The 72,089-nt window shown below is 36.8% G+C and overlaps 1 protein-coding gene and 1 pseudogene across 3 annotated transcripts; one reads left to right on the top strand and one right to left on the bottom strand.

Moving 5' to 3' along the window:
- The first annotated feature begins 4,455 nt into the window (after positions 1-4,455).
- LOC149541453 (amino acid permease 2-like) lies at positions 4,456-8,078 on the top strand (annotated as a pseudogene).
- Positions 8,079-14,705: 6,627 nt separating this feature from the next.
- LOC149541452 (ADP-ribosylation factor-like) lies at positions 14,706-53,061 on the bottom strand. 3 transcript variants are annotated; one of them, XM_089796707.1, is made up of 8 exons: positions 52,892-53,061; positions 52,707-52,790; positions 20,348-20,438; positions 16,945-17,060; positions 15,863-15,922; positions 15,686-15,751; positions 15,371-15,573; positions 14,706-15,290 (listed from the first exon to the last, which is right to left on the bottom strand). In XM_089796707.1, the coding sequence occupies exons 2-7, from the start codon at positions 52,761-52,763 to the stop codon at positions 15,376-15,378; spliced, it is 588 nt and encodes a 195-aa protein (XP_089652833.1). In that variant the 5' UTR covers positions 52,764-52,790; positions 52,892-53,061; the 3' UTR covers positions 14,706-15,290; positions 15,371-15,375. The 3 variants fall into 3 exon arrangements, with proteins under 3 accessions (XP_089652833.1, XP_089652836.1, XP_089652834.1); XM_089796710.1 differs by having other exon boundaries at positions 52,923-53,061; XM_089796708.1 differs by having other exon boundaries at positions 53,000-53,061.
- Positions 53,062-72,089: the final 19,028 nt, after the last annotated feature.

Raw genomic sequence — 72,089 nt, 5'->3', positions numbered from 1 at the left:
GGAACGACCAAGCTCACGAATTAAAAGATCAACTCATAAAATCTTTAGAGGATTTCTTTGGTAAAAACAAAATTTGACAAAGCCAAAATTCTTTAGAAAGCTTGCAAACATCTAAAGACTATGAGGGACCAATACAGAAGGGCTCTAAAGGAAAACCTAAAGTACGAGTGTTCTCCTATGGTTCCAGAGATGGAGTGGAATGAAATCATTGAAGATGCAAAAGAGAAAAGGTTGAAAGTTGATGGAATTCAACCAAAAAGGGGAAAAAATAGGTATGTGATAGCATTAGTGCAAATATGCGCTAATTAGTTATCTTTATATTTATATAATCTAACATATTTCAAAGTTTTCATATGTAGACTATGGGACACATCAAAGGCTACATAGGAAAGAAAAGATAAGGTTGGCCAACACCATCTTGGCTCTGGTGGATATATGAAAATTCACGCACGACTTGTAAGTAGCAGTAAATGAAATTTTGTATCAATTTTTTTATATAAAATTACAAACAATTTTGTGTAATCAAGTAATACATTGAATATTGACAATATTAAGAAGGAAAAAGCAGGGCTTTGAATTTAATCTAGCACCCACGTAAGAGGACAAACAAATTGCCTTCAAGCAAGGCTATAAGGCGTGGTTGCACGCCACCGCATACATTCCAATGGCCAAAGAGAAGATTCTGGTACACCAATTCACACACCGGTAAAAAGGCCTAATGAATAATAACTCAAATTGAATACTTGAGAAATAGTTTATTTGATTTTAATTTCAAACATAAATTGACTATTTTTGTTTTATAAAGAAAACAATAATAATAATGTGCATGGCATTTCACTCCAGCCTTCTAATCATGACACAAATCCTAAACATGATGAAGGCCCTGATGTGCATCACAGTGATGGAGGTATTTGTTTTCTATTGAAAATTAATTATGCAATTATTAATAAAATTTAACATCTTAAATTGCAATTGGTGCAACATTTTTGTGAATATTTTAGACCACGCAAAACATCATGGTGACATAGTGGAGAATGATGTTAGTGTTGAGCATGTTGAGGTTGGACAAAATGTGATTGTAGATGATGCGGCACTATCAAGTAAACAAAAATCCCTATTGTATTCTTTTGATTAATGAAATACTTGTAACATTAATAAAAAATGTTGTATATTAACCCATTTATTTGTTATTGCAACAGACCCCCCTTTAGCATAGTAGCCTCGTGCTCCAAAAAAGACGAGGATGTGTCATATCATAAGATCGAAACCACAATAGGAGGAGAATGTCAAAGATATTGATGTTCCTATTAGCATTTACCTTCAAAAGTCAAAGAAAAAACCAAAAAGGAAATGATTGTTATAAACCTTGTTTGATGATGCAAGAAAATTGTCTTAACGAATGTGTTGATGAATTATTGATGAATGTTGCTTATTAATGAATTTTATGTCATGTTATTGAATGTTATGTGATTATAATGATTGATGTGTTCATGAATTATTGATGAATGTTACGTATTAATGAATTTTATGTCATGTTAATGAATGTTATGTGATTGTAATGATTGATTTGGTTATGAATTATTGATGAATTTTGTGTATTAATGAATTTTATGTCATGTTAATGAATATTGTGTGATTATAATGATTGAATGTTATATATCATAAATGGATGAATGAATGAATGAAATATATTAATTAGATGTTAATGGAGAATTTAGAGTGACTATAGGGGGGAGGGGCCAAATGAGCTTCCACCTTCACCTGGTTGGCCTTGTTAAGTAGAGAATATTAAAGTATTCTTGAAACCAAGTGAAGCTCAAACTAAACCAATTAGCACCCACCCAAAGAGATATTGTTGTTATTAACCAATCTCCTCACTCTTGAGAAGAGTAGTTGTATATCTCCATAACCCCACCTTCAATCAATCTACAAATATTGTCGTAGTTTGCATGGACTTATTGCCTTTGTTTGAGATATTTCACAACTGTTGGGCCTTGGTTGTTTGACAATGGGGTCAGAATATGTTCTCTGGCATCTATAGAACCATTCACTCCCTTTGATCGGGTTCCACACATGTCCAACACCTTGAGTGTTGCACTTGATTCTTTGCACTTTTTAATAGTCTATCCATACCTTGATCATTTATATGTTTCATGGTTGCTGCAAAATATTCCCCGTGTGTACTTGTTCTATCCACCTAATGAAAAATCCCTTGACTCCATTAGTCCCCTATGATGGAAACAATATAAAAAATTTAAAGAAATCTTCCCTCTACTCCTTTTCATGGATTCATTATAAGGAAATTCTTCTAAATTGGTCACTAGATCCCAACTCTAGTGATGTTACCTTGTGAGATGCCTTATTTGATTTCCCAAAGATCTCTTAACCACCTATATTTTTCCATCTATTTGAGCATGATAGGATGAGGTTTAAGATAATTGTGTTCCCTCGATATAACTAAAGCCCTATTTTCTTTCAACTCTTTTACCTCTAAATACTTCATCACTAGGTAATACACTTATCTATTACTTAATCTCTAAATTAGGTGTGGCTCTGATAGATGTGGTGAAACATTAAGAATTATCATCATGGATCATATTGGTCCTTTTGTCTCCTCCTTGATAACTTCTACCTCTCTCAATACTTTCTCCTTGTATGTCCTATTTGATTTAATTATGTAACATAACTCTATAATAATCCAAGTCTTACATTTGGTCCTCCACTTCTACGTCTTCTATTAGATCATCTCCATCCACTTCAAAAGTTATGGGGATTTTACTTGACAATGTCTATGTCTCTTTGCCAGTCACATCTAAATGCTTGGCAAGGGTTTATATCTTTGTCACAGATCTTGCATCCTTCAAATTTAAAACCAAATACATTGTAGAGTACACTCTCCAATCTCTCATATCACCAAGTTTTAGATTTTTCCCATGGTGACAAAGAGAGATATCGAGAGAAGAATGTAATACCCTAGTTACACATAGATTTCTGACCTTCTTGTAGTTGTTACACGTTTTCTCCCTTATTTCTCCACCAAATGGACTCAAACTTGATTCAAATGAAAGAAGATTGAATTGCCTAACTTCCTGTGAAAGCCATTTTTTCACATGTAGTTGTACATGTACAAACTAATAGAAAAACCAGTCAAAAACAAGAGCAAACTGCAAAATTTTGTATATTTTTTCCAAATTTGATTGCACCACTGAACTTTATGTTCTCCATTCGAGTTGTGCTACCTATTTATGCCCAACCAAATATTTCAAACTGACCCCAAGTGGTTATGAACATTGGACAACTAAAATTTGAAAAGTTGTCAACAGTTAACAATAATTTGTCAATATTTTGTTGACAACTTTTAAAGTTTTAACTTCCTGCTATTCTACTACTGGCAAATTTCTAGGTTGCCTACAAATCTCAAAGCCACTTCATTGGTTCAATAGAGTTTTTGCTTGAAAACTAGTAGAAGCATGATCCTTTTAAATTTAGAGTAGACCTAGAAATTGCTATGTTGAAAGCTAGGTGAGTGTTGAAGATAATAATAGATTGTATGAGCTTTATCTAGATTGGGGCAGAGCTCAGGGTTCATATCTATTTCATTTTATCCTAGATGAGTGAATGAATGATGTATTAGAATACTCAAGAATAAAAACTTGCAGGTACTGATGACCAAGGCCCATTCATTGGAGATAAAACTTGCAGCCCACTTTGAAGAACGTCTTCTGTCCAAACAAGTAGAGGCTAATGGACCCATATCAAGGTGCCTCTAGTTGTTTCAAACTCTTCCATTAGCCTCTACTTTTTCATACTGAAGTATATTTGAGCACTTTTTATACATCCAGCTTACTCACAGATTGGCATAGATCTCCTAAGCCAGTCAAAGGAAAATGAAATTACACTTACATGAATGTCATCAAAGCCAATTTAGGTGTGTGAACAGAGTGTGATGATATTCAAATTGGTTTCACTTTTTTAAAACTCATTTTGATTTGTTTAGGTGATTCATCTGAAATCATACTATACTAATGTAAATTCAAACAAACTATATAAACAAGTGAAAACTTAGAATATTTTTTTTAAGACTAAATATAATGCACTTAAAAAATCACTAACCAATTTGAATGTTATTTCTTGAATCTCAGGAAGCACACAAAAATGGTTGTGGCTTGATGTAGTATGTCCATCTATATGGAACATCTATTGGCTATACAATCACCGCACCTATCAGATTGCCGAAAGACTTTATTTTATATCTTCAAACAAAATCTATTAGTATGAGATGTTTTTAGATTGATCTATGACCCATTTTATTTCTATTTATCATAAAGTTTGATCCAAAACATTCAATAGAAAATACTTACTCCATTGTTAAACAATTGTAGGGCTATCAAGGGCTCCAATTATTTCCATGGCAATGGGAAGGAAGCTTCATGCAACTCCAGCAACAACCTTTTTATGATTCTATTTGGAATCGTATAACTTGTTTTATGTCAAGTTCCTAACTTTGACAAGCTCTGGTGGCTTTCTATAGTTGTTGCACTCATGTCATTTAGTTATTCTTCAATAGGACTTGGCCTTGCTATTGTAAAAGTTGCAGGTATGCCTTCATTTAGTCTACCTTTAAAATATCAACTAAATTGTTTGAAAATGTGACCTCCAATATGAAATACACTAAGTAATCATAATATGATGTGAAATTACATGAGGGAACTTCCATGGGACACTTATAGGAGTGCCCATTAGGACTGTCATTGGAGCCCAAAAAGTTTGGGCTGTTTTCAGAGCTCTAGGAAATATTGTTTTTGCTTATTCATACGCATCCCTTTTCATTGAGATCCAAATATGACTTACCAACCTTCATTATAATATTGCATTCATGACTTCATCTTTTTTCATCTTTCTTGAAGTCTCAATGTTGTAATATGGTGGACATTGTAAAATCACCTCAAGCAGAAAACCAAACAATGAAGAAAGCCACGGCAATTGGAGTGAGTGTGACCACCATCTTCTACGTGTTATGTGGTTTACTTTGATATGCGGCTTTTGGGAATAATGCTCCAGGCAACTTCCTAACTGGGTTTGGCTTTTATGAGCCATTTTGGCTCATTAGCATTGTCAATGTATGCATTGTTGTTCATCTCATTGGAGCATATCAAGTATGCATGCTTCTCTCTTTCAAACCTATGTTTTTAATTTCTACTTCTCATTATTGTTGACTAGTTCATAAATTAGTTAGGAGTTTGTTTTTATTCTAATTCTCATTATTGAGCACTAGTTCATAAATTAGTTACGAGTTAAATCTAAGATCTTTTACTTGAAGTTGGAGAGTTTTTACCAGTGAATGTGATTCATTTTTAACACCCTTTTTAAGCCAACTTTATAGAATGTGTGAGGCTTATAGTCTAATCTAATTTTGGTAGTATGTTGAGGTAGGACATGAATGTGAGATCTTGTATTTATTGTTAGAATGTTTGTGATACCCCTCGTAAGCTTCTTTGTAGAATATTTAGGGTTGTAACTTAACTTGACTTTGATGTCATGTTGAATTTTTCATGGACTAACTATGACTCAATCTAGGAATTTATATCTGTTTCCAAAGTGTTTTTGAGCGTCTCATATTCCAACTTGACTCTAATAACATATTGAACTTTCTATGAACTAACTAGGACTCAACCTATAACCATGAAGAAGAAAGAACTCTCCAACACATGACAACCATTAGACCTATTCTACACCTAGCTAGTGGCATATTAAATTTTATTTATTTATTTTAAATGCTTGACAGTCGTCAAAATTTTGATGAGGATTTTCATCATAGACATTGCATCCTCGTCGAAACAACTATTTTTCAAGGCAATTTGGTCAAAATTTCGACGAGGATTCTAGTCAAGGGCATAGCATCCTCAACGAATCAACTATTTTTCGATGCCCCCTCTGGTCAAAATTTCAATGCCATTTGGTAGAAATTTTGATGAGGATTGTTGTCGAGGACATAGCATCCTTGTCGAATTAACTCTTTTTCGACACCTTGCTTTGCAAACAAATGGCCTATTTTTTGACGACAAGATGCGTCGAAAAATAGACATAGAAAGAGGTTTCCTCAAAAATTTGATCGAAAATCAATGACAAAGACTTTGGTCAAAATTTGAACCTATCAGCATCAAAATTTGAGTCCAATTTTAGTAGTAACTGGTTAATACTTTCTTTGTAAGCTAAATATTATTGCAATAGTTTTTGCAACATTGAATGCTAGCTTGTTCAATTCTTGTATGAGCATTGGAATGTCCCCTTAAGAGAGCTCCTTATTAAAAATATGTTGCAAATACTTTAGTGTTGCAAATCAATCCTTGGAGTCATTGTTTTTGTTGTAAGTTTTGAAAGCTATAGAGAAAGATAATACTCAATGATTCTAGGGTGACTTCTACTATCTAAAATTTTGAACCACGTATAATGCTTATTGTATCTTTTCTTTTTAGCAAAAGGTTTTTTTTCTTCACCATAGACATAATTTCATTGTATCCTTTCTCAATCCCTATTGCCTTGTTCCATGTCCCTATGTGTAAGCTCCAAACATAAGAGTCTTGTAGATTATGTTTTCACGAGTTTCATGAGAGAAAATACGTCTCTACTATATGCAATTGAGCCAAACTCAAATCCCCTCCTCAATGATAACATCTACAATTCTCGGATGAGAATTGTAGATCTCGGATGAGAATAGCATGAAAAGCTTCTTTGCAAAGAATGAGGAGTCGATTCACTACAGAGGAGGGTTTAAAAGGGATAAGCTACCTGAGCCCTGGGATGATGTGTGTCTGGTTCTGATGAAGTATCTCACCCTGGAAGGTAGGTTTGGAGTGTGCTATTACTATCATTTTCCCTTGTTGAATCATTTTAGAAATAGGGATTTCATTTCCATTCCGTTTTTTCTTCTACATTCGCTTGAGGATATGATTAAGGATGTTAAGGAAAAAAAAAAGTAAAGGCCTAAACTTCACCATTATTCATCAGGGGTTAATTTTTTGTCTGTATCAGTTCCACTTAGCTTTATGTCCCCCCAGAGAGGTTGTTGTGGAAAACCCCCGCCATAGTAGGATTTCCCCCCCGAGCTCCAATACGAGGACGAAAATCCGTACTCCTAGGCCATCTCCTAGTAAGGATACTAAGAAAAAGAAAAAACTTGACATAGCCATAGAACAAAAGGGAAGCAAGAAATTAAAAGTTGATAAGGTGGTAGAGGTTGTTGGAGAGGATTCTGGTGAAGATATTGGGGGAAAAGCAAGAAGAAGATTTGGTAGGCTAGCTCAGTCCCAGGCTAGGGGTAAGCAGAAGTCAATTAGATACCCTGTTGAGGAAGTTGAAGAAGATAGCTCTGACAATAACAGTGATAGAAGGGAGGAGGAAAGCATTTCCAACTCGAAAAAGGATGATGGTAATGAGGAGGGGGGAAAAAGTTCCAATTCTGGGAACATTTTCATGGATGACACTCAAACTCAAGTGTCGGATGGCAAAGAAAGGAATACTGAGACAACCCATGTTTCAGCTAGCTTCTCACTTAAACCCCTTACTTTTTGTGATGAGACGAGCAAAAAGGATAATTCCCCAATTACCATTTCTTCCCCTGTTAAGGAAAATTCAAAGATTTCTTCTAACCCACGGATGCTGCAGGATAAACCAAAGGGATAGAAAATGAAGGAGGTTGCTGCTACAAAGGTCAAGGAGCATAAAGAGGAGAAGGTGACGGTGGAGGAGCATTACAGAAACCTGGAGGAAAGAGTCAAAGCTTTGGAGGAGGGGTTTTTCACCTTCTCCAAGTTTGGACTTAAAGTTACTCATGCTGCTGCAACTACCCTCCAATTGTTGGCACAGGAGAAGGAGGAAGCTGGCTTGGACATGGAGGACAATAAATTACTCTTTAAGTTCCTTGCTAACGACTAGGCCCAAATTCTTCTTCATGCAAGAGGAAAAGGGAAAAAAGAAATCTAAGTCTTTTTTTATTTTTGTTCAATTATGGGGTCCATGGATCCAAAGACTTTATATACTGTTATGACAGTTATAATTTTGCTGGTTATCAGCTGTAATTATGTTTTTATTAGGCCTGGGTGCCTCGTTGGACTTTGGTTAGTTGCTAGGGTTCCTTTCACGTTCTAGCTCTCTTGTTTTTGGTTCTTATCTCTGACTGCTGGTTCTCCTGTTCTTTTTGTTTGTTTTTGCTACTGGTTGGTAATGTGTTGGTTACCAACCTTTTGACTATTAAGGGCCGACCCCCTTGCTTTTGGTCGCTTTTAATTTCAAAAACATCTACAATTCCAATATACTAAACTTAGGTAGACCTTGCTTAATACTAATTTCAGCACATGACCCAAAAGTTGAATCTTCACCCATATTGGCATTGTTACTTTCTTTCATTATATCAAATGAACTTAATTCGCTCATGCAATGAATTTTTTTCACCTCTTGCTACTCTAAATTTTATATATTCCTTTTGTATTTCCTTTTATTGTCTACCAGTTAAATCCTCTTCTGAAACAGATTGTAAGCCCCTCGAGAGATTTGTATTTTTTTTCTTAAATAATGTTGCTTGTCATGCACATTTGCCTTGAAAATGTTATACACCTAACCCTCTCTTCACATACCTTACAGACCCTCCTCAGTATATTTTCCCTTGCCAATGCAACTTGTCTTTTAAGAAATCCATTGCAAGATGTAAAGTGCTTTCATCTTTTTCATAACTCTTATCCCTCTAACAATTACATGTTAGTATATTGGAATTGTAGATGTTTGCATAATGTCAACCAATGTATTTGTTTCCTCTTTGACATTAATGGAACCACTACCAACTTGATCACATGTTCATACTTAATTTGATATGTCTTCTTTGTTATTTCTTTTAGCCTCATCTCCTGAAAGTTTGTTTGCTCAAGAGTTGGACCTCACCTTGAGTTGTTTGATTTTCTCATGCCCCAATTTTCTACTATCGATTATTTCATGGCTTGCGAAGCTAACTTCGTGTATTACAACTCATGCTTTCATACATGTTCCTTTCAAACTTATTACCTTCCACTAATTATCAATATGTTATTATGGTCTTCTAAATTTTTCAGCCCCTTTTGTACCCCTTGAAAACCTCTAATCTCCTTTCACATTAAATAACTCTTACACATAGAATTAGAAGATAACCTAGAGATGTAGGAGTGGTGGCGTAAATGACTATTCTTCTCTATTGTCATTGCCTTTAGACCTTTTATAGCCACAAATTTGCAACTAACCTATTATATAGATTTTGTTTTATCTAGAATATATTTTACAAATAAATTTTCCCTTGCCAATGCAACTTGTCTTTTAAGAAATCCATTGCAAGATGCAAAGTGCTTTCATTTTTCTCATAACTCTTATCCTTCTAACATTTACATGTGATTGTGTTTATTGACTTTCTTTTGAGCTCTCTTACTTGCATTATTTCAACCAATGTATTTGTTTCTTCTTTGATATTAATGGAACCACTACCGACTTGATCCCATGTTCATACTTAATTTGATATATCTTCTTTGTTATTTCTTTTATCCTCACTTCCTGAAAATTCATTTGCTCAATGTCTTCTTTGTTATTTCTTTTATCCTCATCTCCTGAAAGTTTTTTTGCTCAAGTGTTGGGCTTCACCTTGACTTGTGTGAGTTTCTCATGCCTCGATTTTCTACTATCGATTATTTCATGGCTTGCAAGCTAACTTCGTGTATTGCAACTCATGCTTTCGTATATGTTCCTTTCAAATTTATTACCTTCCACTAATTACCAATTTGTTATTATGGTCATCTAGATTTTTTGGCCCCTTTTTACTCCTTGAAAACCTCTAATCTCCTTTCACATTAAATAACTCTTACGCATAGAATTTGAAGATAACCTAGAGGTGTAGGAGTGGTGGCGTGAATGATTATTCTACTCTATTGTAGTTTCCTTTAGATCTTTTATAGCCACAAATTTACAACTAACCTATTATATAGATTTTGTTTTATCTAGAATATATTTGACAAATAAATATCGTGGGATCATAATTGGTATGCATAGTGCCCACATATTTTGCAATATATGACTTAAATCATTTGAAACAAAGAGGAGATTTCTATAATCTCTAATAAACATTAGTACTAATTTTTCGATTCGAGTGTGTTAAAAGTTTTTTGCATTAATGTTTTGACTCAAACTTTGTGATTCATCACCATTTTTTGCATGCTCTCTTATGCTCATCATGATGATGAATCACAAAAAAATTCAACACAATCAAATCCAAAAATTTGTACATATGTTTAATCATCCAAGTTGAATTATTGATACACCCAAACAGTAATCTTTAACCATAAAGGTTGCATGGGAAGCGGAGTTGTCTTGGGCCATGGGTTCACTTCCCATTGATCTCAAGTGCAACTCGAAGGCTCAACCTTGCCTAATGCTTGTCGTGTGCAAACCATTTTGTGCATCCTGAATGATTAATTTCACCCTAGCTCGCCCCTTCCTAAACCCCAACCTGGGAGTAAGTGGGACCAAGTTAAGGTGGGTTGGGCACTGGGTTGGGTTGCAAGGATACCCCCATTGCGCAACAAAAAAATTAAAAAAATCTATAAACAAAAAGATGTGAACAATCCAAAGCTACAAAACATTTTTGTTATGCCTATACAAAATCATTCAATCCACCTCATATTTACCATACTTCTATCTCTAACATATATAAGATTTTTTTTCAAACTGCCTACTCTTGCCTATACATACCATGATCCCTCTCCAATAGTCAAATCTAACCCAAGTGCTTATGGGTTTGGTTCTGCTCAAGTTCTACTTGGTGCAAGAGTTTCATTGTTAGAAGTTGTTGCTTCTACAACTCCTTCGAGGATGTTTGCATGTGGTGTGGGAGACTCTTTTCCCACCCTCTACTCCTACTAGTGGGTTGGTGAGGGCGAGTAATGATTTAGGTGTTGCTCCTAATGGTGGTAGAGCCTTTGGTGGAGTTATGTGTTCTAGGCACACTACACATAAACTTGATTTTGTGGTGCCCCAAAGCCTCTTGTTGATGGATGCATTTTTTCCCGTGGCAAAGTTTGTTGCTGATATCCCTTGAAAGGAGAAATTTGGACCCAAAATATGTGCCAAGACAACCCCTATGTTGGTATGTGGCCTGAAAGTGGTGGATAATATGGACTTTAACTAGTGTTCCATTTGCCTTGTAGATTCATTGGCTGTTAGCCCTCTCTTCCTCATCTACATTGTTAGTTGTCTAATTCATGGAGACCTTTAGTGACTGGAAACATCGAGCTTTTCCTCTGTATTAAGGGGTTTTTTATTACTTATTTTGTGCCTTTTGATGAATGTAATTTGGTGTTGAGCAAGCTTTGCATGTGGGGGTTTCACTCTCTCTTAGCCAAACCCTAGACAACCTCCATTAACCCTCGTGCAAAAATCTTTCTACGAGGCCATTGGCAATTATATTAGTCTTTTTTTAAAGGTGGGTGGGGCTATGGTGACGATGGGCCTCTCTACCTTTCCTCGCATCCTAGTTGAAATGGACATCTCCACTCCCCTCCCTGGGCAGATGGTTCTCATCATTGGGGACAAGCCATGAGCTCAATCATTGGATTATGAGGGCATCCCCTTCTAGTGCCAGCTATACTTCTCCACTGATCATTTGGGTGCAAATTATTCTCTTGCACATTGAAGAGGTGGTACCACTTGGTGGAGGTACACAAATGAATATCATTTGATTGGTTATGCATCTAACTCTTTCTCTAATGACTCTTTACAGGTTGATGCTTCTACTGAGTTGGCCTCGTTAATCTGGTGGATCCAACCCCACCTCTTGTTGATCTGATCCCCTCTGACTACATGGACCCTTCTTCGACTATTGTTGCTCTTGGTTTGCATCAACCCTTGGCTATTGAGATACATTGTCAACACTATATTCATGTTATTGATTCTCTCTTGAAGAGGGCTCCACCACCTTCCCCTTATGTGGGGATTCTACTAAAATTATCACATGGACAATTGTCCGTAATCAAATAAAAAAACATTTTTTTGACTCACTATCCTCTTTAGGTGGTGGGTGAGTTGCATACCCATTTTGGATGTGGCTTATAAGTTGTACAGCTAGTATGTTGTTAATGGTCTTTCTTGACCTTATTGTAAATAGTTTCTCTAGACACCCCTTGGGTTGTGGCGGTGTAAGGGTCAAACCTTGTGCTAGGTTTCTTTAATAATCAAAAATATATACGATAAAGCATCTTATGTGTAGTTTTAGAAAATAGTTATTAATTTAAATTTAGTAATACATGACAACTTTTAAATTTTAACTAATATTAATTGAATATACTACTAAGAATCTAAATTCAACTATACATAGTTACATTTTTTATTAATTATTTGTTTAGGATAAAAACAAAATCCCAAATGTGGGATAAATGTTTCTTGAAAAGCCTAGGAAAAGTTTATTTTTGCTACTAATGGACGAAGCTTTGCTCATGTTGCCAGATTTGTTGCTCTTCTTCCTCCCAAGGGAAAATCTTGTCCTATTGCTTTTGCCAAGACCTCCCATGTACGGTTTGTGACCATAATGTGTTAGATATTATGAACTTCTATCAACATTGTAGGTTGGTGTGCAAATTTATTGGTCTTTGGCCTTTATACTAGATCTGCGTCAATGGGCAAGCCCTTAGTCATTGGTAATGTTGAGTTTGTCCCTTGTGCTAAAGAATTATTTATTATTTATTTTTTGTTTCTTATGTTGATTTTGATTTGGCTTTCAATCTCTTTTAGTCAAACCTAGGATAGTCTCTTTCAACCAAAGAACCAAAAATCAGAATCAGCAAGGCCTACTTGAATCATGAATCGCATATGAATCGGTTGTTACAAGCTAGAGGAGTTGTTGCACCAAAAGATTGACCTATTAATGCCCGATACAACCATTAGACTTATATAACACAGGAGGCAATTAAGCCATGTCACGAATCTCGAAGGGGAAGGCTAGCAGTTAGTCCAACAATTCCTCCCTTAGTGTTATCTGAGGAGATTCAAACCTATGATCAAACTCTGATACCACTTGTTACAAGCTAGAGTTGCCGTTGTACCAAAAGATCAACCTATTAATGCCCGATACAACCACCAGCCTTATATAACATAGGAGGCGGTTAAGCCATGTCACGAATCTCGAAGGGGAAGGCTGGCAGTTAGTCCAACAATTAGGACTAATCGCAAGGTGAAAAAACCCTTGAAATTCAAAGATTTTTAATGATTTAAAACTTATTTCACGCACCCTTTATTGAATATAACTTAAACACACTATAACATCATCAAATAGAAGCTAAAGTCTAACATACATAAACAAGGAACATAAACAAGAAATCCATCACATATGTCAAAACAATTGGTGATTTTTAATGATTTTTTACCAACTTTATGATTTTTGGGGTTAATTTTTGGCAATTTTTAACAAAAAAATGCCAATTTAGGGGATTCAGGCAAATTTTGCCTAAAAAATTGACGGTCGAGTTTGACGAGTCAACAAAAATCACCCAGCCTTCCTCAAATCGCAAAATTGCCAAGAGCACCTAAATCCCGACAAGTCTCATTACTCTGGTTTGAACCCTTTTGCTGAACCAAGAGGTGTATGTCTATTTTGGGTTTGTCTTCCCAATCTTCCCTTCATTTTTAGGAAAAACCTTGTTTTGAGGCCATTTGCAACCCTATTGGCTATATCTTGAAGGTGGATAATACCATTTCCTCCATGGGCCTTTTTGCTTCTGAATGCATTTTTTATAATTTTAACATCTACATACCTTAACATATGGATGTAGTTGTCATGGTTTGGGATAAGCCCTAGACATAGTCATTGGATTATGAGGGTCTCCCCTTTTGATGTCGTTGATGCTTGTCTACTCGTCACTTGACACAAATTGTTCTCTCTCAAGATGGTGTTTTACCTCATGTTATTATGGCCTCCTCCGGCCCCATATGTCATACTCCACCTCTTGCTATTGGCGTGGTGCCCTCTGGCCATGTGGACACTTCTTCATCTACTACTACTCTGCTCCAACCTTTGGTAGATGATGTGCTACCTCGTCAGCACTTCGCTACTTGCGATGATAGTATCACTAAAGATATTTCCCCACTTGCTCCCACTTGTGATGGTGTTGCTAATGATATATTGCTTGGACTATTATTGATCGGTGGAGTATACAAACATTCTCCCTCCTCTTCCCTAGCTCTTCCCCAAATTGTGGGTGAATTTTCTACCCATCCTTTATGTGGGCTACTAATTGTCAATGGTCTATTATTGACCAGTTGTAAGCGGTGTGTTTGGCTTGTCATTATAAAAGGTCAGGACCCTTATTTTGTTTCTTTTATAATAATAAACAATTAGTAGGAAATGTTATACACAAACAATGTACTATGTATTTGTGAGTGTGTGAATAAAGGCTTTGAAATTTTGGGGATGATAAGTTTATGTGCTTCCAAAGTGAAAATGTTCAATATTTATTTCCAATAGATTGAGTTTCATAAGGGCTCCCTGTTTCAAGACGTGCTTCCATAATGATCATGATGTCACATACTAGACCTCCCAAATTCTTGCCTATATTCTCCATAATTTACATTGAGTAGTAAATCCTCTACTTTTCCTTATGTATAGCCTACAATGCATATGTTTCTTATTTTCTTTGGTCCTCATGGGAATAAAATGCAACAAATATCTTAAAATTATGCATCCTCTTTGAAAACTACAATTCAAATGTCAATGGTTACATCATCATGATTAAAATCAATGAAATGTCATATATCTATACACAGCTATTTCTCTATACATTTCACACGCTGTGAAATATAATTTTAGTAGATATTCCTGGTTTCAAATCAATCAGATAGCATAAGTAATTCTGTGCTCACAAAATTTTAGACTTGTTTAGATCTTAAAGACCAGATAACATGGCAGAACTCAATTGCAATCCTAAAGATTGACAACCACTCACACCAATCCATCTGATGGGGCTTAAAATTTGTCAACTGGATGTCATTGTGCAATTGCACGTAACTTCTATAATTAGCTCATAAATAACTAAAATACACCCCAACGAACTTGGACATGATATTCAAACATACAAAGGCTTGAGCAGAGCCAAAAAAAGACACCTCACCAAAGGATAGAGGAAGCAAACGGACTTTCACAGTTGGCATGCGAAAGTTTGGACATGGCTCATCCTCATAATATGTATCTTCGAAAAGATCCAATACAGATGCATGAGAAACAAATAATGGGCCTAAAAATTGAAAAAGGTAACCCATGTCAGTCGCTGTAGACAATGGAGATCCATTTGGGGGATTGAAATTTGTTTCTTACCTGTTCTATCCAATGGTTGAACCAGCGAAAGATGTAGAAATTCCATTAGCTTGCATTTCTTTCAGAGTTGTAGCCAGCCAGTCCAGTCCTTCATATAAACCCTCTCCTTTTGTGGCACAAGTGCCTTGAATTTGCCACCTTCTGTTACGTAAGTTGAAAAGTCCAAAAGCTTCACATATTTCCATTGGAGCCATGGCTCCCTTCTGTTCAAGTCCCACCAGAAGTTTGTTCCCATGGTTACGACCAAAACCTTTTCAAATGAAGTCATTGTAAAAAAAATCCAATGAAAAGTAAAGAGCAATTTTAAGCACTAACCATATCTTGTTTGTTTGCAAATACTAAGATAGCACTATTCCTCATGAAGGGATCATTAATGATGGACTGAGCAAAAAACAAAATATTTAAGTTAATGGCACTAAAGAGATCTAGGAAGCCTAGAATGATTGTTGAAAGAAAATAATATCTAGACAAAAATATTGCTGCCAACCAAACCTCAAATTCAGCCTTTGCCCGCCCAATCCTTTCCCTGTCTGCAGAATCGACAACATAAATCTGCAAACATATACCAAACCAATGGTCTCCTTGAAATATGATTGAATTTATTTTGATGATTTTACATTATTAGGTGTTTGGAATAAGCTTTTATCCCATGCACAGAAATAAGTATTCCCAGAGCTAGCACAAATATTTTAGTTCTCCAGCTTTATAAATTTATTGTAAATGAAAAACAAACATGCCAACAAACCTTGGGTAAACTTTGAAATTAATATCATTTACATAACACAAATTGTAATTTTCTAGGCTCTGGGGATAACTTTTACCCCCAAATGGACCTATTGGTAAAATGGGTCCTATTGAAGATCTCTAATTTTTAAAAAATCAAAGACCTCAATCAGCTTCCTAGATCAAAAGTTACGTGCTCCAAAAGTTGGACCTCCCATATCAAGAACATGTTTATTTGGAGATAATGGGAGCACCTATTTCATTAAATGGATTATGGTGAGGTTAAGATATGGAAGGGATATGTTGTTTTACTGTGGACGCATCTTGGGATTTGGGTGATGGATTGGGTGGTTTTAGCTCATAGTTTCCCAATTACCCTTTGATGGTTTCATGAATTGCTTCTCCAACCAATTAGATGCTCAAGATAAAGATTCTATAGTGAGTTTTGTGGGTATTGTTATGCTTCCAAAATTGCCCAGATCTCCCATTGGTGGTACTCTTGTAAAGGCTTAGACTTTGCATGTGTATTGTAACAACGATTACTGAATAATACACTATGTTGCTTTAGAAACAATATCCCATGCCTTTGTTTCCGTTCATTTGGTATTACAGCTTGATCACCTCAAGTCCTACGTGTTAGGGAGAAAATTTTCTATTATAGTCTTGGTTTGATTAGGAGCTTGCACAAAAGGAAATTTTGTTAGGGGAAAATGGCAAGCACATCAGGAACAGAGATAGAGAGATTCGCCAGCAATAACTTTGAGCTATGAAAGCTTCCATATTCAAATCCAAACACACTACACTATAACCTCTTAATCAAATATACTAGTTCGTAAAGGTGCAAGAGTTACCAGGCCATCGGTGTTATTAAAGTAATGTCGCCAAAGAGGCCTAAGTTTCTCCTGGCCGCCAACATCCCACACTGTGAACTGCACATTCTTGTACTGCACTTTTTCAACATTGAAACCTGCTTCCACATAAGATGTAACATATGTATCAGCTCTAGAACATCATTTGTACACAGAGGTATTTAAGACACGCAACCACACCATTTAAGATGAACATCAAAATATTCAAGCTTAAGATTTTATCATAGTTTGGTCAAAAAAATTCTTTGATAAAATCTGCATAAGGGGATGGACAATCGACATCAGTAATTCCAGAGACTATGAGAAGGCCCATAAATGCTCATTAAAGAATGGCAGCGCACAGAACTACAAAAAGTGCATATAATAGTAGATCTCAAATAAAATTCATATTACATAAGTTCCTTACAAAAGCTCAAGCGGAAGAAACTAAACTTGTATCAAAAAGAGAAACATATTGTTTTACCAAAGCTCAAGCAGCAGAAGCCATGATTACATCCAGATGATAAATATAAAAGAAACAAAACATTTTATAATGTGCTAAACTGTTTGAAACATCTTGAAATTTTTAATCCCTCAAACCTCACTTTATGTCCTCTATAACCCAACACTAAATCAGTGTGATTGTGTCGAGATTATCATAAAAAATAAAGGTAATTCTTCCAGATGAGTTCTGAATCTGCAGCAAAGAAGACTCCTAATTCAAGAAACAGTCCTAGAAAAGAGGAATTGTTTGCCTTCTTGTCAGAGCTAACTGATCATTACATACTACTAAATTTCAATAACACTTATTGTAGCAAGTCATAAATGACCTGTATAATATTCTCTCAATATTCTTTATCTAATGAAATGTTGCCAATGAACAAAAAAGGACAACAGTCCAATTTCACAGCTAGATAACTATTCGAAAAACAGCAAGATAAAAATAAAAAAGCTGGCCCTAAGATTAGAACCGTTAGATCTATAAATAAAGTTACTTTCCTCTCACGTACTCATTTCAAATCTGCAGTTTACCAGTCAACATGAGTACTGCTCGGCATGAACTTTACTACTATGCATTTATCACTCTACTCACATCAGTAATAAGATATGCATTTATATTTATTTGTTGTTGGATTTATTTATTATGCCACAATTTCATTAATGTATATTTTGCATATTGTTCTGTCCTGCCTGTCATCTATCGTTCACATTTGTGAACACGTGTCTAAGTTTTAGCGGGGGCCAGAGGAATGTCTTAGCCACATCATATCCATGTCACGTCAGCCTTGAGCGTTCTTGATGTGACATATGAGTCATTTAAAATCTTTTCATATACTTCTGTATGTACCTGCTAGTTAATTTCTCATGCTGCCAACAAAAAGCTACGAATGATTCCCATAATTGCCTAAGTTACAAAATCCAAATTTAGAAATAGCAGAGGGTTTTGTAAGTTGCAGAGGTTTAGGATTGCAGGGGAAATTGGTATACAAATGGGATGCAGATAAGACACCCACACATTACACTGAAAGAAATTGTAAAAATCAAGTGAGTTGAGAAGGTTGTGGTGGATGCGAGGAAGGTGCAAATGTTGATTTGCAACCATTGCACCACCATGGCATTGTCTCCATCATTTTCATGAAAGGGAATCTTAAAGCTGGTTGAGACTCGACTTTCTTCATATTTCTGTCTATTACAGAAGATGTTTTGAGTTGTAAGAGCCCTTACAACTTATTATAGAGAAATATGAGTGAACTAGGTGGGGAAAATCTGAGATAAGGAAAGAGGATAAAAGAGGTAGTAATCAGTGATATGTTCTAGTCAACATGAGATACATCACATCTTTTGTATTGCTAGTTTTCACATCATATATATAGAAACCCAAACTTGGTGAGATATAAAGTACATTGATAGCATTCTTAGACAGATGAAAGTTGTCATTAGCTAGAGCAACCCCACATTAGAGTTCAAAAAAAGCATCATTGAACCATTTTTTGAGGAAGGTGGAAGAAGTTAAAAACACCTTTACACATGGCTCCACATGTGTGAAGCCAAAATGGTACATAAAAAGTTATGTAGAGTTTTCCCCATCAATGATGACAAAGTGAAGGGCCTCTTAAAGGCCATCACAAACATGTATAGTCCAATGAAGCATTAAAAATTATAAAAGAGTAGATGAATCTTCCAGTTTTAATGAAATTGATGGCTATGAGAGTTCAGTGTCGATAAACAAGGCTGCTTAAGAACAGGAGAACTCAAAATTGAGGACAAGTATATGGGCCTACATGATTTTTGTGTACACTTTCTATTTACCTCATCTCATTAGTTTCTAGCCCCTTTTCTGCTGAGAGGAATTGATCTACACATTGCCTTGTGTCTAATCATCTGCAAGACACTTCAGTATAGAGAGAGCCTAGCATCACAGCGGGTTGCAAGGTTCAAGGACCTTGCACAAATTGATGAGGACCAAGATGTGCATTCGGTTCAGGTCCCATCGCAAGAGGCAGTTGAGTACAACAATTCTAGTGGTGGTAAGCAGTATCTGACATTTCCATCTGATAATGATTCTGATTTTCTGCACTTCTTTAAATGTACCAACTACCTATGTACCATACATTGTGCAACTTTTTTTGGCATCAATCACAATAAATTATATAATTATAAAGCCTTCTTCATATTTATTATCATTTCTATAATTATCACTATCAAAATTATGGAAACAGTGTATTGTTAATAGATATTATTTTTATTCTTATATTTGAATTTTCAGCTTCTTTTGGTTTGATTAGAAGCATACCTTTTCACAATCCATATTAATAAACTTATAAAGCTTTTAGCGTAAACTATGGAGCATATTAGTATTTGTACATATTAATAATTTGGTTTGTTTAAGATTAATTTTAGGTACTTTTTATGTTCCTGTGTTCTAAGATTTTAAGATTATTTTCATTAAATCATCTCTCCATCGTCCCAAAAATAGAAAAGAATTCGCTGTCCCAAATACTCATTCCCCATCCTCTGGTGCCTAAAACTCAGAGAAAAACAGCAAATTCCACATCAATCATTGGGAAGGGTTCTTATGGGAACTCAAATGAGGTTTTTTCCCTTATTAACTTATTAAGCATTAAAAAACTCAAGCAAGAGAGCTAGAAAAGCATGGGCACCCAATTATATGTCAGCACTATACCATACTTACATAAAAAACCAATGTAGTGAACACTCCTAGAGAGAGAGAGAGAGAGAGAGAGAGATCTTTTGCTATACTTCAGAGAAGACAAATGCAAAAATATGCTACTCCAACAAGTTCACTATATGGAAAGAATGAAAAATGCCCATGATACAGCAGACATTAACAGAGATAATTTTATAATTATGATTTAAAGAGCAAAAATTGGTTCAAATAACTTACCGATAGTTGGAACAGTAGATAAAACTTCTCCAATGTGTAGCTTGTACAAGATAGTTGTCTTACCAGCTGCATCCAAGCCAAGCATAACAACCTACAGAGAACCAAATAGAGTAGGAAGAATCAGTTCCTTCATATAGAAAAGAAATAGAGTCAAGTAAATGGCATAAGCTAACAAGTTGAGATTCAAAAAATAATACTCCAACAGTGAACAACTGAAGATACATCTTCTACCAACAATTTGCACAATTTTGAGATTGGGAATAAAAGCTGTTAGGTTTTCTGATTCTCCTGATCCAGGCATTTATCTTCTTTAGCTCTTTGACCTCTTCTACCCCCTTGTTCTAGTCTCTTCTCAATAATTTCAAGTAGAGGGGGATCTACCCCTCCTTATTCCTTTAGAAATATGATCACGGGTTATTACCCCTCACTCTTGGAGAAGAATATTTGTGCAGTTTTAGCAGCAGGAGCCAAACACAAGACCACTCAGCCAGAGAAAGGTTTTAATCAAAGCAAGTCAGCCCTCAAAGAAGCCTAATTATCAATACTGATGTTCTGGAATTCAGGAAACAACTCTCCACTTTGCATGAAAAGAGTCTGATCTATTGATTCCTTTGCATTAAGCTAACCCTAGAGGATCTGTACTCTTGACTTCATAGCAAATTTTGCTAATAAACTAGGGAGGATGGTATCTTAAGAAGGGGACCCTATTTCTACCAAAATGTCTCTCTTCATAAAACAAGACCATGTGGGCTTCAAACCCTCAGAGAGAATGCCCATTACAGAAACTAAATATGGACACATCTGTATGTCCTTCTTTAGGAGTTCTGGTCCCAGTATGTTTTTAAGATGGTTGGTAGATCTTTGGGGTTGGCAGTTAACATTTCCAGGTCTCTCATGGTAAGGATCTTCTATTTATGTGATAATAAATGTGGAGCTCAATCTTACATCTCCCCTTCAAAACAGCATCAACTTGAAAGTTACAGAAGTAGAATGGATTCAAATGCTCAATTATAAATTGTTGCCTTTCAAATATAGAGGGTGCAATGAGTAAAGTCATCCCATAAAAGAGTGCCTAAATCTTTAGGAGAAAATGTAGTCAGCAAGAAATCCAGAGGAACCCATAAAAGATTTTAAAGGTCTTATCATACACATGAAAAAGCATATGGCTAGGAACAAAAATCTGCAAAATAAAGCAAAAAATTGAGGGGAACGGGGGGCAGAACTCTGGACGGACCAGCAGTTGGCTGTTTGGGGAAATCTATTTCCAAATGACAGATACAAAGTCCAGATAGAAAATGACAGTATGATGGAGGTTTATAACTTCAAAGTAGATCTAGAGAAGTAGGAGGAACTTGGAATAGGTAAAGGAAGTATGGCTGTCAAGAAGGAAGGTGTCAGGCTTAGTCCTACAAGGAACACCTCCTTCAGTGGGATGGATCAAGAGAAAAATAAAAGCATTATCATCATTGAGGAGGATCTAGCTCTAGCCAAGAAGGCCATTGCAAATCCAATCTCCAAGGTATTTAGAGAAAAGGAAAGAAGACTTTGGAAGCTATGAGGTTGGAAGACCTGATAAGTATGCCACCTTACAGTCAACCACCTTGGCAAATGTGGCTATCGGAAACCAACCAAACCAGAGGATGCCTTAGCAAGCACCAAAAGATCAAAGGCTATCCATTGATGATTGTATGGTTATCAATGGACTAAAACTCCCCTACCAGAAAGGAAAGGATCCTTCAAATTTTCATAGTGATATTTAATTCAAATGTTTTGATCCAAGCGACTGAGATTGACTCGAAGAAGGAGAAAGGAAAGGATCCCCTTAACATAAAGATATTTAATCCAAATGTTTTGATCCTAGAGACTAATATTAATTCAAAGAAGAAGCTTCAAAAAAATTCCATCATCCAAGGGAAATTGAGGATAATTAGGAAAATGGCTAGAAGTTCAACAAGAGGCTTGGCCATTATTTGGAGCCACCAAGAGGTTATAATATGGAAGGTTGTATTAATGGATTTCTAGATGGTTAGGATCAAGGTATTACTTCTAATTTCAATGTTCCCATCTTCAATATTTATGATCCCAAACAAACTATAAGTGTTGGTTATGAACCCTAGGATATGTTATTATAATGTATAGAGGTGGATGCATATGCCAACATATGGCGCACATCCCTTAATTTGGCTATACTAGGTCATAAATTATATTTGGTAATTATAACGTCTATGTGGGATTAGTGGTTTTCCCTCCACTATGGTATTACAAGGTTACAAGGTCTATACAAGAAGGTGGATATCAATTTAAGGATGTGTGTTGACTATGATATAGTGTTTGGGATCTCTTGAAGATATGACATGGAGTGGCTCCATCCATAAGAAGTATTATACAATATTACCCTACCTCAAGGATTTGTTCTATTTCTCCATAAATAGGATATTAGGGGCATATTGGCCGACATACATCTATTGTTTGGTTCATGATCAAGTGGTATCAAAGCTACGATTTGGACAAAGGTGAAAATAAAACCCTTATTTTTTTAGATTCAGCTATATCTTCAAAATAGCTACAATTTTTCTATCGTCCTCCATTCAAGAGATATCAACATGTGCCATGCTTTCCTTCAGTTAATTATATTGGATCGTGAATTATATTAAGTAATTACAAGGCTTACATGGGTTTTGTGGTTTACCCCTCCATTACGTTATTACAAAGATATCTATATTAAGAAGACAATATCATTGTAAGGATGTGTGTTAAAGTGTGAGATTGTGATTTTATATCTAGTACATATAAAGGATATTAGAGCATCTTGGTCCATGAACATCTCATGTGTGGGTGGTGATCTCAGTTCTATCTTCTACATTGTTGTTACAATCAATTTATGTCTGGATCTTCTCAAAGTTGCGAACAAATCAAGGAATTTATGAGATAGGAGAAGAGGTAAAGCTGATTGTACTAGGAAGTTTTGATGCCAAAAGTTATTCTTCTAAAAAGCAAGGAGGTTCCCAATATTTATACGGCAATGGTTGGCATGGATTGGCTTCTACTATAAGGAGAATCCTATGATGTTAGCCTACCTCAAGGGTTTTATTCTATTTCTATATATTTAGGATATTAGAGCATTTTGGTCTTTGCACATTTCACGTGTGTGTGGTGATCTCAAATCTGTCTTTTACATTGTCATTGCAATTAATGTATGTCTGGATCTTCTCAAAGTTGGGAATACATCAAGGAATTCAGGAGATAGAATAGACAGCATGGATTGTACTAGGGGGTTTCTGTTAAGCTGTGCCCAGAAAACAAAAGATAAACAGCAATAATGAAAACATAACAGATAAAACATACGCCAGAAGTTACCCTGGGAAAACTTTTCCATTATTGAAGCAGAAAACCCAACCCAACCACACAACAAAATATCACTTTATTGATCATAAAATGTTCAAGTGTACAATGCTTATTGCTTGATGCAATATATATATAGCAAAGAGAGAGATTCTTCATATTACAGCCGAAGGTCTCTTTAATTTCCCAAAACATGACTTCATATTTCCATATGCATGCCTCAACGTATGCATAAGACACATGTCTCGATATTTAATATTACAATTATCATAAATGTCCTCTTCAACTGAAGGTGACCATAACGATAATAACACCCATGTTTCTAGAGATAAAGATCTGTCACAGCCACAATCTCCAACTCTCCCTCTCTTAACGAGAAAGAAATCTTTTAGCTAAACAGTCACACTAGGTTGCAACCAAAAAATGTCAATGATAAATTCTGATCATAAACATCTAAAACATAGTTCATGGAATCACTCAACATGAAAATCTGCAAAATCACAATCAACTTTCATCACGGACTCACTCAACATGATGCTGTCATGAATTCTCTCAAAATGACAAACTTGCAAAAATCACAAACAACATTCATCACGGACTCGCTCAACGTGATGTTGTCATGGAATCTCTCAACATGACAAAATTGCAAAAATCACAATCAACTTTTATCACGGACTCACTCAACATGATGTTATCATGAAATCTCTCAACATGACAAACCTACAAGAATCACAATCAATTTTCATCATGGACTCTCTCAACATGACAAGATAGTAAGGTTTACAACCAGCATTTTATCACGGACTCTCTCAACGTGACACAATCATGGACTCTCTCAATATGACTGCTGACTCCCATCACGGAATCTCTCCACGTAATGACATCATGGACTCTCTCTACATGATGTTCACTATGAATCTCTCATAAGTGAAAGAGTTATTAGGTTGTCCTTACAACTTATTATTAATTTCATGTGAATAATAACTCATAAAATCACAATTGAAACTCTTTTCTAACAAGAGTCCCAAAATCTACAATAAAGGAAATCATAGCTGAAAACTCTTTTCCAACAAGAGTGTCGAAATCTAACAAGAAAGGAAATCACAACTGAAACTCTTTTCCAACAAGAGTCTCAAAACCTACACTATCAAAACATTAACAGCATATATAAGAATGGTGGGGATTCCATAATGACTCCCTCTCAACCAAGATAACTATGACCACCACAATGGTTGATGTAACCTCCCTCTGGAGCTGAGCATATCCCTCTGAACATGTACCATCAAGGTAACATCCTCATCTCATTACATCTTGTTCCATCCTCTTTCACATAGACAAGTTGTTTGTGTTGAAGATACACAGCTTCAGTTTATAGGACGATTCAACTACAAATCTCTTAGGCAAAATGTGATCTTTATCAGAGCCTTGTATGTATATACTATATACACACAATAACATCAAAGCTTGGTACACATATCCTAGACAGCTCTTGACACACATACACAACTCTCCAATACACATATAGGCAATCAACTCTCAATAAACTAAGCTACTATACTGATAGCTTCCAATAACCCTTAAGTACATTCTTTCAGAATTCAATGACTTCAAAAAAATAATGAAGAGATAGAACTGCCTTCCCTGATATTATCAACAGAGCTACGATCTCATCCATAGCATACAAACAAGGAACTCAAAACAAGACCACATCACTAAGGATGAACTAATGCCTCCAAGACTGAATCAATGCTACCAATTTCACCCAGAAACATATGACAGCAACTCAAGAGACGAACACAAAACTAGTCAGTCGTGACAAATGAGTGTAATGTTGTTATACAAGGAGACGTGACCAATGCATAACCAACAAATCCAAAATTGTCAATACAAAGCTTATAATCCCCCAAATAAGAAATAAATTATTTTTCTCCAACGGTAGCACTCCAAAATCAATTCGCGGGAGGAAGAAATAAATGGACAAGACACGATACCGTGAAAAATCTGCTCCTCACAAACACTTGAATTCTACAATTGCTAGATTATTAATGTACAAGAGAGTGTTGGGTCTCCATGGCTTCCTAGTGAATGAAGAATCTATCACAATGATTACTTTACACCTCATTCCCGGCATGAGTTGGCGAGTGAAATTATTGTGTGCAATGGATGTTTCTTATTGTGTCCATCATGGATATCCATGCGTCCTACCGTCTAAGTGTCTTTGCTAATATTACATTCAACGGATGGTAGAACCGGAAAGCACGACTATTCACGGCCTAGTCCTTAGGCAAAAATGATTTTTGCTACCCCGATGTTCTTATGGAAACTTTCTACTTGGTCTCACGAAGAGACTGTTTACTGTACAGGGTAAACGGTTTACTAATGCATTTAGAAAATAGACTAGAACATGTAACACAGAAATATTCCTTTTATTATTCGCATGTATACAGAAGATACTACAATATTCGATAGGATTGATTCCAATGATGATTACCATTCCCCTTCTAATCCAAAGTCCATTCTGGACGGTGTACATATACCTTCACGAAGGGGTGACTCAATCGTCACGTGCCCGTTCGGATACTATTCTATCCGTCGGCTATAATATAGAATTTCTCGACATCATCCCCCCCAAAAGAAAAGTCGTCTCTGGACAACAATTAACAGAATGGAATACATTAACTGACTAACTATAGATCTATTTCCGTCACACCACTTTCACATTCGTCCCGTGCCTGCAACAAACTGGTCTCTAAAACACATTGCATCTGTAGTCTCTGCTAACAAAATACTGTCACCTTAGCCAATCTAACCTTGATAGCCACCTGTGCCGCCTTCTCTACTTCCAACACCTGAGTACGCTGAGCCAAGTGTCGCTCTACTGCCTCCATTGGATGATCAGCTCCTCTCGAGCTCTCTATGCATCCACCAAGACAACCTCCCGTCCAACACCTACTCTAAGTGCCTCAAAGCGTAGCACCCCTCTTGAAAGGCTTACTCTAGTGGTCTCTCCCTTCGATATCATACGTTACTCATTCTAAACTGTTTTGATTTGTTGTCATTTTTTTTATTTTTTTAGAACCTCCTGCTTCTTGAAGGGTACAGCTCCTTCCTCTTGAATGCTCTGCTACGACCTCCTAAGGGTAACTTTATTACTGCAACTCTGTCCTTCTCTGATCCCTTTTATTATTTCACCACTTAACCCTGTACAGCAGAGTATGTCACTTTCCTTGTGTAGTACGGTCCACTCGTTTTGTGCTCCTTAAGCCTGTACGTTCGTACGATCCATACGCATGTGTTGTCTTTGTCTGTACGACCTAGTTTGCTTCCCACTCCTTGCTTGATTGTACCGTACGGTGTGGTTGCACGGCTTGTGTCTTCCTCAAGGCCGTACGACACCTTTACTTGTGCTCTTCTTGGGTCCATACGGTGGTTGCTTTTCCTTCCACTAATCAATCTATTCTTTTTATGCTACAGCAAGGACCTCCAAGGCCGTACAGTCTTTATTAATGATCTTGCTTGGCCTTTGTCTTCAATGTACGCATTGACTCTCTCCTAGTGACTTCCGTACGGGCCATACGGCATGACATTTGTTGTTCCTTATGTGTCGTACAGTCCTTTCTCCCTCCCAGTACGGCCATATAGTGTCTTTCATTTGTTCACTATTCAATTTACTCTCTATTCTCCAACAAATGTTATCTTTCTCTATTCAACAATATTTATAGTCTTTTCTTCTTTTTTTCCTGGTGGTCGTACGATATCTAACGTACAATGGTGGATTCCTTGGTTTTATAGCCTTACCACACGGAGATGATCCTTTTGACTAATGTTCTCTTGTTTATATTTTCTTGTTACGTCTATCAAATAAAAAGATTTCATTTTACACTTAATTTACATATATACATTAATATTCATTTTTTTTAGACTGACTCTCAATTGCTCGTCCACAGAGGTGCATTATTTATTTCCTAGTAAATTTTCAACTTTGACCCATTCACTGTGTCAACCACTTCCTTTCTGTCTAGTGTCCATAGTTTGATTGCTTTGTTATCACCCACTATGCGGATTTTATATGGCCCGACCCACTTTATTTTAAATCTGCCTGGTCTGATCTCGTTACGCCCATTATACTTCCACACTAGTTGTCCCGATTGAAATCTATTCAACTTCAAGTGCTTGTCGTGCCATGCCTTTTGCCTGTTCTATGTAACCTTCTTGGCCCATACCATGAATTCTGTCGGCTGCCACTCCTTGCCGTCAGTAACTGTATTCTTGATTTTAGAACCTTCACTCTGTGCTGCTAGAGTTTTTATTAAGATCTTCCTGTTTGTTTCCTGTGCAGACCGTATGATGTGTTTTCCTTGCCGCTAGTACCTTTCTACTAAACCCATGGTGCGGCGTAACATTTTCTTTCCACACGGTTCGTTCATCGTGTACCATACAGTGGAATCTTTCCTTTTGCTAGGTTGGTACAGTATGTTCTTCCTTTCAACTTCCACCGTAACCACCTTTCCTTCTTCCGCTTCTCTATATTCCTTTGGATATTCTTTTTCCTCTGCTTTCTCACCTTCGTTGACTCTTAACATATTATAGCTCAGAAAGAGTTCGCAATCCTCCATCTGCCAATGAAATAGACCATTTACCGAATTCAAATCGTTGTCCTTTGATCCACCTTCTAAACGTAGGACTCCTTTCTCATCCAGTTCCATTTGCTTCTTAACTTCGTCCTCTCCTTTTGAATTGGACAAGTCGGCTTCTTCTCCCACCATTTCTGTATGTATCCATTGATAGTGTATTCTTCTTCCAGTCAAGTTTAACCTTCTCTTGTACATGCCATCCTCGTCAAGAATGGTGTCATATCCCCTTCTTTTTAGTAGGATGACTACAAAGTCAAGCAGGAACGGCTGTGTTCCAATCGTTACTGGTTATGCCATCAAGATCCCTAGAGGCTTAATGCCATGTTGGTCTGCAGTTAGCAATTGGAACGTGGATGGCCACAACGTCGATTGTCCCAACTTCTTCCAGGTATCCTTTGGTAGGACATTTACCCCTGAACCTCCATCCACAATTGTGTCTGAGAGGATCGTTCCCAATATACCCATTTCTATGACCGTCGGATGCCTTCCTAATGTGAGGGCTAGTAGCATTGGGTCTGTTGCGCTTGTTCCGCTTCCCTTCTCCTTCCTAGGTTCTTCTGGTAGTTTAGCAACCGGAGCCATGTTTGTGAGTGTCATTCGTAGTTGGGGCATTGTGAGGATCACATCATTTAATTTTACTGGCACTTCAATTTGTAATATCCGCCTTCTGATGTTCTGTTCTGCGTAGTTCCTCATTGAGGTACCCGCAGTGTCCCCCTTCTCCGTTTGTGATTTCTCTGTTTGCATCCCCTTCTCAATTTCTGCCCGTGCTTCTTCCAGTCTCTTCTTTTCTTCCATCGGGTCTGGGTACAGCTTTGCCTGTTTACGTGTAATTGCTAGGACTTCCTCTTCATCCGTTCCCAATTCGATGCTGATCAAATTCACTCCTGATTTCGAATTCGGGCACTTGGCATTTTCATGATCTCCAGGACCACACCATCTGCATAACAACTACGATGTGTTCGTCGTTGTATAGTTTTGTGCAAAGTGGCCCCACAAGTTGCATGCTCGACATTGAACCACCAGTCGCTCGTTTGCATCATACTGAATTCGACTGGGGCCCCCATTATTATTGTTGTTATTGTTGTTGTTGGTGTTGTTGTTTTGTCCCCTTCTGTTGTTTCTGTACCCACCTGAGGTGGCACCATCATTGTTTGTGTTTTCGTTCCCTCCTGACGTGGATGCTTTCTGTGTCAAAAGCACTTGTTGATGCCCTCTTGTTTTCATATTGAATGGGCATTCCTTTGTGGAATGTCCCGCAATTTGGCAAATATCACAGAACTGATTCTTCGAACAGGATCCCTTAGTGTGACCTTTCATCTTGCATTCTGTGCACCATAGCTCATTTTCTTTGGTCTAGCTATTCCCTTTCTGCATATTCTTAAACTCTTTCATCATCCTGATCATATCCTTCTGGAGAGCACAGACCATCTTACTGCCCTTTTCATCACCACTGCTATCTTCAAAAGAGGATTCATTCGAGTCGGATGATCTAGTTTTCTTCTTTTTTTTGTTTTCTGTTCACTTTCTAAGTCCATTGCTCGATTGTATGCTTCAATATACAACGATGGTGGTACAATCTTCATTTTCCTTTTTAACTCTAAGCATAGTCCTTCTATGAACCGTCTCTTTTTCAACCCATTTGCTGGCTTACTTTTCATCTTATTTACTAATTCTTTTAACTTTCTAGCATATACACGAACAGTTTCATTTTTCCCTTGTTTTGTGGTGTAGATTTCTGCGACTATCTCATTGTCGTCTCGTAGCACTTGAAACTCTATAATAAATTCCTTCTTTATGTTTTCCCATGTTGTTAGCTTTGCCGAATCAGTGTCAAAAAACCAATCAATTGCTACACCTTGCCTTGCCCATTCGTCCTAGTCATTTTCTCCATTCGCTGTCCAAATCATTTCGCAAGTTTTGCAATGTTTGATTGGGTCAACCGTGCCATCCCTGTCGAACTTTGGTAACTTTTCCTTTGGACCGGCCATCAATACCCTTTCTTTCTTTTGTTGTGCGCTGCTGTCAGTATCTGTGTTGTTCTATACTCCTGTAACGCTCTGAACACCCGCGTTACGGACACCTACGTTCTCGAGTGGCGTAAAAGCTTCCTCAAGTACTTGGTTGTTTTGACCAAACTATATTTGCTCGTCAAATGTATCAGGGACGAAGAGTTCACCCCACGCTCGTGTTCCTTCGACACTCCAAGCCACGCTGGTCCTTTCCCTTCTGTTTGGATTCCCCCTTGACGTACACCAGTTTGCCAATTCTTCCTTTGTTCCTTCGATCACCCTTCGCCTTTCTCGGGCTTCTTCTATCAACCTTTCCCTTGATCGACTTGGTGACTGCACTCCGTTCATCAATGCTCCCGTGGTACCATGGTCACCTTTTGTGCCACCACTACCGTACCCTTTGGCGAGTTGTTGGAGTCTGTGCTTTCGGTCGCTTTGATATGTGCGGTTTAATACTTCTTGTGCCACCCTTATGCCGTCATCTTCTGGATTCTTATTTCTATCTTTATTCAATGCGTTCGGCATTCATAGCACCCGGTCCTTATAGGCAACGGCGCCAAATGTTTACCGTACAGGGTAAACGGTTTATTAATGCATTTAGACAATAGACAAGAACATGTAACACAGAAGTATTCCTTTTATTATTCGCATTATATATATATAAGATTGATTCGAATGATGATTACCATTCCCCTTCTAATCCAAAGTCCATTCCGGATGGTGTACATATACCTTCCCAAAGGGATGACTCAATCGTCACGTGCCCATTCGGATACTATTCTACCCGTCGGCTACAATATAGAATCCTGACAACATAGCTTGGAGAATATAATTGGTGAAATGCAAAATCTCCTCCTTGACAATGCAAACCTAGACTCTCTTTGGAAGAAGAAAAAGTGATTACTATCAAATTGGATGAAATTTACAAATGTGAGATCATTTGGAACAGAAATTAAGATTGAACGCTCAAAAAGAGAGGAACATGAATACGAGATACTTCGATGTTAAAAGAAAAACTTTGATTGTGTTGTTATTACTTTGTGGAAAGATTAACACGCATACTCTAGTACTGAGATGTATGGCCTCAGCAGGAAACTGAGAGCTTTTCAAATCAAACTGCAGAAGTAGAACCCTTATGACTTAAAAAAAACAATTCCCAAAAAAGCCTAACTTGGAGAACAGAAAGCTGAGATTCAAACTCTCCTTCTTGAGAACAAAGACCTAGGCTCTCTTATGGAATTAAAAAAGGAAGCTGCTGCCCAATCGGATGAGATATTTTTAAAACAGAAATCTAGGATCAAATGGTCAATAGAGGAGGATTCTACTTTTCAGTGATGGTGTTTGCGTCACTTGGAAGGGTAATTCTCTCCCTGTTCTGAAGGAAAGAGGAGACACATATTGTTTTCAGTTAGATGAGCCAATTCTTATAATTCAAGTATAATCAAGCAAACAATGGTAGATGATTGAATGGTTGGATCATCATTATGTTTAGCAGCAATAATTTTATTTTAAAATGAAGCAGGAAACTGTAGTTTCAATGACGCAAGTTACTTGCGTGTAAAGTTCTAAGCACTTAATTGATTACTCCACTCGCGAGAGACTGCAAATTAATCAATCAAGGGCCAATTGAGGTATGTTGCATCTTTGACCTTTATAGTTAGCAAAACTTGCAGCATAAGTTTCAGTTTCCTATAACAACTGCTATGTAGATTAAATTACTTTCAGCGCTATTATGTTTTCAATTCAGTTAATTTTCTATACACAGCTGGTAGAATAGCTTAGTGTCTCCCCTAGGGCACATACATTGTAGACACAGCTCAACTTTACAATTGCTTAGTTGGCAATTTAATGTATCCTATACTCCATTAAAGGTTGCTCAGTGTAGGATGAATTCATCTCTGAGTTGTAGAGCTGATCCACTCAGCCTCAATTATTAATAAGATATAGAGCGCCCTCCACAAAGAATAGGATTCGATGTATAAGTGCCTTTCCTTGAAAAAAGGATTTCTACCTAACTCTTACTCGGGCTGTTAAAATATGGTAGCATCGTTTAGTATGAAAGGATGAAACTGATAACTGTGTATGCATTTGAACTGATATACATACATACATGCATAATCATATATATGATTTAAACAACCATTCTTTCCATCAGCAATCTGACTGCATATTTTTTCAAGCATGAAATCTGCGATTATCTCTTGAAATTGTGCAAATCAATCAAGCCTTGTTTAAGTATATACTCATTGCTTTATATAGATTGATCTTGACTTGCCATCCAAACAAACACTAATGAATTTGGTGTTAAAATTAGTTATCTGTTAACACCCGATTAGGATCGGGGCTGTTGGAAACTAATCATGATTGAACTGTCATGCTTCCTTATCTGGTTAGACATGATCGCCCTTTCATAGGGCTATATATATGGATGAAAACTCAAGAGATAGTATCATCGAAAATAATAAATAGTACTATCTCTGCCTTCGAATATCAGAGGAAAAGCAACGTATAATCTTCAGAATTTCCATCTCAAATCTGAACATTAAATTAGTATTGTTATAGCTGATACCTGCATAATAAGACATTCAGATCAGAATTCTGGATGTTGTATAAATTGCAGTCTGCTACTAAGTTTACCAGTACATTTACACAGGCTTTCCTTTTTTGTTTTGGGGAAACAATTAACACTTCTAGTTCTCTGATTTAAAAAGATTTATTAAAATCTTGGATAGCAGATGACTTTCTACCATTAGTTGATTGTGCTTTTGAAGGTAGCCTTTCAAGCATCCCTATCAACAAATTTTCTTCATGGTCGCCCAAAGGAGCATCACTTCCAAAATCATTGTTGTCATGTGGAAATTTTTGTTCAGACATATTAGCAAGCATTTTATATACCCTCCTATCTCATGGAATAAGAATTGTGCCAATATTAGTAAAGGAGGTCATGATCTCAAGGGTACTAGACTCTTCAACTAGGACCTAGTGTCAAATTATTAAGAGATTCACAACTAGCAATTCCATCTATTGGGATACAATTCTCAAAGATAAGTATCTCCTTGTGAATAATTTAATATGCATTCTCTCACACAATCTCCCTAGGGACGTAGTTTTCTAGGAAGGGAGAAATGAGGTTAAACATCTAACAACACTATATGGTTTCCAGAATATCTAAAATGGTAGAAAGACGATCTTCTAAGACAATTGTTGGGTTGACCCCACTGTGCAATGGCAAAGTAATTTGCCATTGCAAGCCGTGTTGATACGGCATGCCATGTTCGAATCCCCCTGCTGCAAAAAGGAGATCGAACTATGATGGGTTTGTTCGTGGTGGAGGCATGCGTCATCATGGCTGAAGGGAGATATAAGGTGGTCACTGAAGTGGAGAGATAAGGGGACAGGGAGGTATAAGGGGTTGGCGTCAACTAGACGATGTTCACGCTGACCAGTGTTCAGGCTATGAAGATGGAAACAACAGTGGTCAGCCCTCAAGATCGTCCCTAGCTAGGAATGCTCATGGTCCCTATGTCGGACCCATGGTGGAGTGTGATAGTTGTGCCCATCGGGCTTGGTGTCCTTGCTGGGCTTCCGAGCTCGCAGGTCTTGAGTGTTGGCTTCGGGGATGAGGTCCCCTAGATTGTGGCCTCAATGGTTCTAGGTCCAGTCAAAAGCGAAACATTACCGATCAAAAAAAAAGACAATTGTTGGATTATAATCAGCCCCTTAAAGAAAACGAGCTCAATAGGTTGGTTATCCATCTCAAGAACAAATGGGAAGTCAAAAGAGAACGTGAATGGAATCTCCACAAAATGGATATCTCTTCCAAAGATTCCCAATGTTACAACTAAAGCTTGGTTGTACATCTTGTCTCTTCTCCAAAGTGTCCAACCAATCAGAAGCCAAAAAGATGACTTCTTCGTTTAGATCTAGAACAACAAAGATCAGATGACTTCTTTAGTTAGATCTAGAACAACGAAGATATGTACTCTATTGGTGAAGGGTGCTAAAAATGACTTAGAGAGATAACCCACATATTACTTTCTCTAGATAAAGATTTGGGCCTCCAAGGCTTGGCCCAAGGCTAAGTTCTTTCTTTGGCTATATGCTATTCTAAGATCCTTAACTAGGATCAACTTCAAAAGCATGTGTTCTTGAGACTTAGGAAATGTCCTTTTTGTCAAATTGGCGAAGAGAATTGTAATTTGTAATCCTACATTGTGACATTGCCAAAAGTACATGGGATCCTTTATTGACAGTTTTAATCTCTAACAGATGATTGGAAGATCTTTCTATGATTTCTTCAACTCATGGTTGCATTCTATTGCTCTAAACACTCTTCAAGAAATATAGGATTTGGCCCTAAGTCTTATAGTTTGGATATTATGGCATGATAGCAATCGTAGAATATTCAAAGGCAGAGGAAAAAAAATGGACAACTATAAAAAGAAATGTATGTCATCAACTCCCGGCATATTACAATTCTAAAAATGGCTATATCAACAGAAGAAAATCAAAGGCAAATTACTATTTGAGGAAATGATCAAAAGTTTTAAAACACTATGATAGTATTCCAACTAAGACTTGAACCAGGAAGGATTTGGGAAAATTAGTGTCCCCTCCAAATGGGTGAATCTTTATTGAGTTTCGATGGAGATTCCATGGAGACTCCTGCATCCTCTAGTACAGGATCTATTCTAAAGAATAATGAGGGAGGTGTCCTTACTTTTGAGACTTAATTTACTAGAATCGATTTAAGCAACATAGCAAAGGCCAAGAGTATCTTAGGCTCAAATTAAAAGAATACAAAGAAGCCTATTATCTGCAACCGCTGCTACTTAAACTACTGAGCCAACTGCTTAAGTTGCTTTAACTATTGCCGCTAACAATATTAGCCAACAATTATACATACAATTGGTGAATCTATGCACTCGTATTTCTTATAGAACTCTATTCAAGTTATGTTCCCTGTACCTTTAGGTCAGGGAGACTGCCCATATAGGTAGGGCGCTTTCTATCATTTAGGGGTGCATAAAGTGGTTGAGGCTAGCGTTAGGGAGCCTTGTCAATCAGCTTCCATGCTCCATGCAGAAAAGCAGTATCTTCCAAATCTGAACCTTGTCACTCTTTACTTGAAGGGTGACTCAAATGCCATCATTGTTAAATGCATAAACTGAAAAAAGAAATTCCACCCCAAAGTATAAGGTGTGTGACCTATACCTCCTGCTGCCAACTATATAATATTCCAGGGGCAAACTGCAAATGTATCCTATGTTATTATATGACACTAAAAAACATGGGAAATAGCTGCATATCTGCTTTCCACATTTAGCCCAATTTGCCCCAGTCAAGCTGTGATTGCTCGAATTCTGAGCACACAGTCCCATTGAGGGGGCTTCCACTTCTCAAATCTTGTAGGAAAGATCACATGATATGAGAAAAAAAAATTGAACGGGATTGACTGAAATCTTGTCCTAGAAAATGAAGCCCTTATTCTTTTGCCATCAGACTTTCAATGGCCACATGTGGGATGGGAATGAAAATTTCCACCAAAATCAGAGGTTTTTCAATCCATGTGATCCCATTGCAAGTCATCTGCATTTTTAACACTCTTGTCAATGAATTCTAGATAAATTAAAAAGAAATGCATAGCATTGCAGTTAGCTACTCCTATAAAATTGATGGACCACCTGATTGTACAAGGCACCTAACTTTATCCTGTAGCAGCTTTTCCCTCATCTCATGGAACCTTCACTTTCATTAAACTCAATGGTGAAAAAACTGCTACAGGAGAAAATTCTGCTACTAGGAGCCCCTACTTTGTATGTAGTTCTCACACTTATGCCATGGTCCCATGTAATGTCCCATGCTAGGTTTAGGCCTGCTATAACCAATATTATCCCATATTTCATATTCTGATATCCTAAGTTGAATTGACAGAGATATAATTATTCAGATCTATGTTATTGTTATTCCATGGTACAAGGTAGGGAAAAATTGTTCATTCATCAAACAAATCAAGTAATTTTGGTTTCTTTTATTATTTATAATTCTTAATGTTTAAATGTCAATGCTGAACTTACTACTACCTCAGTTTGAGAAGGAAGAAGATATGATGTAACCAAAGCACTTAGACACCAGGCACAATAGGCTCCCTCAAAGTTTATAGATCCAAGCCCTTATCCTATCTTGGGATCATACCCTCAAGGTTCAAGGGATATTGATCCCTACCCTATCTTGGGAATCAACCTATTGGCTGGATTTAGACTGCCCCTCCTTGGAAACACTTCAGTCCCTTCCTCTTCAGGTACTGAGTAGTAGCAGGATTCAATCTCAAACATATAGATATATAGATTCTAACCATTTATCTTTCTTGATAAACCTCATATACCTTATTTATTCATAACTATACTTCATAAACACCAGAATACTGAACATACAGTAACAGTCAATAGTTTTAACATGGTAATCCTTACTGACACCACGTCTCAGAGTATCAGTCTGAACTGAATATATCCTTAAATCTTGATTATTTAATCTTCAGCCCTTTGATGATAGCTAGAAGTAGTTTTTAATCTAATTCTCTAATTCTTCCCTTTATATATCTTAATGTGAGGGGGAGGTCACACCTTCTCATCATAAATGCTCTTTGGCGAGAGACGGCCTAAATGGTTTTTCTTTTTATTTAGTCTGGGTGCTTCCTATTATCTCTTTACCCCCCTACTATAGATAGCAAGGGAGGGAGGCGCGTTGAAGCTCAACTCCGCCCAACCCATTGGTAAGTAGAGTAAGGGTGCTGTTCCTGACTCAAACTATCAATCATCGCTATTCTCAAGTGGTTCAATCTTACATTCTTAGCTCTCTCATCCTGATGATGGATCATTGGATGTCGATGCTAATAAACTCATAGACAATCTTACCCAGAAGCATGAATATAATATCATGGATTGTGGAAACATTAAAGCCATAAAGGAGAAAACATAAAATGTAAAAAATAAATTCAAATATGTAAACCTGTAAATTAAATTACATGGCTCGCAACGTGAAAAAGTAGAGCAGTGCGATCGACCAACCACACTAAGTCAAAAATTCAGGGAAGAACTATTATGACAAGACCATTTATTCTATCAAGGTCTCAAATACCTTTGATATCCTGAATGCAGATTTCTGCCATTCTTCAATTAATGAAGGCCCTAAACCAGATCGCGCCCTGTGTTCTGGTGAAAATCCCCTAATGCTGTTAGCAATTCAAACCAGTTCCGGACAAAGTCTCAGGAAGGCCTTGAATCCTATTCTTCTAAGCTGCATTTTCTAAGCACTAAATATACTATCATCAATCGCAATTCTTCGAAATGGGCATTGTTGTGTGGTAACATCCAACGGTATCCTCATACAAGAAATCTTTGATCAAAACAATTTAAAAAGCCGAGCAATTGCAAGGCAGAAAATAAATGGGTTAACGACACTCTCAAAGTATCTCCACAGAGAACCCTGGTGGTCGACAAAGTTAAAATTGCTCCCAAACCCACGATAAGCGCTAATGCAAAAAAACTAGGGCTTTTAAATAAAAGCAATTCCCAAGTGAAAGAAGATGGCTTCCTTGATTCACGGATTTGAAGCAACGCTGAGCGAGAATATGATTACATTATTTCAAGCAACAATTGTTTAGATATGCAATGGGATCGATGTAAGGCAAATGGACTTTATGCATTTTGGGGTGCCGGCCACCTTTTGGATTTTGATATTGCAATTTGGTTTAAGTCAAGGTATGGTAAGCAGGTAAGTATCTCTAAAACCTCCAATAAATTCATTTTTGTGGAAAGCTGCTCACAGCAGCTTAGAGATCAATTTCTTTATGGTCCTGCTCTGTGTTGTAAAGGTTTTTTGCTATTTCATTTTTTGCTTGGAAACCAAATTTTGACCCTTTTCAGGCCCCTCTTTCCCATATCTTTAGATGGATCAGAATCCCTAACATCCCAGCCGAACTTCTTCACTACCAGATTCTCTCTCAAATTGGCAATACATCAGGTAGATTTAAAGGCATCATAGCTGATTTCACTCTTACAAATGATGTACTTATTGTGGTAGAACTCCCAAAGGAAAGAACTTTGAAACCCATCAAATTGATCACTAATAATTAGCTATACAACCTTTTCCCTTCAATCTATGAGGGTCCTATTAACTCTAAAATCTCCTTTATAGAACAAAAAATTACAGAAGCTTTCTATGAGAACCGTAAGGGTTTGTAATCTTATATCAAGCATAACAAGCCCTGTCGTTAAGTTTTTAGACAATGGAGGCTTCTGTTTTGAATCGGATAATAGCATAGAGGAGCTCGAGGACGGCGAAACCCCCTCAAATCCAATTCCTAGACCCCTGTCAGTTTAAGCAACCCAGGTTAATATTGGTAATACTCATACATCTACCATTGATGCGTCCTAATCTTTGTCTCCTTTGGTTCAACCGATTTCCTCTCCACCGCCTCTTAATGTCAATAATCAGACTCCACCTTGTCCCACCGTTTACCCTTCTACCCCTAGTTGCTCCCCTGATCCTTCCTACCAACCCACCACCATTCCTTTCTTGCCCCTTGACCATAACCAACATCCTTCCAATCCTCAGTTTATTTCTTCAGATCCTAGCCTAATCCCCAACTCTAATGTCTTCAATTTTCACTCGCTTTCTATTCATTCTGGTAACAAGAAAGTAGAATCAGACCAAGGTTCAGTATCCATAGTCAAGAACAGAGCATATAGCCATGACAATTTAGAGAAGGAAGAAATTTTAGAAACAACAATGAATGGATAGGAACTTTATAGAATTAACTCAAACCTGCCTAAGGTTCCTCTCCAGTTGACATGATCAATAGGTCTGAGGAAGAACCTGTGGTCAACCTCTCTCAATTTGATTTGTAATTGAACCAATCTGATAATAAGGTTCATCATACTGAGGAAGAATGCTTAAATCATAAATTTAAAGATATACAAAATTTAAACATCTTTATAAACAAAGTTGAACACAATATGTTAATTCTTAACAATTTGATGAATGATATTGCGGCAGTCCATGGAGAAGTTTGTGAACAACTCTCAGATTGCCATTTATTCCAAAAACAACTTTCCTTAAATCTACCTAAAAATAATATACCACCTGAAGTTAAAAACTTGTTTACAGATCACCTAGACTTGATTCATGATAATAAAAATGAATAGGTTGAAGAATTAGGGGAGGGTATCTTAGATTGCCATCAAAATCGAGACCAGGAAGGTGAAGGTTGCCATCAGCTGATAGCTTCAGATCCTATTATAGATGAATTTCATGAATCAATTGGGGATGCTTTAAAAAATGAAATAGATCTAGAACCAGCTGAGCATTATGCAGCCACAGATTCTATACCTTTAGTTAAATTAGGTTTGGCAGTTAATATAGAAGGTTTAGAAAACCCTAAACTGATCAAAAGATAGAAGAGGAAAAAGGGCAGGAAACCATTTAATGAGCTTAGGGCTAAAGATGGTATGGCTGAGAACCAATCAAAACTTACTGATTTGTTTTATGTAGGGAGGGCGAGTGTGGCAGGGGGAAGTACCCTCCCACTTGCAAATGAAAATCTCTATGTGGAACGTTAGGGGAATAAATGCCCCTAACAAGCTGAGACTTCTTAAAAGAAGTCTGAAAACATTTTGCTCAGATATAATCCTTATTCAAGAAACCAAACTGGATCAGTTAGAAATTGAAAAATTCATTAAAAGATTAGGAATTTGCATAGTTACACCGGCTTGGAGGACGTGGGGACGGGGGGACAAAGGGGCTTCAACTTGGGGACAGTGGCGGGGGACGGGGGGGGTATATAGTATATACTATATATATGATACTTAAAATGCCAATTATGAAAAGATGTATAACAATATAAGATATAAAGATGCAAAATACTAATTTACTAAAATGATTAAATTTAATTACTTGACTCTTCAACATTGAACGTGAAAGTAGAACTTTGAAAAATAAATATCAAAATTTTAAACACTCAATTGAGCAAATGAAAGAGTTCTAACTTCTATTATATAAATATTAAATAACAAAAGTCATAGATATCAAAATTATGAGTATCTCGTCATCAAGATGATTACATTGGGCAACATGATAAGATATTCAATACGCCCAATAGAATATTAAAACATCTTTAGTTTTTTTTGAATGAACTCAGTCATCCCCTGGAGGGGTCAGGGGAGTTGTTCCCATCCCCCCATCCCTATAGGGGACTTGTTCCCACCCCCTCGTACCCTTAAGGGACACGAAGATGTCCCCCTGTCCTTGCCGAAACAGCGGCTGAATGGTGGCACTGCTAGGGATGCAGGAATGTCGTCCCCCCGTTCTGGGTGCGTCCCCATCTTGGGTGCATTGGGGAAAAGGGCGAGGATGCATCCTAGTGTTACTATGGGAATTTGGCAATCCCCCTGGGTCCAATCTCAAGGTGCCTCTGGAGGATTAGCCTTATTTTGGAACCCTAGGAAGCCTAATTTAGATTATATAGATATTAACTCTAATTGGATGAATGCTAAAGTGAGAAGTGTCAACAAAAATCTTTCCTTCACCATTATTAATGTATATGGTCCTACAAGTAATACTGATAAAACTATTGTTTGGAACCAAATTAGCAATTTTATCTCTTCAAACCCCCGGGAAACTCTTATCTTAGGTGGGGACTTCAACACCATTTTAGACTTAAGTGTAAGAAAAGGAGGCAGTAACCATATGGCACAATCACAAAATTCATTTTAGTTAGTCAGTAGCTTTTAACAATTTAGTGGAAATCAAGACTAAGAATGGAGCCTACACTTGGACTAATAGAAGAAAAGACTTCAACAACATATCTGAGAAATTGGATAGATTTCTACTTCAGGAAGATCTTTCTTCTTTTGTATATGATTTAGAAGCTGAAATATTAACTCTTTCACGTTCTAATCATTTCCCAATGAGGTTAAATATATCAGAACCTTTAAATTCTCCAAACATCCCTTTAGGTTTGAAAACATGTGGCTCAAACATAAGGATTTTTACGATTCAATTGAAACTTGGAGGAATGAGACTTATGTTGAAGGATCAAAAATGTTTCAATTCATATCTAAATTAAAAAAGGTAAAGCTCAATCTAGCAAAATGGAATAAAGAGCACTTCAATAATATTTTCAAGGAAAATTTCTAATTGAGCAAAAATTGGCTATCCTTAATGATACTATTATTGAAGAAGGTATGAACAATGAGAGCTACATGGAAGAAAAAAAGTTACTAACCTAGAGGAAATTCTATCCAAAGAAGAAATCTTTTGGAAACAAAAAACTCGAGAGTCTTGGTTCGCAAATGGAGACGGGAACACAATGTTTTTCCATAACAGCACAAAAAACATAAAAACCATTAATTAAAAAACAAAACTCAACAACAGTAAAGGTGTAACTCTAGAAAAACCGGAGGATATTTCAAATGAAATAGTTAGTTACTATCTTAGCATATACAATGAATGCAAGCAATCAGCTTTTTCAGCCCAAAAAGATATGCTCTTGTCTATCCCTACTCTTATTACAATAGACGACAATAAACAGTTGAATAGTGTAATAACATTAGAAGAAGTTTAGGCAAGAGCCTAAAACACAAAGGTAAATTGTGAGCCTCTTATCTAAGAGGTCTTGGGTTTGAGTCTACTTGAGCTTAACTTATAATTATAAAAATTAATTACAATAAATAATGATAATTAACCATGGCTTTGGCCTATTACCGATCCAAAAAAAACACATTAGAATAAGTCAAGACTACAAATTCCAAAAGCATCCAGACAAAGCTCCCAGCCCAAATGGTTTTAATCCAATGTTTTCCCACAAATGTTGGGATATCATAGGTAAGGAGTTACATGAGGTAATAGAAGCTACAAGAAACTCTAGTTCCCTAGTATCAAAGATCAACAACACTTTTGCTACTTAAAATTCCTAAAAAATTCAATTGTAACACTATAGGTGACTTTAGACCAATTGCATTGTGTAACACAATTTACAAAATCTTATTGAATGTCTTAGCCAACAGAATGAAAGTTGTATTGCCTAAAATTATTTTGGAGGAATAAATACGATTTGTAACAAATAGGTCCATACTCGAAGGGATTATTGCTCGAGATCATCCATACCACCCAATCCAATAAAGACTCATGTATGCTGATCAAATTAGATATTCAAAAAGCATATGATAAAGTCAACTGGAGATTTTTGTGTGAATGTCTAGAAGCATTTGGCTTTTCCAAAAATTGGATTAATATCATCTTTAATTGTATCTCAACCCCAAAAGTATCAATTTTGATTAGCGGAAACCCTGAAGGTTTTTTAAGTACATCAAATGGTAAAAGGCAAGGTGACCCTATCTCACCATTCTCTTTGTAATTGTGAAGCCTTAGGTTGTTCTATCCATAAAGCTCACATTGATGGGAGAATCAAAGGTGTCAAGATTACAGAAAACACACTGAATATTACTCATCAACAATTTGCTAATGACACAATCCTCCCAAGTTGAAGTACTAAAGAAGAAGCACTGCCATTTCAACTCATCCTAAACAATTATATGGAAGCGTATGATCAAAAAGTGAATGCTGAGAAATCAGCAATTTACTTCATAAACACAAAATCAGAAATTGAGACTGAAATCTGTAATACTCTGGGGTTTAGAGCAAGTAATTTCCCTTATAAATATTTAGGGATTCCTTTAGATAATGGAGTTAGGAGCAATAAATTATGGAGTAATATTTTCACCAAGATCCATCATAAGGTGGACTGCTGGAAAGGCAAATGGTTGTCTAATGCAGGGAGGACTACTATGATTAAGTGAGTTCTAACTGCTATTCCCACTTACCAAATGTCAATCTTACCCCTCAATAACACCAATAAGAATAAATTAGATTCTAAAATTAGAAAAAAAAAAAATTGGTTAGGTACATCGAAAAATTAAAAAATTGCCCTAATCAAATGGGAAAATATCTGTAAATCGTTAAAAAATGATGGCTTAGGCATTAAGAATCTTATGTGGCAAACTTTAGCTCGAGGAGCTAAACTTGTGTGGAAAATCTTTGAAGAACCCAACAAGAAGTGGACCCCAATTCTCCTTAATAAATAACTTAAATAAGTGATAAATGCATAACCTATTAATTTATTCAAAGCTCGTAATCACCCCCCAATGGTTCCAGAATTTGGAACTTTATAAATTCATGCATTCCTATCACTAATGAAAAGTTATCTTGGGATATCAACAATGGGGACTCAGCCCTCTCTTGGGAGGATTCATGGGCTGGATACGAACCTATGGATTCATTAGGTTTAAACCAAACCAGCAAATCTATGCTAGTCGTATATAGAGGTAAGAAGCTTAGGGATAACATAGTCAAAGACAACAATAGCTCTACTTTAGGCTAGGAGTACAAGGCATTGGATAATATCCCATTATCTGAGGAACATAGGAAAATCTTTTTGGAAACTCTCTCAAAAAGACAATTTACTACTAAAAATTGATCGATAAATTAATTTGGGTCGGTTCTAAAGATGGAGCCTATAAAGTTAAAAAAGGGTACGATCAGATTGCCTCTTCCATAAACCTTAATGTATCGACCCTCCCCATTCAGCTTTGCTGGGATAAGTATTGTTCCCCTAAAGCAGGCACCTTTCTATGGGTGGCATTACACAAAAGAATTCTTACAGCTAAATGGTTTAAGATATTGGGCTTCGAAGGACCATCAAGATGTGTATTATACAAAAAGGAAGAGAAATCAATTGAGCATATCCTACTTAACTATCCTTGTGCAAAAGAATGTTGGTTAGACAAGCTCTAAATCAAAATGGCAAACGGTTTTTCACTACAATTTAAATGAGCACTTAAAACAGTGGCCGACATTGGTCCATAAAAGATTATATCAAAAAAATTTGGATGAATGCTCCCTCAATAGTTGTATAGGAACTTTGGAAAGAACATAATTGACACATTTTTCAAGATAAGGAAATGCTAGCAAAACTGTTTGGTAATAAAATAGAAGCTAGCATTATAGAAACCTTGAAAAATAGGATCCGCAATAAAAACCATTACGAAGGAATCTTTCCTATTATGGATGGTATCATTCGAAATAATTGGTTTGGTCTAATTATACCTCCTCAACTTGGTATAAGCTAGTATTATACCTCCTAAGCCAAGTTGGTATAAGCCTAATTTTGACCGAGCATCCACAAAGAACCCAGGAAAAGCAGGTATAGGTTGCATAATCCATAGCCATGTGCGAGAAGTAGCTAAATTGGCAAAACCTTTAATTGAAACTACTAATACTATTGCCGAAATTATGGCCCTAATAGAAGGTTTAAAGTTTAGCAAAGCTTTTGGCATCAAAAAGTTAGAAATTGAGGGTGATTCCCAGATTATTATCGATGCACTTAGGGTAAGTAAGACCCCCAATTGGAAGATCCAGTCCTTTATTGATATAGCATTAGAACTTTTAAAAACTTTCAAAGATCGCGAATTCAAACATATATATTGTGAAGGGAATATAGTGGCTGATGATTTGGCCAACAGAGGAGTGGATGGCTTTGATTTTATTGAGCATAACTCTCAAATACCAATCTGATATTAGTAAATTTTAATCAAAGAAATCAATTCAATATCTACACTTATTAACAGTATCCCTATCAATTAATTGAGCATTGGTTCATAAATATACCAAGCTTTGTTAGATCTTCTCAATTTCCTTCTCAAGCCCTTCTAAGCAATCCCTTTGCATCCTACCCCTAGGCTATAACTTTATTCTAGTTTTTCCTTTGCTAGTGTAGTAGTCAGTTTTTAAGCAATAATTGCACGTCTCATGACCAACTTGCAATTATGGTACCTGAGTAAGTCAAATTCTACATTATTTTACAAAGACTTGGACAGATATTTATATAGCTTTTCACCTTAATAATTTTATTCGGAACATACATTAAGTAATGTTAATCTCGAGTAGGCAAATCAATTATTCCAAGTAGATGTGGTAATCAATTTAGATCAGAGCCTTTGCATGCTTTAACCATGTAAAGTTGAATTGGCATGTATAGGTTGCATTCATATTCTTAAATATCACCAGTTTAGCTTATTGAAAAGATACTAGTAGTATGTTTTACCCTCAGATAGTCAGCAGTAGCCTAGCCCGATATTATCATGCATCTTTGTTTCATAAGAATGGAATTTTGTATATGGTGTGTTAAGTGATATCAAACATATATCTTCGGCTCTTCAAAGTATATTGAATTTTTAATTAACAATATATATTTACTCATAGTTAAATTTGATTGTCTTATGTTCTGATATCACCATCATTATTTTATAAGTTCTCCTAGCTTATTCACTGGGTTTAATTGTTTTCCCCTCCCTTCTCCTCATGACTGCTTTAGCTCTGGTGTCCTTTCGGAAGCCTTTTCTAGTTTCTTCCTGAACTCTCTAGAATCTTCGAGCAGTTAGGTGTCTCCTTTTATCCCTCTTATTGTTTTATGTGGAACAAGTGTTCATTGTTTGTTGTTCTTTTGTGATTTACCCTGTAACTAGGTGTCCTTTCTCGAACTTAGTAGACTCTCCTTTGTCCAACATGGATACTGTGATCATCCTATTCCATTCACATGAAGATAGGACTATGGCTTTCCTTGGCACTATCAAGCCTGGAAGATGGAGTACAATCCTCAAAAACGTAGATGACATTACCTGGATGGTTGTAAGAACTATAGGTTAAAAACACTTAGTCACTCTTGGAGATCCAGTAGTGAAGTTATAGGTTGCTTTATTGCCTGTCTCCTACGTGCTAGAGTCAACCAGTGGGATACGGTTAAGCTTGTTGAATCCATTGTTATTCAGACATGGTTGAAAGGATTGCATAACGCGGTGTTCAATGTTAATAGCAGTTTGGAAATCTCGTATCCTGAAGCCTATATGGACTGCCAATAGGTAGTCTTAAACATGCCAAAGTCCCCAAGCATCCAATCCTCTCCATCAGGGATCCCCCTGCATTTGAGTAAGTATGGCCAAAAATCGAAGCCAACATTCAATTCCTTCTTAGATGGTGTAATATTATCAAAGAGGATAATAGTCATTGGATTGAATCCTTCTTCAAAAAGGCGAAACTAAACATCTCGCCGACCCTAGAACTCAGCGACCACAATAAGTTTAAATTTAGCCTCCCTAATCTCAAAAAGTTAAGCAGGACAAGGAGGAACGATCGGGCAACTTCGTCAGCCGCTGCTAGCAATATTTTTTTGGACGAGGATATGGATGATGAGCTCATCATTGTTCGTCGCCCAACAGTACAAGATAGGATCATCCTGGCTATCTCTCCTATGATTTTGCTGATCAGTTAATATAATCCAGTGTTTTTTATATCTGTAATCCAAACCTTTCCAATATATTCTGTAATATGTATTAGATCCTAGCAAAGTAGTTTCTGCTCCTAGTATTGTTTTGGATATAACTAAATCTTTCAGGCTAATTTGTATCTGACAGTATCATGTACAGAGACATCTTGGTTTGATATAAATCTAAAGTTTGGCTTTCTATGTTGACATCTTTAACAGTTTCATATGCAATCTTCTGAATATGGTGTCAGTTGCTTCTATGTTTTATCAAGGTTTGGTAATTTAGTGGGCTTCTTTGACAATACTTTAAAACTGAATCAATTGTTTTGATATCACAGTCATAATTACATTAATCATCTTTCAATCATACTTAGCTAGTTCCTTTTGGTAATTATCTTAGGTAATTTAACATTGTCTATTGCTGAGATTATTATCAAGTTTGAATGATGATTAATCATATGTGATACTTCTTTGTTTTTCTGCAGTAAACATAAGCCAGGGATTAATTTAGATATATAACCATGTTTCAATGGTATTTGAATCTTAATATGGGTAGCATGATTGGCAACTGAAACTAGCCTATAAGTTTTGTATATCTATTCTATGCAATCATTATGTTCAACAATATTAGGCTTTTCATTCTTAAGTAACTGGTTTCAATTTGATCTCGAGATTCTTTTTAACATGATTAATCATAACTCCTACCTAGTTATTCTCTCAAGGGCTCTCTTAATTCGTTTTCCCTCATGGTTATCCGGTGTATTCCTTGGAGCTTCTAAAATTTTTAAGCAGGATTAAATATAGGTCTTCGATGTTAGGTGTGCCTATAACTGTCTCTGGTTTAAGATTCTAATAAGCTCTGGCTACTTTCATAGTATACCTGCAAAAGCTCTCTTAAATTTTATATTAGCTTTTATCCCTCTGTTTAGCTCATTCAGAGTTTGTGTTCTTTTTAGCTTCCCCCGCCCCCCCCCCCAGTTTCTAATTTATGTATTCCTAGAACGGAGGTTCTATTATTCTCTCCACCCACTCCCTGGTTATGGTCTGTCGAAATTGTTAGTTTCCGTTCTGACTGCGAGTATTTATTATCCCTATTTTTAGTCTTTGGTGACTATTTATTCTCCCTCTTCAAGCTTGTCGATTTCATCTTCGAACTTTTATCAAGGAGGTGTTGTATAGGGCGTTCAAACGTAGCAACATCCCCCTGATACTCTTTCTTCATTATACATTTTCTCTTATCAGTATTGTATTTCTGTTTAGCTTTGTCACTTTCTCTTTCCAGATGTTCTATCCTTTGTCTACATTGTGTGGCCTGGATAATCTGGCATCTGATAGTTCCCAGATTACTAGGCCACAGCATTATAGATAGGTAGAAGCTTTTGGTTATTATATTTCTCTCATTGATTAATCTGCACCTGGTACTAGTTTTCACTCTTTCCTATAGGTCCTTCTCTCTTCTATTGCAGCTCTCCAACACTCTAGTATGAAGCAGTGTTTGTTTATCCAATTGATTGTTTCCTTGCATCTTTAATTTGATTTAATAACAGCTCTGGTAATGAGGATTAAGGTCTCTAATCCTTCAACTGGTTACTTTGGTCCATTTCTCTTGTTTACTATCCTAAGCATGTTTTTCTTCCTTTTTAAATGGCATAGGTAAGTATCGCTTCTCTCTTCTCATTTATTTTACTTACTTCTGAATTCAGGGATGATCAATCTAGATTATCAGAGCATATTGAAGTCTAAATGATAAGTGTTATGCATTCAAATTTTGTTTAAGCAATATATCTACCTTAATCCACAGAATAATAATAATCTAACATTTGGTTTGAAATTGGAAGGCTAACAGAATAATGATAATCTAACATTTGGTTTGAAATTGGAAGGCTATACTAAGAATAACTCTAATCCTCCAATCACAGTTAGAATATCATTTAGTTTTAAGTTTTTTTAGAATATCATTTAGTTTTAAGTTTTTTCTCAGTATAGCACGATAACTATCTATGTTATGCTTAAATCTTTTTTAAGTAAAGTTCCTCTGTTTTATTATGGATCAGAATATGCTAAATCACGTTACCATCAATCTTTTAATTATCTAAACTCCCTTCCCTCTTATTTTATTGGACAACATAATGCTTTAGGCTAAGTATCCAATGTCATCAGGTACTCTTTTATTATCTATAATTACTTAGATTGATTACTCAGATTTAATTAATTACCTTTCTGTCGCATCCCTTCAGTTACTAATGAGGGGATTTTTAATTGCTCAGTTTCAATAGAGTTTTGATTCGGTCTCGTGGTTGTGTCTTTTCCCCTTCCATCTGCCTATTCTATTTAACCGATCCTTGGCTTCTTGAATAACTCAAGGCCACTAATGGAAACCTTAATAAAACTCCACGGGCCGCCCATTCAACAGGTTTTTGACGGCCCTATCACAGGTCACCATATTAGGGAGATCCTTTTATCCACTCAATTTTTGGCTATTTGGGCTGTATATCGCATTCTCAGTAGAGAACTCGTCATGAATACGGATAAGTATCAGATCAGCAGCGATATCACTTTGATGTTTGTTGCCATGGTGAATATGGTAGAGTTGGATAAATATTAAAAATTGGTCGTACTTCTGGAATTTGATTGTGTTGTAAGTTTTTTGCATCAACGTTTCGGATCACACACAGTGATCCATCATCAGGATGAAGAGCTAGAGAAAAATAATGTGATCCATTATTTTTCTCTAGCTCTTCATCCTGATGATGGATCACTGTGTGTGATCCGAAACGTTGATGCAAAAAACTTACAACACAATCAAATTCCAGAAGTACGACCAATTTTTACTAATGGATTGTGGAAAACAAATGACACTCATGGATAAATATTGTATTCCACTCTATGCAGGAGACTCTTTAAACAAGAGTATATTGGTAATCTGGAAAAAGTTTAGTAAGTATTACCGAGGACCGCTCCATTCCTAGGCCTTGCCATTATGACTGCAATTTGAACTGCGAGAAAATTGTCCCAGCATATCCTATTCTCACTACTCTGAATCAGCAAAGACTTAAGAAATGGCTACCGATGGCGAGAAGAAATCTGGATTTCTTGTTTCACTTTGTTCATATATGATATCCTCCGTCCATGGATTGGGTCAATTGATTCATTGAAGCTGACCGGGTGGGGGTATGGGAAGATGTAGACAATATTATCCTGGAATCAATGAAACCTTGTGACCCCTATGACGATATCTCTAATTCTGACAACAATCCATCTCCTTAATTCTGATTTAGAAATTGATAAAATCATGGGCATTTTGGCATGAGAATTAATTTTCTTTGTAAACTCTTAGAAGTATTTATGCTTCTTGAAAATAAGACTTTCTGTTAGCTTTTGGATCAGCGTATTTTCTACTTTTGGATCAGCGTATTTTCTAATATTTGTATTTACTTTAATTTAACCATTTTGTCTATTTGTGAATGACATAACATTAAAGTTAATTTGTTCATATACTTCTTGGTCAATTATCTTAAATTTCTCCAATCTATCCTATCTAGTAAATTATACAATTAATCATTTGATGGACATGTATTCACTAATTTCTTTCCAAGGCGTTGTGTTTTTGTGCAGATTAGATACTTTGGATTAGAGTTAACTACTTAATACAAGAAGGTTCAGAATTCCAACTTGAGTATAAAAGAATGAAACTAAGCTGTAAATAGCCAAACCAGAGGTATCTCTCCATTGACCCTCTGCTGCTAACGAAACGGAGATATAATATGTTTCTCAATGACTTCAGCCTTTTATCTATCAAGATCAAAATATCATGGATTGTGGAAATCTGTTATTGTTAAGAGACAACCTTTCACCATTAGCACCCTTTGAAAGAGTGCAACTCTTCATTGTTTCTGATCCTTTGAAAGAGATACAACCTTTCGCAATCATATCTGCAGTTCCTATTCAAATCAGATACAGATATGGTATTGGGTACGGATACGGCCATTTTTTAAGACCACCAATATGGATACAGATTGATACGACATTAATAAATAACACATACACTTATATTTAAGACAGTTTTCTAAGTTATTAGAGGAGATTTTCGTCACTTCAAATTCAATATTGAGTCTTGACACCTAAATGCGAGATAAATATTTATAAGTTAATTTAACACTTATGCAAAAATAGTAGAGTTGCATAAAAAATAACCCCAAAAAATGTGTTGCTCAAATAAAAAAACATTTTACTTGTCTTTCTCATTTGGTGCAAGTTTTTGTTTATACTGTTTTTTTTTAAAGATTGCATTAATAAAGTCTTTTTTAAATTAAATTTAAGAAGATTTATGTCAAATCTTTAAAAAAATCAAATCACGTAGTATTTGGCACACTTGGAAAATCAAGTTTTTTGAGGTAGATGTGGGTACAATATTCGACATGTATCCAGATTCCAGGCAATACCAGATACATTTCCAAATTAGATACAGGGATACGCATGCCCAAGGAGGGACAGAGGAGTTTCTGGCAACTTTGATTAGAAGACATGTACAGTTTTCTAGTATACCTGCTGCTAAAAATTCCATTGGTCCACCAGCTTCCTAAAAAATTTAAACTAGATCTTTTACGATGCCTGCTAGATCACCTGATTGACATAAAGTCCTGATAATTCTTAGCAGCACCCAGAGAAATTCAAAGTAGCTCTCCTCCATAGGACTATAGCCTAAGACCCAAACAAAGAAAATTGTGGAAAATGGATCATATTTTCCCCAATTTGAATGGTTTGAGCAGAAAAATAAAGCATGCCCTACTCTAAATTTTCCTGTTCGTAATCTTTCTTTTTTTTATTTTTATTTTTTTAAATAGACAAAATTTCTATCAATTGTGACCAAATTGATGTATCAGTAGCCCCCCACTTTCCTCAACGCCACTTTTTTTACACAGGTAAGGGAGTGACCAAGGCCCAAATCTCCCCGCTGCAACAAGTAGCCTATAATTCCACCAGATATCATTTAAAATTGTGGTATAATAATAATAAGGTGCATTAGAGCAATATTTATAACTATAAATCTTTAAAACAGATACATTCTAGCATGGCCCTTCCCAGCAAACCTTCGGCATGAGTTCAATTCAGGAACATACAAACGTTGCCCATATTTATTAGTCTTCAAACATGGTCCAGAGCACATCCTGGATCAAGTTACTAGTACTCCCAAAGAGAAACCATCTTTTAAAGACAATCTATAGCCTTGACCAATATATTTCTTTTAGTAATGGGCACATAAGAAGAGACACCATCTTGGGGAGTCGCACTGTAACTCAAACCTGTTCCAACTAAAATAATCTTCCACATATTTGGTACTGGAACACAACCTTAATGCAAAATTTGCACTGACTAAGTAAAATAAATGCACCTCGATCTTGATTGTTATTATGTAGCTTGGTGAAGGGAAAAATGAATCTCTATGTGACATTTTACACATATTTAAACCAAATTTGAAGTGATCTGTGAAAATCTTATCATTATTAACTTCATAAATAAAAAGAGTGCGCTGCATTACAGCCAGATAACAATGCAAAGTCAAACTTGTCGATTGGGATGAGCTCAGGCAAAATCCTTTCTAAGTAGAAAACTAAGGCCGAATATCCCAATAGCATCTTAATGTAGAATATTAAGTGACGTATTGCATCAAGTTCTGTATAGTCTGTCCCATTGATAAGATCTAATTAAAAGATAAATTTAAACCAGTAATTGTACTTTACCTCACGAGAAACAAGCACAATTTGGTAGAAAAAAAGAGACAGAGAAAATAGAAAAGAAAAATGTTTTACTTCAGATCTAATCAGGTATATCAAATAATTGAACTCCGTATGGGATCACTAGGCTTTCATAATAGGAAAGTTTATACGAATTTGACGAATTGGGTTTTCAAAATCTATAATACCCCATTTTCTATGAACAACAGTTTTCTCAGAATGGGGTTTGAGGAATTGCTAAGAGCGGAAGGAGCTTACCCTCATTTCTTTGTTTCCAAAGATATTGTCGAATAATTTGCGAAATGCTTGCCCCATTGCCCTCTCTCTTTGCGTGCTGCAAATCTGTAAATGAGAAACATTAAAAAAAAAATCAAATCAAAAGTAATTCCAGGAGCATTGTCTTCTATGGGAATTTTGAAGGATTAAAAATAAGCGGAATTGACCTGCTCTTCTCACAAGGGGAAAACACGCAACCTTAAAAAGACCCGTTCAAGCAGATGGGCGGATAGAAAAAAAATATCGAAACAAAATAAATTTTCCCTGAGCTTTACCTATGGTAATCAAATGGAATACGCATTCACGAAGGCAAACAAAAAATAAGCATTACAGTTCTGCATGCTTAGGGATGAGAGATAGAATATTTAATTGTATGAAGTCAATACCATGAGCGCGTTAGATTTGTACTTAGAGATAACAAAGTGATAAAGCTCTTGATATAGATAAATTTAGTAATTTATTTTTTTATGAATAGTTTTTTTTTTTTTGTTAGATTAAAATATTAAGTTACATATTTACAAAAGAAAAAGTTGGGGGATAAGGAATTATATTGTGAAAGTCATATAGTGCTAAGGTCAGAAAATTCAATATATCAAATATTCATAATAAAATAGTATGAAAACCCTTAAGTTGCAAGAGCAGTGCCAGTCGAGGGAGTAGCATCATATTTATCATCAAAACCTCATACATCAATGGGGTTAGGAGATGGGTCTATAAGAGACCATCCATCATGATCATTTTTTTATTTTGCTTCTTCTTCTTCCCTCTGAGAGGGGGAAAGTGCAAGCACCAACCAAGGAAACCACTTATCATTGGTGGCAGAGGACCACCAAGAAGCAAAGGTAGGATCAGGAGCAACAACAATAGGGGACTAGCTAGACCCATGGTGAAGAGGAGAGGCAGAGCAATGGTGCCTATTGTCTAATGTGGAGCCTAATTAGTCAGTCCCCAGCTGGGAGATTGTTAGTTCGTGGTGACTGATCAGGGAAGTATTGTACATACTCCATAATTTAAAGAAAAAATGGGGCTATTTATCAGCATTTTTGGGCTAACATGTTGTAACTAATTTTAACACTAAAGCGGCAAAAATACTTGTACAAAATGGCTTAGGGTTAGGAATTTCATAAGGTGTGATAATTGCTTCTTGTGGCGGTATTGAGTTGTAAGGGATTACGAATTGTAATCAGGTTGTAATTACTGGATAATAATAATATTTGACTCGTTAAATTTTGGTGGACATAGCCCAAGGATTGGGTGAACCACGTTAAATCTTGTCATCTTGTGTTCTCTTCTATGTGATTTATTATTTTCTGATATTGGTTATATTTGGATGTAATTGTTATTTATGTCCATAGTTAATCCTAACAAGTGGTATCAAAACTAGATTGTCGTCAAAAAAAAATTAGCCTGGATTATTGTCATTTTTCTTAGCTATTTGTCTACAAGAAGGTCTCACAGTTGAGTGGGAGTCTCACGGTATAGTGGGAGCGATGGCAGATGGGGGTAAGTTGAAGGTTGAGAAGTTTAATAGGCAGAACTTTAGGTTATGGAAAATGAAAATGGAGAACTATATTTATCAAAAGGATTTATGGCGGTCATTGGAAGGAAAAGTCAAGAAACAAGGAACTTTGACAGATGAGGAATGGGAAATTTTAGACAAGAAGGCACTTGGAAGTATTTGATTATGCTTGGCACCATCAGTGACATTCAATATTACAAAAGCGAAGACGATGGAAGAGTTGATGCAAACCCTAGCAAAGTTGTATGAAAAGCCCTTCGCTTAAAATAAGGTATTTCTCATGAAGCATTTAAATAATATGAAGATGGAAAAAGGTGGATTTGTTGCAAATCATTTAAATGAGTTTAATACGGTTACTAATCAGTTATCTTCTATGAATGTTAAGTTTGATGAAGAAATTAGGGTTCTCTCGATTTTGTGTTCTTTGCCTGAAAGTTGGAATCGATTGGTAATGGTTATGATTAATTCTATTTCTAGATCTAATACCCTAAAATTTGATGATGTGATTGGTGTTATTCTGAGTGAGGAAACTCATAGGAAAACCTCAGGTGGATCTACATCAAGAAGTGTTTTAAATGTACAAAGCAGAGGCAGAATGACTGAGAGAAGAAGTAATTCTAGAAATTGTGGGAAATCAAGGGGAAAATCAAAGGGAAAGAGGTCTCAATCCAGAGGACCAAGAGATTGTTGGTACCGTGGGAAATTAGGGCATAAGAAGAAAGATTGTTGGACTCAAAAGAACAATGAAAGAGATAAACCAGAAGTGAACAAGGAGACAAATGTGGTAAGTAACAAATCCGAAGGGGATGTTTTGCTTCTTTCTTTAGAAAGTGTTGATGATTCTTGGGTTTTAGATTCTGGAGCTTCATTTCATGTTATACCCCATAGAAGTTATTTTATTGATTATATCCAAGGGGATTTTGGGTTTGTTTATTTGGGGGATAATGAACCCTGTCAGATTGTTGGAAAGGGAAAAGTTAAGATTAATTTGCAGAATGGGAATCATTGCCTCCTACATGAGGTAAGACATGTTCCAAGACTAAGTAGGAGTTTAATTTCAATAGGACAACTCGGTGATGAGGGTTGCATAGTTACTTTTAATGATAAAAATTGAAAGGTTTCAAAAGGTTCCCTTGTAGTAGCAAAAGCTATGAAAGTGGGCACCTTATATCTTTGTACAAGTCATATTGTTCCTTCTACTTTAATTGTTTCTGAGAAAAATGAGTGTTGTAACACCCAACCTCGGAATCCAAGAGAAATAAACCTATTATGTTGCAATGTTTAATGAACTATTTTAATTTTTTTAAATTTGACAACATCAAGATAACATTAATGCGGAAGTAATATGAACATACATATCAAATACACATAAGCAATTACAAATACAGTTTCAATTCCTCAAGGGTTTCTTTACATTGAGTCACATTTAAGAAGTTTAAATTAATTAGTTTAAGTTTCAAGTACAATGTCTCCAGAACATAAAGAAATAACAGATACACAATCACCTAAGAAAATGCATAAGTATAACTAATACAATGAAAGTACATCCAATAAATAACATCCATTGCACATGTCACAGGGTATGTGAGAATAGATACAATACATCATAATACATATTAACTTATATACATTAATTGCAAAGAAGTCTTTGAGATAAGAAATAAGAATGATAAAGGTACAATTGCATCACTGAACATCCAACAACTAGAAATGTGAGGGGGACCCAAATGGTAAGAAGATACTACCTCCCAACTACGTGGTTACCTAATCAGGCTTCCACTCTCATCGTGTAGGGAAGATAACGAACGATCCACAAATGGCTAAATAAACATAAAGCATTCCTAGGATAAGAATCCTAAAAGCCAAAACTACCTCAAAGGTAACACATACTAAAGAAGATAAGATACTCCAAAAGAAAAAACACTCAATCCAATACCAACATCACATAACAAACATCATACATATACCAAGAATATATCAAATCACCAAAATCATAAGATAAAGTCAATGAAAGATATCCACCTCAAGTCAAGGACCACATGACAAAAGTACAATATCCATAAACCACCAATCACCATCAATGAAAGTAAATAAACACATTAAATGCATCCAACAATAAGTACACCACTAAAGGTACAAACAAAATCTATAGAGGAGACTCAAATGGTAGGAAGATACTACCTCCCAACTACGTGGTTACCTAATCAGGCTTCCACTCTCATCGTGTAGGGAAGATAACGAACGATCCACAAATGGCTAAATAAACATAAAGCATTCCTAGGATAAGAATCCTAAAAGCCAAAACTACCTCAAAGGTAACACATACTAAAGAAGATAAGATACTCCAAAAGAAAAAACACTCAATCCAATACCAACATCACATAACAAACATCATACATATACCAAGAATATATCAAATCACCAAAATCATAAGATAAAGTCAATGAAAGATATCCACCTCAAGTCAAGGACCACATGACAAAAGTACAATATCCATAAACCACCAATCACCATCAATGAAAGTAAATAAACACATTAAATGCATCCAACAATAAGTACACCACTAAAAGTACAAACAAAATCTATAGAGGAGACTCAGGCTACATTCTAGGGAGTGTCATGACATGGTCAAACTACTTGAGTTACTCTAGACTAGTCTCTCACTAGACCCCGAACCCTCAAGCATTGAGCTATTGTAGACTAGTTACTCTGAACCTTAGACCCTCAATGTGACACATGCGAAACCAGAGAACCCTCTCAAGAAGATGAGACAAACCAGTCATACTATCATCCCATTCCCATCCTTAGTCTATACAAGCACTCAAAGAATGGGCAAGGCAAATATCTCTAACTTGTCTTTTTAGTTTGTTTCCTCAAATTATTAATTACTAGATTATCACTTATTACATAACTTACAGTAGGTTACCCTAGCACTGATTGCTTTGGGTCCTGGACCCCTACTGCAAGCCACTCCCAAAGACATGTACCTAGACAACCTCTCCTAAGTACATAAAACACAGTTGTGTCCCATACCGTAACACCCACAAAGATCAAACTCGGTTCCTTAATAGGCAACCCGAAAATAAGTTGGTTCTTCCAACCCAAGTAGACATAAATGCACCACATAAAAAAACTCATAAATGCTCTTTTAGATTTATTTATTCTTAAAAAGCTTATTATAATATTTGGAATAAATATACATCATAAAAGAAATCACAAAGACAACCTCTGGTGCACATCCTAACTTGGCTAACTAAACAACCCACAAAGAAAATTTATCAAGAAAATAAATATCACAAGACTATAAATAGAATATTAAAAAACATATAGTTTTCAGCCACATGATTTAATTCTACCAATTTCTCTTGTTTAGTTTGGGTCATAAGGATGTGTTTAGAAATAAAGTAAGAATATACGTGTTGATATAAATTGTTATGCTAATAACCTTATTTAAAATAATAAATATTTAAATGTCCAATCTTTATGTGCATATAAAATATCATGCAATAGTATCATGTTGTTAATTTAAATAATCTTAAATCATAAATGATTTAATTAATAACATAACTGTATATTATTAGATCAAATACTAATATCAATTTCATTTTTAAAATATTAATTTGACTTTTATTTAAGTTCAATATTAATATTTACTTTTCCTTTAATTCATAATACAACTAGAGATGACCTAAAAGTAAATCACAATATTCACCTCAGTCCTATGCAAGCAACTAGAAAGCACCTATCAAAATATGATTTCAAGTGTTGATGGCATGCGAAATCCTAGAATCCGCTAGGGCCTCTATGCCCTAGCCCCTGTGTCGTTCTTGGTCTGCAATCTGGAGGCAGGGTGGGCTTTTGATTTCTGTGCCACCATTTTCTAGTGTGGCCATGTGTGGGAGGATAGGGTGGTTGGGCTTTCGAAGCCTGTGGATGTCTTTTGTGCAGCATTCTACTTCATTTTCGGTGGGGTTCCGGTGGGTTAAGGTTGTGGGGTTTTTGCTCTGGTCCCTCCTCGCTTTTGTTGAGTCCCGATCTAGTGGTGAATGGAAGATCGAGGTATACCCTCCTCCTAGCTTCCCATTGGTGATGGGGGAACCCTCTTCCTCATTGCATGCCAATACTATGGATCTAAATGGTAAGCCTCACTCGAGAGATAGTGAATCCTCTCCAAAAGGGGAGCTTCAAGTAAAGAAAATTAATGGATATTTGCAAAGAGCCAAGGACCGACCAATTTTGGTTATCCAAACTGAACAAGTCTCAGAGGATGTTGAATACTAGAGAAATCATGCCCTTATTTGTAAGTTTTTGGGTCTTCACATTTCCTTGCCTATACTGGAATCCTGAGCTCACTAGATGTGGAACCCAGAAGGAGATATGGAGATTCTACTAGCAGCCAATAACTACTTTATGGTTATCTTTTCAAGCATGATAGACAGGAATAAGATATTTGAAGGGGGGCCTTATTTCTTTAATCAAGTGGGGCTTCTCATCAAGACCTGGCATGTGGGCTTTAACTCTGCTGAGGAAATACCCTCACAAGTTCTGGTGTGGGTTCACTTACTGAGGCTACCTTTGGAATTCTGGAGGGAAGATATTCTTCACTCAATCTCGCTACTTCTTAGGAAACCTGTGGGTTCAGCTACACAGATGCAAGATCGTAAGGTGATTTCTTTTGCCCGTATCTGTGTAGAAGTTGATTTAAATAATCCATTGCTAGACTCTATGGAAATTTGCATGGGATCATCTTCTTGGATCTAACAATTGAATTATGAGACTCTACCATTCAGATGTAGAGTTTGCCATGAATATGGGTATTTATATCATAAATGTCCTAGGAACAAGTCCCCCACCTTGGATGCTCCTGGACCCCCCAGGAAGGACCAGGGGAAGGTTATTTCATCTAGTGGACTTGTTGATAGTGAGGGATTTACTCAAGTCAAGTCTTGTAACAAAGGCAAAGGAAAGAAGAGATCCTGGATGGACAGGCAGACCAATGACACCTTTAACAGGTTTGATGCTCTTGGGGATTTGGTCCAAGAGGAAGGTACTCCAATTGAGCTTCTTTCTGAGGTCAAAGGGTAGTAGGAGATTCAAGTTGGGGATATGTTGAGTGAGGATTAGATTCTAACTATAGGGGAACAATAGGTTGGACAGGTGGGTATTGATTTGCCTCCTCTTGTTCAAGACATTGGAGATATTGGTGAATCACAGGGTTTGATGGGTCCTATCTTGGAAGCTCCTATCCCCAATTTGCCCAAGGGGACCCTAGATTCTACAAAGGGTAATAAGGCTCCTTTGGTCTTAGGCATACAACAGAAAGCTTTCAAAAAGGGGTCTTTGGATAAACTGTCAAAGAGTGGTAGGAAAACTGATCAGGGGAAGGTGAAGATAATGGGTGAAAATTTGGTTGAGTCAGGGTCTGTGAGACCCATTGATTCTCACTTCTCTCACCCCCATAAATGATTGTGTTGTCATGGAATGTAAGAGGGTTGAACAACATCCCTAGACAAAAGGTTGTTCATAGATTAATTGAGTCCCAGTCTCCTAATGTGATCTTTATTCAGGAAACTAAGCTTACAATGGAGGGATTGACTAACTATGCTTCGCAGATCTGGCCCCAAGGCTCTTGGCAAGGAGTAAGTGCTTTGAATAGTTTGGGAGGGGTGGCTTGCTTACTTCTGGGACCTTAGAAAAATTTCCCCCTTATGGTGGATTTCCAGTCAGTTCTCCATCTCTTTGGTTGCTTTAAGTTTTGAAACTGGAGAAAGGTGCCTCTTATCCAATATATATGCTCCTACTGATTTTTTAGGTAAATCACATTTATGGGCTCATATCAGTTTCATTCAGTCATTTGACCCTTTTCTCCCATGGATTATGGTTGGGGACTTTAATGCTGTCACTAGTCTGGAGGAAAAATGAGGTGGACTAGCCAGGCTAGACCTATCTTCAAATTTGCTCAGGGATATGATTGGCTCATTGAATCTCATTGGTGTGAACACAACCAATGGTGTCTTTACATGGAATAATTAGAGATGTGGGAGTGAGGCTATCTCAAAAAGGCTTAACAGATTTTTGGTTTCCTGCTATTGGATGAACAACAAGTGGATCACCAAGTCTGAAATTCTTGACTGGAGGGGATTTGACCATTGGCCCATTAAGCTCTCCATTACCTCATACAATGTCACCAAACACCCCTCCTTCAAATTTCAGTTGGTGTGGCTCAAAGACTTGTCTTTACCTGACCTTATGGTGGACTGGTGGTATGAGGAGAAGCCTACCCATGGAACGACTATGTACACTTTAAGTAAGAGGCTCCAACATGTGAAGTACAGGCTTAAGAGATGGAATAAACATCATTTTGGGAATCTCCATGCTCATAAGGTAGCTTCTTAGACCAAGATGGATAATATTACTTGTCAGCTTACAGATCAGGGGATGACATCTGATTTGAGTAAAGCTGAGACCTCGGCTCTAAAGGGACTTGAGGAATGGGAGCTTCGTGAGGCAATTTTTTGGAAGTAGAAATCTCGTGTTGATTGGTTACAAGAAGGGGATAGGAATACTTCTTTCTTCCACAACTTGGTGAAGGCTTGGAGATAGGGTAATTCTATCTCCTCTCTTGTCTCATCTGATGGTGACTAGATCTCTTCTGGTGGAGAAATTTCTAGTGAAGCTGTCAATTACTTTTCTAATCTTTTTACTAGGGAAGCTCTTCCTGCTAAGTTTGAGGAGCGTGTTATTTTGGATTGTATCCCCTCTTGGTCTCTACTGAGATGAATGAGGCCCTCTTAAGCCCCATCCTATTACCAGAACTAGAGAAAGTTATTTTTAATATGAAAAAGGGCAAGGCACCTGGTCCAGATGGCTTTCTGATTGAATTTTTCTAGGAGTTTTGGGAAATAATAAAGTTTGATCTCCTTGAAGTGGTACAACAATCTCATAGAAATAAATAGATGTTGAAGTCTTTGAATTCTACTTTCTTGGCTCTTATAACTAAGAAGGAAGAGGTTGTACCATAGAAATAAATAGATGTTGAAGTCTTTGAATTCTACTTTATTGGCTCTTATACCTAAGAAGGAAGAGGCTGATAGGTTGGACCAATTCAGGCCTATAGCGTTATGTAATGTTGTCTATAAGATTATTACCAAACTAATCCCTGAGAGACTCAAACCATTCCTTGGTTCTTTGATCTCTACTGAACAGGGTAGTTTTGTTTAAGGTAGATAGATTTTGGATGGAGTTGTGATAGCAATGGAGGCAATCCACTCTATGTCAACATCCAAGGAGAAAGCTATGTTTATTAAACTTGACATGGCTATAGCTCATGATCGGGTGAGCTGGGAGTTATTATAGAAAATTCTTTTGGCCTTTGGTTTTGATGAGGAGTGGGTGAATTGGGCTCTAAGCTATGTGACCTCTTCCTCCTTCTTAGTTCTCATTAATGAGGAACCGTCTGATTTGTTTGGAGCTTCTTGAGGACTTTGGCAAGGGGATCCTTTATCTCCCTATTTATTCCACATCATGGCAAAGGGTCTTGGTAGATTTTTAAAATCACAGGTGAGGCAAGGTCTTATCCAAGGTTGGAGCTAGAATAATCATCTTCCCTCTTACTCTCATCTTCAATTTGTGGATGACACTGGGTTAATGGGCATGGCTAGAATCAGTGAGGCGATGAATTTCAGGTAAGCTTTGGAAACCTATTTGAAAGCCTCAGAGCAACGTATTAATGATGATAAGTCACCTATTTATTTCTTTAACACCCCTCAACTTATTCAAAATAGGATTGCGAGGATTCTAAGATTTCAAATTGGATCTCTTCTTTTGATGTACCTTGGGGTTCATTTAGTCTTGGGTTCTCAATGAAGAGATTACTGGCAGGGGATTTTGGAGAAATTCTAGAGTAAGGTTAGTCACTGGACTTACAGATGGTTATCTTCAACTGGGAGAGTGGTTCTCCTTAAGACTATGGTGCAGTCTCTCCCAATTTATAGATGTTGTGTTCAGGTTCCCCCTTCCAGCTTTCAGAGGGATTTTGATGCTTTATATAGGCAATTCCCTTGGTCTGTCAGCCTTCTTTCCTCGAAATGGAGCCTTGTTAAGTGGGAGTCTATGTGTCGACCAAAGCATGCTAGGGGCCTTAGTTATAGGTTGATGGCTCTTGTTGTCACGACTTTGGTTGCCAACCTGTACTGGAGATGGTGTAAATGTCAGGATCAGGATTGGGCCAAGATTCTTAGCCACAAGTATTTTTCAGGTGCCTATTATCTGGATGTACCAAGACTTACTCTAGTGGGTAAAGGTTCCTATATTTGGGACACTCTTAAGAAGGGTGCTCAACTTATTAAGGAGGGCCTCTTCTAGATTTGTAATAGTGGTTTTGATGCCCTGTTTTGGTAGGACTCTTGGGATGGCCATCCTCCCATTATCTCTAGCTTCCCCCAGCTTCAGACTCTTTGCCACATTTTTGCTAATGTTGGATGGGTTATGGTGGAGCACTTTAAGACGGTCAAGCATTTGGGTCAGGTGGAGGTGACTTGTTGGAAGGACCTTTAGGAGTGGCCTGTGGGTGGCTCTGATGGGGATCATGTTGTTCTCATTAAAACTTTAGAAAGTAGGTTTTGTAGCTCTATCTGTGAGCAGGATGTCTTGGCCTAGAGTCCTAGCCCAAAAGGCAAGTTTATTGTGGCTCAAGGTTATGCTATGCTTGATAGGAACCCACATGGTCCAAATGAGGTGAACTGGTGGAAGAAGGTTTGGCTTAACCTTTCTTGGCCAAAATGTAATTTTTCCTTATGGTTGTTGGCTCAAAACAAATGCCTCACTTGGGAGAATCTTCGCAAATGAGGTTTTTGGGGACCTTTTATTTGCTTCCTCTATTCAAACAATGAGGAATGTACTTCTCACTTGTTTTTTCTCTGCCCTTATTCAGGAGAGATATGGCACAGATGGTGGGAGGCTTGGCAACATGGTTGTGTTCATACATCCTCTTTAATTGACTTTTGGGAGAGTTTGGGTAGACCTCCAACAAAGACTTCTTTTTTTTGGGTTGCTTGGATGGTCGGGCCATCCCTCATTCTTTGGAACCTTTGGCTGGAGCAAAATCGTAGAATTTTTTGTGACTCCAAGTTAGAAAGTTTGCATCTATGGAGGATTATTCTTAGCAGGCTTGAGGAGACCATCTCTACTAAGTGTGATATGTCTGAAACTATTGATCCTGGTGATTTTGCTACTATGCAAAATTTGAATTTGAGAGATAGCAGATGTGGGGACAACCTTGGAAAAAGACCTCGCCATGGCAAGCAACGAGTTTGTCGGGATGGGAGGTGGACTCCCCCTCGGCTAGAATTTTGAAGATTAATATGGATGGGTCTTCTCATAGGAACCCTAGTCATGCTAGTATTGGGGGCATAAGTAGAGACAATGATGGTGGTATGGTTTTTCTCTTCTCTACCTACAAAGGTCAATACTCTAATAATCTGATGGAGGCCCTTGCTATTAAGACTGCAGTTGAGAGAGGATGCCCTTTAGCCTGGAAAAGGATCATCTGTGAGTTAGATTCTCAAATTGTTGTGGACATGTTGAATAGTTAAAGCTTGGAGAATGTTAGTTGGCAATTAGCTGCTTTGGTCAAACAGACTTTAAGTCTCTGTAATTCCTTAGACTTTGTCTCCTTTCGTCATATCCCTCAAGAATGGAATAGAGTGGCTGATGGTTTGGTGAAATGGGCTTCAAAGAACGTGGATGGGTGGGATATTAGTGGAAAGGAGGAGTTACCTACTGAGTTTAGTAGGATTATTGATGCAGGAGCATCCAGAGGTATAAGGGCAATCCTGTGTCACCCAAAAAATGTACTTAGACTTAGTTTCTGTTTTATGTCTTTACATTTTTAGATACCCATTTGGCTCAAATAAAGGTTCCAACTCTCATAGTTCAACTATCAGTGCGTTTGAAAATCCCAAAAAAATAGGAGCATGTATTTGGGCCATCATTTCGGTAAACTAGAAGGTGTGAATTGGCCAGATGAATGTAATCATGATTTAGAACATTCCAGAAAAAGAATCAGGTCAATAGGCCCCACGGTTTGAAAGTTATTACAGTTTTTCGAGTTTTGGAGACCTCCTAAGGATGCTTCAAAGTCAGGTTTGGGGCATTAAATGACCTCGAAAAGGGTCGAAAAATGGGGGACGAGCAAAGCTCGTCCATAGGGCTATAGAGTGCTTCGAGAGCTTTTCGAAAATGTAAACGGTTTGTCAATCGGAGCTACGGTTCAAAAGTTATGCCTCCCGAAAGTTCGGCTACCGTTTCTGGATTCTTCTAGATTTGCACCGACTTCTAACGCAGCTTCTGGAACCTTCTATTTTGTCAGTGGATTCTTACTAGCACTTTCTAGAATGTACTCCTAGTCCTTAACCCTCCGGGGTCTATTTAAGGAGATTTCTGGCATTGTAAAAGGCAGTTCGGATTGGAGCTTGAGAGGAGGTGCAAAAAGGAGAAATATTCTCCAGATTTATGCTATTGTAAGCCCGTAGGGCATGTTTTGAAGTTTATTTTCTTTGCACTATTTGTACTAGCTTATCTTCTCAGTTAATATAATTTCCCTTTTCTATTGTGTCCATTCTGTTCTTGGGTTGAGTCCCCATCAAGTCGTATCAGAGCGGGTTTTCTTGAGTGTGTAGACAGAGCGCCGACTGTGAGGCAGTTTGCACCAGGACTGTGTGGTTGTGGGTTCGAGTGAGAAGATGCCTCCATAAAGAGAGCGTGGCGGAAGGGCCAAAGCTATTGATCCTGAGGAGGTTAGAGCCCTCCAGAGACAGGTACAAGCATTGCAAGAGGAGCTTCGTAGAGGAGCAAATGTTGCCGCAGATGACAATAGTGAGGATGACAATGAAGAGGAAGTAATGGAAGTTGACGGGGAAGTTCTGAATTCTGTAGAGGAAAGGCTTTTTAGGGCCATTACTAAGTTTGGGAAAAGACCTACAATTGAAGTGGGTATATTTTCGAGAAATTTGAAACCAGATGAGTTGATCGATTGGATCAATGAACTGGAAGAATACTTTGAGTATGAGGATATAAGGGACCCAGATAGGGTTAAGTTTGCAAAGGCCAAACTGAAAGGCCATGCCAAAATCTGGTGGCAAGAGATTCAACTGGAAAGACTTAAAAGAGGAAAGGAGAAGATCACAAGATGGGATCGCATGGTGGACAAATTGAAGAAGCAGTTCATTCCTGTGGACTACGAGCTTGATCTATTTAAGAAGATGCATGGGTTAAAGCAAGCAGGAAGATCAGTCCAAGAATATACAGAGGAGTTTTACCGACTCCTGATTAGAGCGGGGCATGCAGAAGCAAATAAGGAGAAGGTTGCTCGTTATATCAGTGGGTTGCGACCTAGCATCCAGGAGGAATTAAGTCTGGTAAGAATGACCAGCGTTGAAGATGCATACCAGTTTGCCCTACGAGTTGAAGAGAAGCTGAATAAAAGGTTTGAAGGAAGACAAAGAGGGCACGGTCAAGGAGGAAGGGGAAGCGGTAGATCATCTGGAGGCCGCAATGAAACTCAAAAGAAAAATGAAGATGAGGGTACTAGTAGGAACCAGAGGAATGAGGGTTTCAACCGCTCCCGTGATCAAGACTTTGGAAATCAAAGAGGAAGAGGTAGAGGACGTGGACAAGGAAGAGGAGGCTTCCGTGGTACCTGCTTCCATTGCAATGAAGAAGGTCATCGTGCCTTTGAATGCCCTCAACGATAAGGAAGGACAGATAGGAGAGCTGAGGGCCAAGCTAGGGTTGCTCATGTGGATGAGGATGCACAATCATCACATTTAGAGGATGCAGAAAGAGGAGAGACCTTGGTAAATGAAAGAGTCCTACTAAGTGGTGAGAATGAACCAGGACAATAGAGGAGTTTGTTCTGTACCAGATGCAAGTGTGAGGATAAATGGTGTGATGTGATCATTGATGGTGGTAGCACTGATAACTTGGTATCAGAAGAGATGGTCTCTAAGCTGAAGCTCAAGAGGGAGAAACATCCCCAGCCCTATCGGATTTCTTGGGTAAAAGATGATTATAAGGTCCTGGTAAGTGAACAATATTTAGTAAAATTCAAAATTGGGAGTTACCATGATGAAGTTCTCTGTGATGTTATTTCGATGGATGTTTGCCATCTATTGTTGGGTAGACCATGGCAGTTTGATAGACATGCAATACATGATGGACATGCAAACACATACTCTCTGACAAAGGATGGAGTTCGCCACAAATTGAAGCCCATGAAAAAGGAAGGTGAAAAGGTATGTAGCAGTGCTAGGATTTGTCTTGTTGATGGAAGGAAGTTTTTAGATGGCATGAAACATCAACGTATGTGCTATGCTTTGATTCCTAGGAAAGATAAAGAAGGTAGTAGTGAAATACCATTTGAAGTTTCAAATTTACTAGGGGAATTTGGAGATATTATCTCTGATAATGTTCCAGATGGATTGCCACCAGTAAGGCAAATCAGTCATCAGATAGATCTGATTCCAGGAGCTAGTTTGCCTAACAAGGCTGCTCACAGGATGACTCCTACTGAAACAGAGGAGCTAAATAGACAAGTTCAGGAGTTGTTGAGGAAGGGCTTGATTTGAGAGAGCCTGAGTCCATGTGTAGTACCTGTAGTACTTGCACCAAAGAAGGATGGAGAATGGAGGATGTGTACAGATTCCCGAGCTATAAATAGGATAACCATCAAGTACCGATTTCCTTTGCCAAGGATGGATGATCTTATGGACTGCTTGAGTGGAGCTCAGTACTTCGCAAAGATAGATCTGAAGAGTGGCTATCATCAGATACGGATTCGTGAAGGAGGTGAGTGGAAAATAGCCTTCAAGACCAAGGAGGGTCTTTATGAGTGGTTAGTCATGCCCTTTGGATTGACAAACGCCCCAAGCACCTTCATGCGGCTCATGAATGAGGTACTTAAGAAGTTCTTGGGAAAATTTGTTATTGTCTATTTGGATGATATTTTAATTTTCAGCAAGACTTTGGAAGAACATTTACTGCATATTCGTAGTGTCCTTGAAAGGCTAAGGGAAGAGAAACTGTTAATTAATCTAAAGAAGTGTGTCTTTGCAAAAAGGGAGTTAGTCTATTTGGGATTTGTTATATCACCTGAAGGTCTCAAAATGGATCCAGAGAAGGTAAAAGCCATCTTGGAATGGCCTACTCCAAGGTTTTCTACTGAGGTAAGATCATTTCATGGTCTGGTTAGTTTTTACAGGAAGTTTATTAAGAATTTTAGTGGCATATGTGCACCCCTAACTGATACAATAAGAGGGGATAGAAAAGAGTTCAAATGGACTGCAGCAGCTGTGAGAAGTTTTGAATTGCTGAAGAAGAAGGTGACTGAACAGCCTGTGTTGGCACTTCCAGATTTTAGAAAAGTATTCCAGGTGGATTGTGATGCTAGTGGTAGTGCTATTGGGGCTGTATTAAGCCAAGAAGGTAAGCCTATTGCATATTTTAGTGAAAAATTGAATGATGCAAAGAAGAAGTATTCTGTTTATGATCAAGAGTTCTATGCAATAGTTCAGGCCTTAAAGAAATGGAGGCATTATTTATTGCCAAAGGAATTTGTTTTGTATACTGATCATCAGGCATTACAGTACCTAAATAGCTAAGGTAAATTGAATCAGAGGCATATGAAGTGGGTAGAATTCTTGCAGAGTTATACATTTGTGTTGAAGCATAGAAGTGGAAAATCTAACAGGGTTGCAGATGCATTAAGTAGGAGACAACTGTTGCTTACAACAATGCAGGTTGAAGTAGTTGGGTTTGATGAACTCAAGAATTTGTACCCCAAGGATCCTGATTTTGCTGAAGCATGGAAAGCTTGTAAAGAACCTGTTGTTGTAGATAGAACCAAGTGGTTAGACTATTTGATTCAGGATGGCATGTTGTTCAAAGGTAGTCAATTGTGCATTCCAAGGAGTTCCATGAGGGAAAATTTGATTAAGGAGAAACACAGTGGAGGGATGGCAGGACATTTTGGTCAAGATAAGACCATTGCCATTCTTAGAGAACATTATTTTTGGCCTCAAATTTCACAGGATGTGAAGAAGTTTGTACAGAGTTGCCAGGTTTGTCAAGTTGCCAAGGGGTTTAGTCAAAATACTGGCCTATATCAGCCATTGCCTGTTCCATCAAAGCCATAGGAGGACATAAGTATGGATTTTGTTCTTGGATTGCCAAGGACACAAAGGGGTAATGACTCAGTATTCGTGGTGGTGGATAGGTTCTCCAAAATGGCACATTTCATTCCATGCCACAAAACTCATGATGTTGTCCATATTGCAGACTTGTTTTTCAAAGAGGTGGTAAGACTACATGGTCTTCCAAGGAGTATAGTTTTTGATCGAGATACTAAATTTGTGGGGTATTTCTGGAGGACATTGTGGAAGAAGTTGAGAACAGACTTGAAATTCAGTTTCACGCATCACCCATAGACTGATGGCCAAACAGAAGTGGTAAATAGAAGTCTGGGCAATTTGCTGAGATGTTTAGTTGGAGATAAGCCCAAGGGATGGGATTTGATTCTACCACAGGCAGAGTTTGCTTATAATAACTCTGTAAATAGGAGTACTGGAAAATCACCATTTCAAATTGTATATGGGAATAGCCCAAGGACTGCACCAGAATTGAGGAAGATAGAACAAGGGGAGAGGACAAGTGCTGAAGCTGAGGAATTTGTTGAACACATCAAGCGTCTACATGAGGAGGTTCAAGCACACATTATCAAGATGAATCAAGAGTATAAAGCTAGGGCTGATCAAAGGAGAAGACATAAGGAATTCCAAGTAGGGGATCTAGTCATGGTGCACTTACGAAAAGAAAGATTTCCAGTTGGTACTTACAACAAGCTGAAAATGAAGAAATTTGGCCCCTGCAAAGTTTTGAAGAAACATAACTCAGGAAATGCATATGAGGTGGAGCTGCCAGATGGTATTCACATTTCTCCCATTTTCAACATTGCAGATTTAACAGAGTATCATGATGATGGTGCAGATGAGGAGCTGGTTTTAGAGCCATGTCCAATTCCTGCTTCTAAGAAGGAGGAGATAGAAGACATTCTAGATCATCGTGTGGGTAAGAGTACCAGAAACAGGCAGTATGAAGAGTATTTGGTCAAATGGAAAGGACGGCTGATCGAGGACTCAACTTGGATTTCAGCAGCTAAGGTTTCCCATTTGGGATTTCCTCTACCATCCATAAAGTGATAGGGTCACTTTTCAATCTACCCTGGGTGTCTGATGCAGGAGCATCTAGAGGTATAAGGGCAATCCTGTGTCACCCAAAAAATGTACTTAGACTTAGTTTCTGTTTTATGTCTTTACATTTTTGGATACCCATTTGGCTCAAATAAAGGTTCCAACTCTCATAGTTCAACTATCAGTGCGTTTGAAAATCCCAAAAAAATAGGAGCATGTATTTGGGTCATCATTTCGGTAAACTAGGTGTGAATTGGCTAGATGAATGTAATCATGATTTAGAACATTCCAGAAAAAGAATAAGGTCAATAGACCCCACGGTTTGAAAGTTATTGCAGTTTTTCAAGTTTTGGAGACCTCCTAAGGATGCTTCAAAGTCAGGTTTGGGGCATTAAATGCTATAGAGCGCTTCGAGAGCTTTCCGAAAATGTAAACGGTTCGTCAATCGGAGCTACGGTTCAAAAGTTATGCCTCCCGAAAGTTCGGCTACCATTTCTGGATTCTTCTAGATTTGCACCGACTTCTAACGCAGCTTCTGGAACCTTCTATTTTGTCGGTGGATTCTTACTAGCACTTTCTAGAATGTACTCCTAGTCCTTAACCCTCCGGGGTCTATTTAAGGAGATTTCTGGCATTATAAAAGGCAGTTCGGATTGGAGCTTGAGAGGAGGTGCAAAAAAGAGAAATATTCTCCAGATTTATGCTATTGTAAGCCCGTAGGGCATGTTTTGAAGTTTATTTTCTTTGCACTGTTTGTACTAGCTTATCTTCTCAGTTAATATAATTTCCCTTTTCTATTGTGTCCATTATGTTCTTGGGTTGAGTCCCCATCAATTATTGAGTAGCTGATATTGGGTGACATGAATATATAGTGTTTTTGTGGGCCGTGGGCCTTTGTTTTGTACTTTGATTTTGGTTGAATAATTTTTTACCCCCTCTTTTTCCATAATACAACTAGAGATAAAATTATAAATTTAATTGAATTATTTATAATTTCTCTCAAAGTCAAATAGTTATTAAACTAGATGATTACAAAGTGAACTCTACCACAACTCTTAAAATATAGTAAAATTTTAAATATTTATTTATTAACCTCCCTCTTGCATTAATAAATATAAAATTATTTATATGCAACTATGAGTTTAACTATACTTAAATAATCACAAATACTAGCATTCACTTTATAATTAAATGGATAATTTTTATTTAATTTTAGAAATTAATAAATTAATATTATTTTTTAAATAAATAAATCTAAAAATAAAATCATATAAAATAAAATTACCCATGCAATTAGTATTTTCGCATGTCTTTGATGTCTCAAATCATGTAATCATACTATACTTAACTTTTTTCTATTTTTAGCATATTTGTTTTCACATGCATGTAACCATATTATACATAGCTTTCTACTTTTAGCATATTTGTTTTCACATGCATGTAACCATATTATACTTAGCTTTCTATTTTTAGCATATTTGTTTTCACATGCATGCAACCATACTATACTTATATTTCTATTTTTAGCATATTTGTTTTCACCTGTATGTAACCATATTATACTTAGCTTTCTATTTTTAGTATATTTGTTTTCACATGCATGTATACGTTTAGTTACAACGTGTTTTCCTCTCAATTAACCTTTTTCTTTCCAAATAAATATTGCAATTAAATTATTTTAGATGCAAGAAGAATATTCATCTATATTTATAAAATTCATGATAATCACATAGTTCTAATGACAAATTTAAAGTTGAAACCCTAACTAATCAATTTATTATTTTCTTCCAATTTTCAATAATCAAATTTTCATTATATTAGAAAAGAGTTTATAAGAATAGAGTCACAATAATTTTCTACAATTTTTCTATAATTTTCCTCAGTCAAGTTTTCTTGATTAATAAGTTTTCCTTTTTCAAAATCTACAACATAATTCTTCATTCAACAATCAATACAATAAATTAATGAGCAATATGCAAACACTCAGGAAGATGCAAAGTAGATAGATCATTCAAAAAAATTATACTATGGATTTTCAAACCCTACCTCAAAACCATAACTAGAATCTAAGACAATCTATGAATGCATGCAAATCCAAACCCTCTGAAACTTTCAACAATTCTTTTGATCCCATCCTAATTTTTACTCCCCAAAATCTGTGTAATTACAAAATGAGCTCTAGATCTCTAAAGAGTTCTCCCCTAAATTGGGGCTCTAATTGTGCAATCATGAGAGGGAACTCACTGATCAATTATTGTTTACTACTTGTTATCTTTTACCTTTTCATGCACAACTTTTTTAGATATTTAATTAAAATATCTTTATTAAATTAATTAGATTTCTCTCTTTACTTAATTTTTGAAGCGTTTTTAATAATATTTATTAATTTAATTAATAACATTATTTAGAGTTTATTATTAAAATAAAACTCCTAAATAATTATCATTAAATTAAATAAATATAACTACACCACAATTAGAACTATAACTTAATTTTTTTTAATTTCATTATTTTATATTTTATTTTCCTCCAGTTTATTAACTAGCTTAGATATCTTTATACATCTATCTAAAACACGCCGAGAGATATCAATCTTGAGGT

The sequence above is a fragment of the Cupressus sempervirens genome, chromosome 8 (assembly GCF_028749045.1).
Source record: "Cupressus sempervirens isolate cs-2001-9-10 chromosome 8, ASM2874904v1, whole genome shotgun sequence".
NCBI classification, from domain to species: Eukaryota; Viridiplantae; Streptophyta; class Pinopsida; order Cupressales; family Cupressaceae; genus Cupressus; species Cupressus sempervirens.
The sequence above is the reverse complement of the archived record's forward strand: the minus strand, read 5'-3'. Positions and strand labels throughout refer to the sequence as shown.

Coding starts and splice junctions, on each gene's coding strand:
- LOC149541452 (XM_089796707.1), bottom strand. CDS start 52,763: ATGGGGCAAGCATTTCGCAAATTATTCGACAATATCTTTGGAAACAAA. Junction 17,061..20,347: donor ATCTACTGTTCCAACTATCG/GTAAGTTATTTG, acceptor ATGTGGAAGCAG/GTTTCAATGTTGAAAAAGTG. Junction 15,752..15,862: donor GGGCAAAGGCTGAATTTGAG/GTTTGGTTGGCA, acceptor TTTTTTGCTCAG/TCCATCATTAATGATCCCTT.